The 60948-nt window shown below is 43.3% G+C and overlaps 1 protein-coding gene across 1 annotated transcript; it reads right to left on the bottom strand.

Moving 5' to 3' along the window:
* Positions 1-2366: 2366 nt before the first annotated feature.
* Positions 2367-52151, bottom strand: SLC38A10 (solute carrier family 38 member 10). The gene is made up of 16 exons (XM_063456303.1): positions 51057-52151; positions 50665-50782; positions 45931-45976; positions 44930-45023; positions 37424-37567; positions 33096-33220; positions 27106-27208; positions 26321-26503; positions 25883-25994; positions 24556-24662; positions 19401-19560; positions 14361-14525; positions 12587-13036; positions 12340-12420; positions 7108-7272; positions 2367-5584 (listed from the first exon to the last, which is right to left on the bottom strand). The coding sequence occupies exons 1-16, from the start codon at positions 51144-51146 to the stop codon at positions 4578-4580; spliced, it is 3150 nt and encodes a 1049-aa protein (XP_063312373.1). The 5' UTR covers positions 51147-52151; the 3' UTR covers positions 2367-4577.
* Positions 52152-60948: the final 8797 nt, after the last annotated feature.

Genomic DNA, 60948 nt, shown 5'->3' with positions numbered 1-60948 from the left:
CCTGAGGATCATTTTTATACTGATTTTACAATGGTCATCTCTGCCATGAGGAGAGGAGCGACCCAATAGTTAGCACTGCTGTGATGATTATTTTGAATTGTGTTTTACTTGTGTAATTGTGTATTTTTATTCCAGATGAAGAGGAGGATGAAGTAATTCTGGAGATTCGATTCCAGCCTGTGAGATCGGGATGTTATTACTCCACACGATGCGTACAAACAAAAGAACAATAACACAAAGATATAATGAAATATAAATCTTTATTAATGTACCTCATTGTCAGACACATTTATTTCAACGTTAAAATAAACTGCTGGATATCGATTCTAGTGCAGTTTAACTAATGTAGTCTGTCGCTTGGGACGTGTAAAAAGCATCTTTGGTCCTCCGTATACCGGTTGGATCTCTGGAATGGGCAGCTTTATATGAACAATGTTCAGTTTCTCACAGAGAGAAGGGAGTTCCTATAAATGTGTGCAGACTTTATAAATAAGAATCTTATAAAACACGAGTACAGCTATAGAAATGCATTTGTGATTATATGCAGGCAGCAGGCCCCCCTCTCGTTAGCGGTTACATATTTTCTGTTCGCAGATGATGCCGTGGTTGTGTGACGTTATATTATTTAGAGCAAAGAAAGGAAACTGGTAGATCATCCGCACAAAGTGTAAGTTCCCAACCAAATCCTGGTTCATGGCAGCAACAGTAAACAGAAACCCCCGGCAAACACCATAATATCACAGAATGCTATAGTTATTCTGAAGGGCACAGACCTATTACAGCTTTTCTAATGCCATTTAATTACAGGAGTTATACAGCAACAAATTATGACAGTACATCCAATCACGTAGGAAATACATAGCGGACATTAAATATACAGAATGGATTTTCTGAACAAAAACTATTTGCATATTGCATATATTGAACAAACATACACATACAGAATCTGCAGCTATGTCAGATTGGTTACATGTCCCAGCCTAAACAGACATGGGATCAACCTATATGACAGGTCTCTCAATGTACTAAGGCACTTAACAGTTCAGAACATTGTCCATGCAAGGTCTGCAATCTTAGATGGCACAGGACGCTGGCACAATAAATAATGGGTAGAATTGTACGTAAAAACTGTGCCAGAGTTATTCTGTTCACCAGGAAAGCTGCAGATTCAAACCCTATAAATCCAGCCCTTGGCTTTCAGCTTAGTGGGCTCTGCCTGTGTTTAGCTGGTAAAGTGAACTCCATTATATTTTGGGAAATGATCACATCTTGGGCCAGTTTGGTCGAGGATGAATGAATCTTTTAAACTATAACATTATTTATAAGACACTAGCAAAGAAATAAACAGCATTAACATGCAGCACACAAACATTAATTACAAAACAAATTGTTAACTGAAAGGAATATTGTAATAAATCAGGCTTTAAGAGCCAAACGGTGACTGTACTGTATTAGTAATAAATTACAGTAAATGTTTAGAGAATAAACTCTGTTGTGGCACATTACATAGGGATTCTTCAAATACCATCAAAATGTTAGACAATTATTTATTACCACAAAGGACTATTGCTCTGTATGGATTTGTAATGAATATAATTTGTGACTGTGAACCTGGTATTCTATAAGAAAAGATATAGGGATTAGTCCATCTGCAATACAACATCATGATCGGATGTCTTATCGGTACCTATAAAAATATATTACATAAAATCATATTAAAAATCGATAAAATATTTTTCATACTATTAAATAGTTAATATAAAATTGAGGCCTGAGTGTTTAAAATGAAGTAATGTTAGAGGGATTTAGATTAAGAGGGTGTTCTAGTTAGAGGCTAGGATTTGGTGTGTGTTGCTTTTGAGCTGCAGTGGACAATAACTCCCATCATTGAGAGTGATAGGATTCACAGTCAATGGGACCTTGAAGGCAAGCACCACCTTTCCTTAAATCCCCCCAACCAAACACACCCTTTAATCTAAAGACACTCAAAACCTACGTTACTGTACCTCATGTGTCTTTAGATATTTAAAGGAACACTCCAAGTACCATAACCACCACACTACTGCTGTACTAGTTATGATGTCACCAATGTCCCTGTAACCTCCCAGAGTATGTAGTTATTACAACCTTGGATCCACGATGCCGGTCACCACCCTGTGCCCCTACACAGTCGGGCTTTGCTCAGTAACCGAAATTCCAGCTGCAAATGAGGAGAAGGCAGCTACACAGCAGATCCCAGGTAAGAGCGGACTAATTACTGTAGGTGGGCACTCCTAGCACCATCATTACGGCGTGCCATAGGGATTATGGAGCTTGGTGTATTCCTTGAATAAATTTATAGTATTAGGAAAATCATTTTTCTTACAGCAGTCTATTTATCAGATCTTTTTATTATAAGAATGTCCCGCTTTTCCAGCCGCTTGCATAATCTTTACGCTTTGTCTTATAAAATAATCAAATATTATCCAAGAAACGTGGCCTGTGAATAAGGGAATGCTGATTAGCACATTGTCATGCCGGCATTTACTTTCACAATTAGGGAAATAGACACCAGAATGGGTAGCAACTTGCTTTTCACAATGTACAATGAAAAAAAGAAAATGATTTCAAACGAATGGATTACAAAGATCTACAATGTACGCAGCAAAACAGCGGCTGAGTTGGAGCTCATCAGAGAAGCTTTATTAACAGTTGGAGTATTTTAAGATCTCAATATAAATACCTGTGAGATTTGACTGCTGTTAAAGTGAACCTTTCATTAAACTCTGGATTTATACACTTATCAAACAGCATTACATTTCAAAGACAGCATATATAAATATTTTAATTAAATAGCCTTGTCCTCGCCTGTCAATCAATTCTCGTTACTCACAGCTATACCAAAGCCATTGCCCTCTAGGGTGAAGGATTCACAGGCTTCAGCAGGAGAACCCTCCAACAAGAGTTATGAGGGAACAGACGGTAGTTGTCACTTAGATTACATCCCGGAACCAGGCATGGCGGCAGTGTTGAAGAAGGGGTCATTTTTTAATAGAGCTTCAGGAAATGTAGCACTTAAAGTAAAACTCTTTAAGATAGGTTCACTTAAAATACCCCACAAATGGTGCAGCACTCGCATTATTTCAAACCGTGGCTTTAAGACACCAATATGGAATACCTCTCATACATCGAGTCTCCATCATCAGTAGTGGAGGCAGAGAGAGGTTCCTGGTAAACACACGGTAAGAAAACAAACACGTCTAAAACAGTTCAACTCCATGCGTCTTAACCATTACACCTTTACAATGAGTTGTAGTGGTTATAGTGCGTGGAGAGTTGATTTAACACATTGGTCCTATATGATGAACAATCAAACTTTGTGCTACATTTTATATTCACGTCAGTGCTCTCTGGCAGCAGGGATCCTGATACCAATTTCGACTTCTTCCAGTCTGCCTTTATATAAACCATTGGGACGTACAGGGTTATTTACTAAAAAGAGAATTAAAGTGAATTCCAAAGGCCAAAGTAGCCACATTAAAAGCAAAGCCAACTTAGAGAATGTTTCCAGTTTGCTTGGTTTTTTTTACCTTGCATTTGAAATTCAACCCGAATTCTCCCTTTAGTAGATATGCCTTTTTGAGATGTGCTTCGGGTGGATATAAAGTTCCCACTGGTACTGGGGGGGGAGGGGGGGGACTTTGGTTTCGATATCTAAAGGCATTTTGCCCCCTCTTAAGTCAGCCGAGATATCAGTGTGAATGGTAAAATGACAGTGAATTGGTTTTAAAATGCAACTTTTTAAGAAAATGCCCAACTGTATCCTTCCAATCATGTAAAATCCTCTCATAATCACATCTTAAATTGCATGCTTTTACAGAATTATTGATGAGACGTTAGAAGTTAGGAGAATGATAAAACAAAGCGGAGCTAAAATCTGAATACACACTTAGGAAGTGAAACATCATGCTATCATGTCAACAAAATAGGTTTTTAATCTTTAAGCAGAACCTATTTATTCCATTATTGTCTTCCTTTTAAAGTACACTGCCCCCTGCTGCTTAGAAAGCTGTACTCCTCCAGTACTGGGAATTCTAATTTGTGGGCCACAGCTACTCCTCATTATGGAGTCTGAGAGATAACAAGATGTGTTATTACACTTGGAATGGTGTGGATTTGCAGCATATTGTTAGAATTAACGGGGCTTCTTAAAAAAATATGCAAGCATTTCAATTCCTATCTTGCTTGTACCAAGCCCAATTACTTGGTACCAGGTTCAGTTACTACTGAGTAAAGAATGGGGAGAATATAGTTTGATTGTTACTAGGGCTGTCTCCTTTCTTGTAAGGATGTTTGGAGTCCATGCTGGAGGGAGGTTAATAAATCAGTTTCCCTTTTATTCTTACGAGATAATTTGCAGAAAACACATTTCCCATGCGGCTGTGTTTTGGGTAGGAAAGAGCTATTCCATCTAAGAATCAATATATTTAGGCCTACAACAAAATGGAGCTACACAAAGCTGAAGGCCTCTTTGGTATGTGGCCCTAAGGATTAATTGCAGGACTTGCTCTTTCAATAGTCAAAAAGTCAGAATTTGCTCATCTTTTCTTCTCTTCCTCTTTTAGCTGTTTGATTTGCCGGCTGTGGACAATTTGAAGTACCCCCTCGGCTGCCTGATTGAGCCGTGTCTCCAGGGCTCCACGTAGGTCATTAACCTTAAGGTTTGGGACGGAATCCAAGCTAATGATTTGTGGTTCTTTATCCTCTTCAAGGTCTCTTTTCCTCCTCTTCAGATCCAGATCATTTTGGAGCTTCAGGTCTCGATTTGGTTTACCCTGATCATGCTCTTGTGCTTCGTCTACCTTGCCCTCTTTAATCTCCTTTTCTGCAACTTTCTGGTCTTCTGCAAGCTTTTTGACTTCCACAGGAGGATTGTTTTCATCTGCTCGTAAGTTGACGGCTAGGTTTTGTTTCTGGACATCTTGATCCTCTCTGGGAACTTCAGCTTGGACTATTCTCCCCTCGTCTTTTTCCACCTGCTTAGTTTTCTTCTGCAGGTCAACTCCTGCGGGTTTCACTTTCTGTTTTTCCTCTGTTGGCTGTTCCTGCACTTGGATTTTGTCCTTCGAGTCAGACTCCATTTTTAACTCTTTTGATTTATGCAGAGTTCTGTGTTGATTGAGATCTTCCTTTTTCAGAAGGCCTTTGTCTTGGTCCTTCAGTGGTTCTCGGTCTTCTGGAACTGGATTCTGCACCAATGGTTTTAAAACAGGCTGTTTTGGTTTTTCTGGTACTGGAGCATGATCTGCATTTTGAATGGGTTCTACCTGTACTTTCTGAACTCCAACAGGTTCTTCATTCCTACGATTCTCTGTCACCACCAACTTTACCTGTTTATTCAGGGGAATGATTTTCTCATTCTCCTGTTTAACCTCAGCTGGTAGCTCTTGGGGCACAACATGCTTAACTTCTTTCTCATCAGTTTCAACATTTTTTCCGATGTCTTCCAGAGGGGCTGGTTTGATTTCTGATTGTATTTCCAAGTTGGCAGCTTTGACATCTTCTTTGCTTCTAGGTATCACTACGGCTTGCCCTTCAACCTTTTCTACACCAAGAATGTAGAAGACAAAAATTAGAGAAAAACATTAATCAAAACAGTGTGTTTCATGTTAAAGTGATGTACGTGAATCGGTTTCTGAGGGGGGGACGGTGGGGGACATTGTTTTACTCTGTAAATTTGAATCTTTCCACTAAAACTATTGAATATTATGTTTGCAGTCAAGCAAAGCATGTTAGAATACTGTTCAAACAACCTAAAATATCACCAAATGACTAAAGGTAACCAGCAATGACAAATTCAGTGTAATTTTTAATATCAACATATCCTTTTATATTAATTTACTTTACTTTCACACTAGAGACTGAACGGACTGATATCAGTCTCAGCCCTTATGGAGATGCAATCGCCAAACAAATAATCACAAGAACTACAGCACATTTGCTATAGTTGCTGAGACAGCGGAAAGAGTGGAACCGTGTGTAAGTTGGTTCTGCTCTCATCACCAATATCTCAGCGTAGATGCCGTGCTGTCTGTGTGGCTTAGTATAGTGAGAAACTGAGTGACAGGCATTGCTAGGGAATAGATCTTTTCACGCGGTTTCAAATCTATATATTTGCTAGCAGTTCTACTAGAACAATGTAGATGGAACGCTGCCCTATGCCTGCAATCTTTCGTCTGAAGGATGTCTAGTTTAGGAGACAAGTATATTTTATTTCTGCCTTTAATCAGAATTCCGAGCTGCCTGTTTCACTGTTGTCCAAGTGGTTAATGTAGAAAGCCTGTGTTTCGGCTGAACACCTGTGCAATTAGAGTCTCAGCCAATCACAGGACCAGGGCTGGAGAGATTTAAAGGATCACAGCCAAAGATCACAGCCAATAGACCTGAATGGACGGGTGTGTGAAGGGTCTGCCTGAAGTTCACAACGCTTCTCATCTGTGCAGCTTTATGATTATTGTAGGAGAATACTTCTGTGCATTATCTATATAATAAAATAACTACATGCAACACACTAATTTCATCAATCTCTGGATTCCCTTTTAGCACTCCCTTAATTTCCGAACTCCCATAACGGCTGACTTCAACCAATTCTCGTGTTACCTATCATGGGCAGCCATTAGGCATGAACACAAGTCTATAACCATTCCAGAAAGGGCAGTGAGAAATGAATAAAGTCCGATTTACATCCACAGAGTATTCTACAAAGTGGACAGAGGACGCAAGGTTTGTACAGGGTGAGTGGGGTCTTGGTGTTTTAGGGAGATGGCTACTCTTATTTATTGCATTTTATGTATTGACTGTATTATTAAAAATATATTTTACACACATACCTTTTATTTCAGATTCCCACAGGACAAACTGGTACTGCAAACTGAAAGCAGTATGGTCTTTAGCCGACTCATATTCTCCCACTAATTACTGTTAGAGGATAGATCTTACTGCACATTTTATTTGATTTACTTTTCTGAAATGAACACAAGCTCCAGATTGTTTTATATCCTCATAAACCCTGGAAGCCAGGCTTGCTTCATAGAACACTAGAAGCCCGATTCTAGTTTTTATACCAACCTTGCTGTTCCACCTCTTCCTTCTGCTGGTGGATTTCCATGTGTTGTTCTTTGATCACTTCTAACAGCTTCTCCTGCTGATCTAGTAAGCGTTTCTGCTGCACCTGCTGTTCCTTGATAACTTGGAGCAATATGGCGTGATCCAGAATCTCCTCTTTCCCCGCTTCTAAATGCATAATGAATAAAGAGGTGAAGGAAACTTTTTTACTATGACTTGGTATCGCAATGGTCACGTGACGAGCCAGTGTTAGTCTACGGTTAGAAAAGCTAGTCATGCAGTCAGCTGTCAAACCTCAAAGCTCAGCTTGGCCAATAGAAAAGAAATACCATCAATAATGCTTTTACACGGCTATCTCATCTCCTGTTCGTTAATCGAAAGTAAAATGGCCAAATAAACGCGAGAGTTATGGAAATGATAAATATCTAAATAAAACAAATGGCATCTTCTATGACAGGTGGAGACACAAAGATTCGCTTGTTTGTAAGTGGTGAAAAGCTTTATATTAAAAAGCACCAGAACTTTGTGACCAGGCTGATGGAATACTGCAAAATGGAACAAATTAAAGGGATGATGAAGGGAGATCGATATCACATCTCTGAGTATAGATAAAAACAAATGTAGAAAAATACATTTTGGGGGTTGGGGGAAGGGAGAGCTTTACATAAAGGGAAAACAAGGAAGTTTGAATGTTGTTATTTTGGTCTTCAATGTACGGCCACAGTATTATTTTAACCTAACGGAACAAGTATTTATTAAGTATAAATGTGTTACTGAATCTTCTGACACAGATTAACAGTTAGCCATGTACTACTGCAAAACACAGGCATGCTTACGTTCTGCTAGCCTTCTAAGTTTGGCTGTGAAGGTCCCAGGATGGCATGCGAGAAAGAAAGAAGACGGAAGACAAAATATTGTACAGTTGCAGTAAAACCAGAATCTACTAAAAGCTTCCCTGACAGACCGGTCAAGACTTGGCATTTATTTGTGTTACTAACGTCCGATCTTTCAGGCTTATGACTGGTTGACTATAATGGAAGTTGTAATCTAGAAAACGATTTATTAGCATTACATCTTTGGCTGGCTGATGAGCTATAATCAAAATAAAACTATGTGCTCGCAGAGGGTGTGTGCAAGTTTGGTGTTACCATATTTTGACACCTTTTCATGCCCAAAGAAGGCCATGTTATATTACAATATGTAGAATACAGGCAAGGTCGACAGGTTTCAACAGACATAAAGCACATAGATTCTTGGAATAGTCTTTCAGTTGAAGCAGTAATAACTAACAGTGTAAGCATGGTAGATACATAGAATACCTTCTCCGCTAGTGGAATTATGACACCCCTGATTGAATAAACTTTTGAAACAAAAATTCACCCTTGAAAACATGAAGTGCTACTCCCCAATCACAATAATAATATTCAGCCATGAAACGATCTAGTCCTACTCCCCAATCACAATAATAATATTCAGCCATGAAACGATCTAGTCCTACTCTCCAATCCCAATAATAATATTCAGCCATGAAACGATCTAGTCCAACTCTCCAATCACAATAATAATATTCAGCCATGAAACGATCCAGTCCTACTCTCCAATCCCAATAATAATATTCAGCCATGAAACGATCTAGTCCTACTCTCCAATCACAATGATAATATTCAGCCATGAAACGATCTAGTCCTACTCCCCAATCCCAATAATAATATTCAGCCATGAAACGATCTAGTCCTACTCCCCAATCCCAATAATAATACTCAGCCATGAAACGATCTAGTCCTACTCCCCAATCACAATAATAATATTCAGCCATGAAACGATCTAGTCCTACTCCCCAATCCCAATAATAATATTCAGCCATGAAACGATCTAGTCCTACTCCCCAATCACAATAATAATATTCAGCCATGAAACGATCTAGTCCTACTCTCCAATCCCAATAATAATATTCAGCCATGAAACGATCTAGTCCAACTCTCCAATCACAATAATAATATTCAGCCATGAAACGATCCAGTCCTACTCTCCAATCCCAATAATAATATTCAGCCATGAAACGATCTAGTCCTACTCTCCAATCACAATGATAATATTCAGCCATGAAACGATCTAGTCCTACTCTCCAATCCCAATAATAATACTCAGCCATGAAACGATCTAGTCCTACTCCCCAATCACAATAATAATATTCAGCCATGAAACGATCTAGTCCTACTCCCCAATCCCAATAATAATATTCAGCCATGAAACGATCTAGTCCTACTCCCCAATCACAATAATAATATTCAGCCATGAAACGATCTAGTCCTACTCTCCAATCCCAATAATAATATTCAGCCATGAAACGATCTAGTCCAACTCTCCAATCACAATAATAATATTCAGCCATGAAACGATCCAGTCCTACTCTCCAATCCCAATAATAATATTCAGCCATGAAACGATCTAGTCCTACTCTCCAATCACAATGATAATATTCAGCCATGAAACGATCTAGTCCTACTCTCCAATCCCAATAATAATATTCAGCCATGAAACGATCTAGTCCAACTCTCCAATCACAATAATAATATTCAGCCATGAAACGATCTAGTCCTACTCCCCAATCCCAATAATAATATTCAGCCATGAAACGATCTAGTCCTACTCCCCAATCCCAATAATAATACTCAGCCATTAAACGATCTAGTCCTACTCTCCAATCCCAATAATAATATTCAGCCATGAAACGATCTAGTACTACTCCCCAATCCCAATAATAATATTCAGCCATGAAACGATCTAGTCCTACTCTCCAATCCCAATAATAATATTCAGCCATTAAACGATCTAGTCCTACTCTCCAATCCCAATAATAATATTCAGCCATGAAACGATCTAGTCCTACTCTCCAATCCCAATAATAATATTCAGCCATGAAACGATCTAGTCCTACTCTCCAATCCCAATAATAATATTCAGCCATGAAACGATCTAGTCCAACTCTCCAATCACAATAATAATATTCAGCCATGAAACTATCTAGTCCTACTCCCCAATCCCAATAATAATATTCAGCCATGAAACGATCTAGTCCTACTCCCCAATCCCAATAATAATATTCAGCCATGAAACGATCTAGTCCTACTCCCCAATCCCAATAATAATATTCAGCCATGAAACGATCTAGTCCTACTCTCCAATCACAATAATAATATTCAGCCATGAAACGATCCAGTCCTACTCCCCAATCCCAATAATACTATTCGGCCATGAAACGATCTAGTCCTACTCTCCAATCACAATAATATTCAGCCATGAAACGATCTAGTCCTACTCTCCAATCCCAATAATAATATTCAGCCATGAAACGATCTAGTCCTACTCCCCAATCCCAATAATAATATTCAGCCATGAAACGATCTAGTCCTACTCCCCAATCACAATAATAATATTCAGCCATGAAACGATCTAGTCCTACTCTCCAATCCCAATAATAATATTCAGCCATGAAACGATCTAGTCCTACTCTCCAATCCCAATAATATTATTCAGCCATGAAACGATCTAGTCCTACTCCCCAATCACAATAATAATATTCAGCCATGAAACGATCTAGTCCTACTCCCCAATCACAATAATAATATTCAGCCATGAAACGATCTAGTCCTACTCTCCAATCCCAATAATAATATTCAGCCATGAAACGATCTAGTCCTACTCCCCAATCACAATAATAATATTCAGCCATGAAACGATCTAGTCCTACTCTCCAATCCCAATAATAATATTCAGCCATGAAACGATCTAGTCCTACTCCCCAATCACAATAATAATATTCAGCCATGAAACGATCTAGTCCTACTCTCCAATCCCAATAATAATATTCAGCCATGAAACGATCTAGTCCTACTCCCCAATCACGATAATAATATTCAGCCATGAAACGATCTAGTCCTACTCTCCAATCCCAATAATAATATTCAGCCATGAAACGATCTAGTCCTACTCCCCAATCACAATAATAATATTCAGCCATGAAACGATCTAGTCCTACTCCCCAATCACAATGATAATATTCAGCCATGAAACGATCTAGTCCTACTCTCCAATCCCAATAATAATATTCAGCCATGAAACGATCTAGTCCTACTCTCCAATCACGATAATAATATTCAGCCATGAAACGATCTAGTCCTACTCCCCAATCACAATAATAATATTCAGCCATGAAACAATCTAGTCCTACTCTCCAATCCCAATAATAATATTCAGCCATGAAACGATCTAGTCCTACTCTCCAATCACAATAATAATATTCAGCCATGAAACGATCTAGTCCTACTCTCCAATCACAATAATAATATTCAGCCATGAAACGATCTAGTCCTACTCCCCAATCACAATAATAATACTCAGCCATTAAACGATCTAGTCCTACTCCCCAATCCCAATAATAATATTCAGCCATGAAACGATCTAGTCCTACTCTCCAATCCCAATAATAATATTCAGCCATGAAACGATCTAGTCCTACTCTCCAATCCCAATAATAATATTCAGCCATGAAACGATCTAGTCCTACTCTCCAATCACAATAATAATATTCAGCCATGAAACGATCTAGTCCGACTCTCCAATCACAATAATAATATTCAGCCATGAAACGATCTAGTCCTACTCCCCAATCACAATAATAATACTCAGCCATTAAACGATCTAGTCCTTCTCTCCAATCCCAATAATAATATTCAGCCATGAAACGATCTAGTCCTACTCTCCAATCCCAATAATAATATTCAGCCATGAAACGATCTAGTCCTACTCTCCAATCACAATAATAATATTCAGCCATGAAACGATCTAGTCCGACTCTCCAATCACAATAATAATATTCAGCCATGAAACGATCTAGTCCTACTCCCCAATCCCAATAATAATATTCAGCCATGAAACGATCTAGTCCTACTCCCCAATCACAATAATAATACTCAGCCATTAAACGATCTAGTCCTTCTCTCCAATCCCAATAATAATATTCAGCCATGAAACGATCTAGTCCTACTCTCCAATCCCAATAATAATATTCAGCCATGAAACGATCTAGTCCTACTCTCCAATCACAATGATAATATTCAGCCATGAAACGATCTAGTCCTACTCTCCAATCCCAATAATAATATTCAGCCATGAAACGATCTAGTCCTATTGCGTAATTTACATGATGCGTGACAGCTCCGGGCAGATACTCACCTTCTTGGCTCTCACCCGCCTTCTTCTCAGCATTGTGGATTTCTCGTTGTTCAAGTTCAGCGGCCACTGCCTCCTTTCCATCTATAAACAAATAAATAATAATAATAATTGTGCCTAAACGGTCATACGTCCGGAGTTAAATGACCGGAAGCACCAGAGAAAGCTGGATCACAGCACTCTTGTTACAATGTATAGTCCGATATTCTAGATGTGCTTCCATCTTACACATGGCTGCCCAGTTTCCTACCTGCAATGAGTTGATTCTCCAGTGCTTTTTCAAGCTGGTCCAGATTGTTTTTCTCGGCTTCAACTACTGGTAGAACTACCGGGTTCTTTATTTCCTCCTCAGGAATATCAACATTTTTGGCAGCAGCCTTGATCTCTTTATACGGTGGTTGCTCCTTCTCCTGATCCACGACGGAAGCCTTATTTTCCTGCACTTTGTCGAAGTCGCCTTCTTTCTGCGGTGGCTGTTGCGGTGCTTGTTCATTGTCATCCTTGATGGGGGGAAGCTGGTCTTTCTCATCTGGCTTATTATCTTGTTTGTCCCCCACCTCTACCAAGACATTATTAGCCCCGTCAGCCGGGCGCTTCTTCTCATTAGACTCCTCGTGATCTTTTCTCTCATCCACAGCAACCTCATCTCGCGGCACTGGCGGTTCATGTCTGTGAGCCTCACCCACAGGGACTGCAATGCCTTTTGGGTAGGAGACAGAGTGAGATCAGTGTTAGGAGATACACCCCAACTACCCACCAAGGATCAATGTTTAAATAAGTTAACCGAAACATAACAAATTGCACGGGAGTAAACTTGTCATCATTTGCACAAAATTGTTTGAGACATGTAACAGAGGAAAAACAGAGAGAGCATAGAAACAGTATGAAACATGCAGCAATTGTAATGTTTTGTATAAAAGCATGCCATGGCTTGCCAATCACACAGCTTATATGTAAGGACTATTCATATCTTAAATAGTTTGAGGAAAACTGCTAGAATATCATTGCTGTCTTCTAACAATGTGATGCATTTTACACTTAACTCTCGCCTTGGAATTTTAGAGGATAGTAAATGATCGGCTACTTTGGCCTCAATTCTGATATTCAGATTTAATTTACTATAATACAGAGCTCGGAGAATAATCCAGAAATTCACCACTTCTAGCTCTAAATGGATCCTGCATAAAAAGCAACTTGGGGTCCAAGATCTACATATGACTTCTCCACAGTAAGGTCTTGTAAAAAAATAAATAAAAAAAAATATATATATATACACAAACACAAAGTTTGGTGAATCTCTCATCATTAAACTGCAGACTCTGCAAGAGGCTGGAACACCGTGACCGATGAATGACACAGAAGCGAACCCATAGAGACATTAGGAAAACAGCTAGGGCGTCATGCAGCCTGTGAAACTAGGCATCCATTGGTAATAATGTCCAAAGGATAATTATTTTACTAAATTAAACCCACAATAAGTTGGTAAAATCCAATGGCCAGGCTGTGAATAACTCAGAATAGGTCTTACATCTATCAGATCCATACACATACAACGATAGGCAGTCTACAGGCATTGTACACATAATATAAGCTAATCACAGGACTTTATTACAGATGGTACTGCCATCTGTGGTGTGGATGTTAGTTCTGGCAGAATCTTCAGGTGTGAGGAAAACAGAGATTCAGGTCTAGAAGTGCATGCATGTTACCTACCAGAGTTAGAATGTCTATTCATTTCAATGATACAATTACTAGTGTCAGAGCTGAGGTTTTGTAGAACTCACAGGAGGGGTGTGGATCGTAACAGACACAGAACACAGTTATGACACAGTGAAATGAGATATTGATTAATACTGCTCTCCAGAAAGGAAGAATGGTATGTCATATCACAAGGCCCCTACCTGACATTTACCAGAGAGTCACCATTTACACATCACACGGAGCAAACAGTACTATTGCTAGCATAGCTTGGAGACATACCGGAACATATTAATAAAAAAACAATTCTTCCCACTGGATGGTACCTTGGCCAGGTCTGTCCAGCTGGTCCTCCTCCTTTTTCCTCTTGACCACCACTTCCTCCTGTTGATCTGGAACATCAATGGGTCCTTTAATCTGTGGCTGTTCCATCTCTGGCTTCTTGGGTTTGTCTCTGTCATCAGCCGGCTCATCCACCTTTGGGTTATCAGCTGTAGAGAAAGACGCAGGTTCTCAGGGAAAGGAACTCTAGATTGCAAGCTCTTTTGAGCAAGGTCCTTATCAAACTATTGTTCCTGTAACATTTTGTAATGGTCTCATATTGTAAAGCACTGTGGAATAATTTAGCACTATGTTGGCGCTTTATAAATGCCAGTAATAAATAAATAAAATACAAATGGCAATAATAATAATAATGACGTAAAACCACTTGTCCTACGTAATGTGATAAATACAGTAAGCTTCGGAGAGCAATTCTGTTACCAGCAGGGGGCAGTGTTTCGCTATAGAAAGGAGCAAAATGTGGCCTCCATACAAACAATCTACTAGATCAGTGTATGAAGGGCTTCTTAGTGGGAAACATTGTAGCAGAAAACAGAACAGGATGGGTTTACCAAAAAGGTAGTTCCCTGCAGTTCTAAAACTACAACTCCCATAAACCTGAGCCAGCCAATTAAATCTACTAATTTTGGTTTGCAGCAACAGATACAGTGTTCAATGGCCAAATAAAAAAAAACTACAACCAACACAGAAAAGCAAAACGTTATCCGTGCACTATCCCAAATCCCTACGCACATCTAGATATCAGGCGAGTTTTAGTAAAATGGTAAAGGCCATTAAAGTGTCAGCTCACCTGCCGCATCAACCTCTTTGGTGAGGTCTAACAATTCACCGTGCTGCTTACAGCTAAACGGTAAAATCTCTAATGAGACAGAGAGGGCGATTGTTGTTTATTCACTAAGTGCGATGATTGAAAGCTGAATTGATAGAGTTTGGCTCCAATAGCAAAGTGTAACTATAGTAGAATTGAATATTTTTGCATACATTTTGTCCTTTGAATTTCAGCTCACCACAGCTCTCTGTTTAGTAAATAACTCCTATACATTAGTTATGGCTATCCACTGACGATTTACCAAAATGCTTAGTTATTTCAATGCAATGTCACAGATTACAAATCACTCCCTTAGTACCAATGTTTTCCCCTTTACTGCATACTATAATACATTAGAAACTGATTTTTTTTTATTATTTTTATAATGCATTTCAGCTCTCAATGTACCTGCAATCTTAAACTAACTAGCCTTTATAATCTTTTATTATACCAGACAACAAAAGGATGTGTGAATGCACTGTGTACAAATCTAGCTAAGATTAAACAGTATGGTGATGATAAGAGTTCCTTTAAAGTTTCAAGGCTGGGAAGAAGAATAAACAGGACACAAATGATGGCCCCCCTGCCCTCTCCTCCTCCCTCTTACAATGCCAGGAAGCAGCTGGAATTCAGAGATCATAAACAATAATTGTTCCAGTACAGGTTAAGAAGGAGGTGGGGTGTCCCAAAACAATCTCAAATGCCCCCCACAATGCTCGGCTGTTCCTGATGTACTGAAAGTCTAAAGGCACACCTAGAATTAGCAGGTTTATAGAGAAACACCAACGATACGGAGGGGGAAGTCCAATCTTTAACCTCAGTAAAAGCTTTTCAAGAGGAGAAAACATCGCTATCTTCAGACTAAAGCAAACACACTCAGTGAAATCTTTAACATCTCAAGGATTTAAAAGCTATAAAATGATAATTTTGGCTTCAATGATTATGTGGTGTGTATTGGATATTATATCGTGTTACCCACAGTTTTCAATGTGTCATTTTCTATATCCTGCTATTATGTACAATGTATTCTTTCATTTTCTGAAAAGTTTTTACCATCACTACAGATGTAACAATGCGCATGTAGGAGTTTCGCCACAGTGTCCCAGCGGAGGGCGCAGCTGTGATTGGGAGGGGAGCAACAAAGATTAAAAATATATATAAACATGTAAATTATTCAGGGGAAGGGTAGGCAAGGCGTGCATCCAAATATAACTCTGGATTCAAAATATGCTGCCTTGGGAGCATCCCCCACCTTCCTGCGGCCAGACACAGACACACTCCCCTAATGAACTACTGATGAAATCTTTGTTGTCGACCTTGTACTTTGCAAACGACTCTGAATTGAAGGAGCACTGATAATCGCGAAACTTACGCTTTTTGAATTAAAGACATATTGCGATTTACTTTTTACCCAGCTACATTATTCTCCCATAGGAAAACAAAAAGTGGGAAAAAAGAGAAATGAACAATGTGGGTGTGGAACGCAGGTAATAGGGTAATTTATATAACATTATAATTTGTCCTATTTTGTGGGATATTTTCTATATATCTCCAGTGATGGCAAAAATGTATGAATTCTCTTTTAATTCTATTTAAAACAATTTAGCCAGACAAAAAAAAAAGTATCACTCATTTGGCCTTGCACATATTACACGATGGTGTAGGAATCACAAAACACTCCAGAGCAGGGGTGACAATAAAAGTAGGCAGACCTCCAGCTGCTAGGAGGCTGGCAAAGCGTTACCAGAGTTAAAGATCTAACAGAGTAAGAGGTGTGGGGAGACCAGGTTAAACTGCAGAAATGGAATGACAGTGTTAAAGATCTAACAGAGTAAGAGGTGTGGGGAGACCAGGTTAAACTGCAGAAATGGAATGACAGTGTTAAAGAAGTAGGCAGACCTCCAGCTGCTAGGAGGCTGGCAAAGCGTTACCAGAGTTAAAGATCTAACAGAGTAAGGTGTGGGGAGACCAGGTTAAACTGCAGAAATGGAATGACAGTGTTAAAGAAGTAGAAGCTATGGAAGCCCTGATTGTCGGGGGCCCTCAAACAGCAATAGAGAGGTCCTGTAAGCCAGAGTTAGGCAGCCTTTAAAGATGGCTATCATAGGGGACACTCCCTATAGAGTATAATGTACCTGGGTGGAACAGGTGAATGCAATGTAGGTTAACCCTATATAACCCTTTATATTGCACCGGAAGCGACACTCCTGCATAGATTCACAGTCACACTAATAGAAATTCTCTAGAAGTGACTAATTCTGTTATAATGATATAAACATGGAAACGTGTTTTAAGATAAATGTCCCTCAGACGCGCCACTCTACCCTTTTTAAAATTTTTACTTATACAGGACAAAAAATATTTCAGAACTTCCCAAAAGATGCAACGCTCTGTTTCTTTTCCATCAGAAGCTCTATACGGGCCTACTACAGCTAATTAAACTAGGTGTACCAATTTATTACAGGATTGCTAAAGGCTAGTGTAACAATCTTGATGACCTAGGGGGTATTTCAGCCCAGGATAAGGACTGGTACAGTATATTTGCGATGTGCTGGATGACCCATCATCTTATGCTTTCTTGCTAAGTGTACAGATCCAGTTAGAACATACTACTAACTGTATGTGTAGATTGTGCTTCGTTGCTAGTGTCTATCCACCCATGTTACCATATCAGTTAGCGATGTTACACATTAATGGGGATTACTATGAGCTGCACACAGCTCCTATTATTTCAACCTGGACATCGCCAGATTGTCTCAAAATTCAATTTAATGGATTCTGAAATAAGACCATACTGGAGACATTTTTATAAACTGGTGGTCATACATACCCTGCTTTTATCCCTAACACTCTAGGTATATTGCCATTGTTGGTAGTTAACCCTCTGGGTAGCACAGAGCCTTGTTTCTATGCCTTCTATTCTTGTATATAGTGCCAGAGTAGCTCTCAAACTATCACATGTTGGAAATACAACACAGTAATGCTCTGGAAAACAATCCTGTTGTCTTTGAATGAAAGGTGATTATCAAGAAACATGCAGTTCCATCACTGTTAGGGATCAGATGTCCAAACATGCAATCCTACTTCAAGGAACACCATAGTGTCATGAATACAAACATGAATTCCGTAAACTATAGTGCTGAAGTGGCTGTTTAGGTGACCGCCCCTCTACGATGATTTTACTCACCTTTTCTCCCACACCATCCCTTTAAGTTACTGTTTTCCCAAATTGTTTGATACTTTAAATGGACACTCCAGACCTCTAAAGTGAAGTGTTTTATGAGTGAAGAGTGTGTCTACTTTTTTTCATTTCAGAAAAGTGCAGTGTTCAACAGAAATTGTGACATTCATAAATTTACCTTGTTACAACCCACTGGGTGTCAATCAAACAGCCGGAGCTGCAGTGAGAAGTCTCTGATTGGAAATCTACAGAAAGTCTGGGCTGGGGACGAAGGGGAGGGCATACAAGAGAGCTGCAGCTTTTACCCCTTTCAAGCTGCTTTTATATAAATAGCCCCAAGTAAAAATACATAATTCAATGCATGTTTTCACTGTGCTATATCTACTAAATTGTGTTTTTTTGGGGGGGGGGGGGGGGGTGGATGTGGGGTGGGGGGGGATGACAGTGGAGTGTCCCTTTAAAAACCCTGTATACCACAACTTGCACTGTATATAAACTGCCTGTAGAGGGCAGAGGTATTACATTAAGTTTTACATTAGTTGCAAGTGAAGGCGGGTATGAACATTTTTTGAATCTACTAATCTATTCATTCCTATTAGAAACCAACACAAGACGCAAGTATGCTCACAGTGGTCCAAAATGGTGTTGTGGAGTGTCAATAGATACATTCATGGATATTAATCAATATCGGGTTTATATCATCCTGACAATGTGGTTCTTATAGACCCTGGTCTGGATGGAAAGGTATTTAGCATTAGCCGGGCTGTATAGCACGGCAGAGGGAAAATAACAGAAGATATATACACTTAGGGACCAGATACGGATGATGGCATGGACACTTTTTAAACCTTTAACTTTCAAGCCAGAGCTTTAATTTAACAGTGATCTGATCAATAACATGTGCATGTCCTGAATGTTTTTAACTACTAAATGGGTTATCCCTGAAAACCAATGCAAGCCCCAGGAATATGCAGCCTCAGGTACGCTGCAGCAATCAACAGTCCTGCTGGAGTACATTGTATGCGGATACTACACCTGGTAATACAGGAAGCTTTGGCACTGGTTCCACCTCTAAATTCTTAATCCCCCCTTCCTTCTTAGGGTCGACTTTGGTTAGTACTGAAGTCTCCCCTGTCACCGTCAGAGTAGTGTAGGTACTGATCACCAGAACCACCAGGCCAACTGCCAGGATAAACTGTAAAGGAACAGAGAGTGTTTAAAAGAGTGTTCTTTAACATCCGTAAAGTGGACCTACCACCCAAACAAGAACGTCAAGCAATATAATATGATCTGCTTAATAAGCTAGAAAAAACGCCAGCAAGTGCATAGATCAAATTGTTTCCTTACTTCCTAGCTGGCGACTATGGTTGTGTTCGTATCTGGACTCTCCCAGAATTATCCCAGAATGCACTGCTAAAGGAAAACTAGAACATAAAGATATGCCTTGTGGGAGTGCACAGAGGCCCAAACAACCCAATCCAGAAATAGATTTCACTGCCGATGGAATAAACTAATACTATGATCACTGCAAGACACATTGACAGCATTTTAGCAAAAGCAATGTATGTATTGTACTAAGCTAGTTCTAGAAGACATTATTGTGTATGGTGTATTGATAGCCAATTAAATGGTATGCAATAAGCACAATGTGGAGGACCTTTTAAGACCCAGTTCCAGAATGGGACATTTATAATGAACAATGGGATTGATTATCCACTAAACATTGTATTGAATTGAAAACCAGATTGCGAAATTAATTCAAAACCAGCAAGTTTGGAAAATATAAGTCAAGCCTTCGTCATGTTTCACTACATTGTGCAATCTGGTTTGGAATTCACTACGATTCAATGTTTACTGAATAAAACAGAGAATATTTTCCCCAGTTTTAACCGATTACATGTTATTTAATGTATTCTTCTGTTGTTTATAACCTCTCCAATTACGTCCTCTTGCCTGGGAAATGGAAAACTCAGAGTTTCTGTGTTATATAGGCCATTAAATTGCTGCTGTTCTGTAATCTCAGCATTTCCCTTGCAGACAGGAAATGGCGTGTACAGACCCAGGTGTTCAGAAACCAGGAAGAAACCGTCTCCAGGCCCCCACCATACATCCTGGTGATCAAGATGATACATCCTGATTTACACAACACCTCTGCACCATCACTGGTCACAAAACAAGCATCTCTGCTGTGCTCAAGGAAGCAACAGTGGCTTGGAAATCACCCTCCGATGCCAATGTATAGTTTGGATTATGAGAATCTCTCTGCTGACAGAAGGAATTATAGCCCCATCTGCTCTGCCGCGGGATAATATTCTAACTGCCGCTCCTTAATCCCAGAATAACGACATGGCTTTAAGCAACGTGTCCCGAGCCACTCCCTAGGCCTGTGTTCTAACCAGGATGGGTTCTATGGCTGCGACCTGACCTAGATTTCCTAACAGTCTAATGTTTCCCTTTCCTCCGGTTTCCTGTGAGTCCTCCAGCCAGAGATCAGCTTTAACGCAGCCTGTGTGTGGAGAGCAATTCAGGTCACTAATTTGTTTCCACTTGGACACAGTCAGCCATTGCCCGCTGGGAGACTCTCACAAGCTGCCTCCTCACTCGGACAGGGTGCTCGGTCAATCTGCTGTATGAACCAGCGCCACTGACAGATTGTAAAAAGCTAACCGTGGGGGTGCATGGGATCAATGCTGGACAGAAAACAAATACTGTGGAAGTGCATTCAAAACATTTAACCTTTGTAAGAGTTGGGTTCTAAATGAAACTGCGTATAAAGAGGAGTATGTTAAATGTTATATCTCACCGTAACAGTGTTATATTGTATTTAACTATATCTAACAGTGTTATATTGTATTTAACTATATCTAACAGTGTTATATTGTGTTATATTGTATTTAACTATATCCAACAGTGTTATATTGTATTTAACTATATCTAACAGTGTTATATTGTATTTAACTATATCTAACAGTGTTCTATTGTGTTATATTGTATTTAACTATATCTATATAGATCTATAAAACTGGACTGGCAGAGATTTATGGGGAATCTAGTCCAACAGCTGCAAGGCCAAGCATTGGATAGCTCTGGTCTATAGAACAAGAGAAATCATGGGCTATAATTGGCTGGTTGCCGATTCCTTCTTATGCCCCAAGTACACAGCTTGTCTTTGTAAATCACCTTCTATCATGAAAAATACATCAGCGCTAATTAACATTTACTGTTCCATTTACTTCACAGAGTACACAAAAAGGGCATCATAAAGGCGGAGACTAATTCTGAAACATAGAACAGAAGGCTTAGACTAGTTCTAGAGAGATGGCACATGAGATTAAGTCTAGCGCTACATCATGTGACAAGGCATGGTCATGGATAGTCTTAAAGTCTAATTCTAGAGGAATATCATGTGACACAAAGTCAAGTTCACTGATAGGTTAAAGACAGACTACTTCTAGACGGAGATCACATGACACCAAGACAAGTACACTGATAGGGTGAAAGTCTGAGACCAATTCTAGCAAGACAGAATATGATAACAGGAGGACACTGATAGGCTAAGAGGACTATCTAGCAGGAAAACTCTTTATAGAAGTGGAATTTTTGTGTATATGAAATCATATGTTATATAAATTCTATGCTGAATCTTCTTTGCTTAAGAATCTAGATCAGTGATGCCTAAGCTTTGGCACTACAGCTATACTGGATAACATTAGCCAAATAAACAGATGGCAGAACAACATGGGAAGTGTACACTGAGGCTATCATGGAAAAGGTTAAAGGGACACTGTCAGCACCATAATAAGGTATGCAGGTCAGGAATTAAGAGCATCAGAAATGGCAGAGCAAATAGTTTGTTTGAGCAAAGCTCACAGCAGAAGCTGCAAAGAGCAATCTGCAGCAAACTTAAAGGTTTTGTTTTTTTAACCTTATAAATTGTTGCATATATTTAAACCAATTATCTATATATTGCATAAAAGGGACACTATAGTCACCTGAACAACTTTAGCTTAATGAAGCAGTTTTGGTGTATAGAACATGCCCCTGCAGCCTCACTGCTCAATCCTCTGCCATTTAGGAGTTAAATCCCTTTGTTTATGAACCCTAGTCACACCTCCCTGCATGTGACTTGCACAGCCTTCCATAAACACTTCCTGTAAAGAGAGCCCTATTTAGGCTTTCTTTATTGCAAGTTCTGTTTAATTAAGATTTTCATATCCCCTGCTATATTAATAGCTTGCTAGACCCTGCAAGAGCCTCCTGTATGTGATTAAAGTTCAATTTAGAGATTGAGATCCAATTATTTAAGGTAAATTACATCTGTTTGAAAGTGAAACCATTTTTTTTCTTCATGCAGGCTCTGTCAATCATAGCCAGGGGAGGTGTGGCTAGGGCTGCATAAACAGAAACAAAGTGATTTAACTCCTAAATGACAGTGAATTGAGCAGTGACATTGCAGGGGAATGATCTATACACTAACACTGCTTTATTTAGCTCAAGTAATTTAGGTGACTATAGTGTTCCTTTAATAATTAGGTCACCTGTGAGCCTGGAGTGTGCTTTTATGTCATTACAATTATTAGGAATAAATGCTAGTTTTAAAATGTACATTCTCTACACAGATTGACATGTATGTTTGAAGATACAAACTACTATTTCTTGTAAAGAACTTATATGGAAACAGGGGGCAAAAAACAATAGTTGTGTATTGACTAAAAAAATGTAACCGCCCCCAGAGCGGGTGACACCGAACTGCACGGAACACCACGGATCTACCACGGGCACAACGAGGGTGCTCCTCGAGATTTCTCCCCCTTTCCCCCCTCTCCTTTCTTATCTTTCCTCTCTCTTCCCCATCCCCTCCTGTTTTTGTGTTCTCCTTTCTACACCACTTGCTCTCTTTCCCTGCCCCCACGCAAGAGTCTGACCTCACTGACCGTTCACACTAGTCTCAACAACAGTCAAACGGGAGGGTATGGCAGGCTTGGGCCTCAGGTGCTATACGGATGCTCCGCTAATTCGCTAATGCCCACTATTATAGACTAAACCAACAGATTATACCGCCCGCACGACAAAACAGGACCTGCGTGAGGAGTGCACGGCCAAAGGCAATAAGACCCAATGGAAACCCACTATTTATCAATATTATATGGGACGACAAGTCCCCTCTGCGAATTAAACCTTCAGATTAGCTATACCACAGACGTTATAATGGCCCCTATCCGCCTAGAAGATACTCCTAGGTTTTATGCAACCATTATGATGACAGGCGAATCTTGACCATGTACTACACAGTCACTACCTGGCTCACCCAGAGGTGACACACTCACCCCTTAATGTACGACCATAAGATGCAGACGTTTGCATATTTAATACATGTAACATAACGAAGTTACCGATACTGATACTGTACTACCTTCTAATTGTTAATATTGTTTAGGTTTTCATTTCTTTATAATCATTTGGCTGCTCACGATTTTGCGAGACCTGCATGTCTCCTATTTTGCTATCCTATCGCACTGTTGTACATTTTAGATGGCACAAATAAAAGCCGTTTGAACAAGAAAAGATGTAACCGCAATGACAGACTGTGACAAAGCACCAAACACAGACCCATGGGTCCAATACAAATACCGTGGCTGTATATCTCCTAAAACAATATGCAAGAAAAAGACCACATTTGAAATGTTCTGAATTATAATGTCTATATTAAAGAAATTAAAGCTAAAAAACCCTGGCCTGCAATCTTTTTTATGGCTTCTTTGAAAGTTCCTTTTACGACCTGACTAGCTATTTAGCTGAGGTCCCTTGAGTCTGTCCCCTCTTTGAGGCCACCAGCTGATGGCTTTGCAGGCTGCAGTTCAAGACAACCAAAAGATTGATCAGTCATTCATGGGCTCTCATCTCTGCACAGCACGGCTAATTTGCCCTTTTCAACTTCCGATTGCCTGCCTGGACACTCATTCAGCCTTTTAACTGAGCCAGGCAAGGCGTGGGGCTTCCTGCGTCTGTAATTAACAACTCGTTGGCAGAATTATAAGGAGCTGGCGGGTCTTGCTCTCACATCTGGACAGCATGGGTCCCAGCGTGTTTAGTTAGCCTGCAGCTCTGACCAGCCTCTCACTCCACCACCCATTAAAGGACATACAGAAAGAATAAGCAATGGTTACTGTGTAGGACATGGTCCACTGACCTGTGAAGAAAGGCCCTTCTTATGGATCTTCTTGTAAATAAGAGCCGGGCAGATGAAACAGATTAAACTGCCCATGGTGGCTCCAGTGACACCCAGGATGGTCTCCACTGTCACACACAGAGAGAGAGAGAGAGAGAGAGAGAATGAGAATATTAATACCGGTTTACTTATAAAGCCCAAACTAATTCTACATCACAGCTATAGGATGACAAACTATATATATATATATTTGCTGATCAGTAGAGGGCTACCTTCTCCTGCTAATGGGAGCAAGAAAGGGGGGGTTCTATTAAACGGGGATGTCCAGGGCAAAAATGGAATTACAAGTGTCAGAATTGAGCTTAAAGTGGGTGGAGTAATGTTTCAGAGTGGACATGGTCTGTGTGTAGGAAGGGCTAAACCGAATCACTTCCACCAGGAGATACACCTACTTCCTGAGAGGCACTGAGGACCCAAGGATTCAATCACACGGCCTCAGCACGGACTGTGTTTGCCTAGGTATTCCTATAACAGTCGGTCATATCCGAGCTCCATTAACTTTGCATTGATACAGGCAGATAATTCAGCTTGTCTGATTCTGGTTAGAGTATATTTATCTGCTTGATTTATTTGTTGAGGGGGGGAGTCCACATAGAAGTGTAAATTATTCTATAGAGTATCAAGCAGGAAAAAGACATTTAACACTATAGACCAGTTTCATACATCTATTGGATATTGCAGCAGCTGATCAGCGTGGGAGTTGCTTGCGTTCTATATGGCTGCCCCAAACACCACGGAGATAGTAATCTCCTTTAAGGATTTAATGTGAACATCACTTTAATAATAAAATGATAATAAAATATTAGGGGTGTTTTTGCTAAAGAGATTAGTTGTGAGATGACAAAACAGGATAACCAGCTTTCCAAAACATATTCGGAAAAATTTGATTAGAAATTGCATTTCAGATTATGCTCAAATTGGCAGACCAAAACATTGATTTCCACCCGGATTATATACAGGCGTGGGTCGTGTGCCCATAAGATGGATCTAGAGCTAGCAAAGAATCATTGGAGTTTTAGTTCCATAACAGCCAGAGATCTAACTTTTGGTCCCTGTTGGTTTAGGACAATAAGGTAAAGAGCAAGAAAAGGGTTTAACCCCTTAAGGACACATGACATGTGTGACATGTCATGATTCCCTTTTATTTCAGAAGTTTGGTCTTTAAGGGGTTAAATAAACTAAAGTTTACTATACTGAGTTAACTAAACTAAAGTTGATGTCAACACAGTTTCTCAAGATAGACATAGCTGGTTAAAGAGCAGGGAAGGGGTGAGAGGAATGTACTCACCATTTGGGATCAGTATCCCACCCAGCATGGTGCCAAAAACTACAGTGAGCGTGAGCACTTTAAATCGCAAAGGAGGCATATATCCACCAGCAGCGAATGTTCCGTCTTTTTGCTGTAAATAGAAAATAACAGTGAAGGACTGACCAAGCCTGGCTGTACAGGAGGATTCTGATGTTAATTACTGTCCAGGTACCCGGTCCACACAATAAACACAGGTCTTCATAGAAATCTTTAAAACACATGTCTTTAGAGAATCCTGTTTGCTCATTGCTGTAAAACAGGTCCACCAGCCACTAGGGGTATTTGGGGGATTTTACTGGAATGTAGGTCACCTAATTAACACGAACGTCCTTCCCCTCTGCATGCATTAAAAATTGGATCACCTGTCTGGGGTTCCATCCTAGACATTAGGGGAAGTTATTTAGTTCTTTATTTTACCTGCTGCTCAAATAGAAGAGTGTTGAGGGCCTGCCTGCACGGCAATATCATCATTGGAAAGCCGACCGCCACGGACATCATGAAGCCCACTCTGATCATCTCGGTCACCAGATTTGAGGGGAAATTAACCAGCACGTTACCAGCAATAGTGTCTGTAAAACTGACATAGCCGAAGAAGCCCACCTGTGGGAACGGAAATGAAATATGCTCTTTATTAACATCCTTTCAGCAGAAACAAGCATTAACAGGAAATAGACAAATTCCGTTATTCACTGCAGGCACGCTATGAATTCTTATGGTTGTGGCCTGGTATCTTCTACAGATCACTTTAAACTGGAGTCCACCATCACTCAGAGAGTCCTTATTCACATCTCGGCCACCTCTTTCTAATCACTGCCTCTTCCTGGTCTTCTCAGAGCACACGCTCTGGTGACGTCTGCTTTGTTAATCTGCAAGGTGGGCAGGATCAACTATAAAATCAGGGCAGCAACTGAGCATGAAACAGCCGGAGTGAGAGCAGAGAGAAGACGGAGTGACAGGTGAGAGGTTACTTCTGATATAAGACAAATTAGGGACTTCTTTATCTTATGTACTAGATGGCTAAAAGTGACGCTTTAAACAGCTAAAGCTTGTTGCATCTCGCCATATCCTATCAGAAGTCGCAGCTAATGGCTGAAACTCTCCTTCCCCACTAGTACTGACCCCACAAGCCGCAGTGGCGTTCTAAGGCAACTATTTACCGGCCTCGGTACAGATCTTGCCCCTCCCCCATAACATGGACTTACGGTCACGTAGAATGTGGTCACCACATTGAGCGATAGAGCAAAGATCGAGCTCATGATCTTAACAGAGGGTTCATCCAGGCTGTCGTAGGTGGGCAGGACTTGGCTGAACACAAACAGAGAAAGCTAAAGTGAGCTTTACTTTACACGTAGTAACACAACCTACACATGGCACAGAACAGTCACCCTTACACAGAGCAGAATCTCAGAATTTGCCATAAATAGTGATAAAGAAACACTACAGGGTCAGGAACACAAACATGTATAACTGACGCTATTGTGCAAAACCCACCATTTAGGTGGCTTGCCCCCCCTCCCCTTGGCCCCCTTAAAAGTTAATAAAACTCACCTTATTTCTAGCGCAATGCGGACTTACCGGCGCTGGGCCTGCCCCATTGGTGGCATCATCAGAATTGCCGATTTTTAGCCAATCCAATGCTTTCCCATGGGTAAAGCATTGGATTGGCTAAAATCGTCAAGGGGCGGAGCTAAACACTGTTTTGGCCAATCTGCACCTCCTCAAAGAGATGCATTAAATCAATTCAGGAAGATTCAGCGTCTCCATGCAGTGCCTGGAGACGCTGAACGGCAGTGCTGCCTACTGTGCAGCACTGAGCCAGGAAGCACCTCCAGTGGCCATTTGAGGAGCAGCCACTTGGAGGTGTCCATAGGGGCAATGTAAACACTGCATTTTCTCTGAAAAGGCAGTGTTTGCATGAAAATGCCTGAAGGGAGCTATTCTACTCACTAGAACATCTACATTAAGCTGTATACTATACATTAAGCTGTCAACCGTACATTAAACTGTATACCGTACATTAAGCTGTAGTTCTGGTGACTATAGTGTCCCTTTAAGAATTTGTGGTTTGTGTCTTTTTTTTATTTTATTATTTCCAGGTACTATTTAGGGTTTAGGAAAGAACATGACATGAAAGATGTATACAAATGCACACCTTTCTTTTTTTCATTTTTGGGTGCATGGGGGGGGGAGGAGATTACATAGGAGAAAAGATAACAGAGAAACTAAGAAGTTCGTTTTGCCTACTGTGGACACTTTGTGGCTGCAGTTATGTAACTATTGATTTTTGTTAGAATGGAAACCTGCGGATACCTATTACTCTATTGAGAAAAAGATTTCAGCGATGGCCAGTGTCGAGAATCCGTAACAGGACAATGAAAGTGAACAGAAAGCGAGGGATCTTTATTTTACTGCTCATAATGGAAGATTGCGGCTGCAGAACTCACACACACACACACACTCCTACAAGTTCTATGTAAATGTGTTATGTGACTACGTTCGGTTTAAAGACAGTATTCTGAAGAAAAACAAAGTTATCTAAAACACACACAAAAAAAACAACAACTGGCAACAGAAACACAAGTACTCGGTAATTTGACACTAAAGGACCTTGGGAAAAAGTGCCTTGCTGCTTAGCAACCAATAATTTCCCACTGTTGTTAGATCAGGAGTGATCTACAGGTGGCCTAGCACATTACCCACTCATCCAGCAATAAGGGCTAGGAGAAAAAAGCAGTATAGCTGTGTGGGATTGAAGTTTTAATAACAAACAAAACACGCCATGATTTAATGTATTAGTTTAAAACAACTCTTATCTGGAATGATACAGGTTGTCTTAGTATCAGAATGTGGCCCAGTTAGTCTAGTCAGCTGCAAGCTGTCTGCAACACTCGATTTGTTTTAAGTGGGACACCTTCCCCTCCTCCTCTTGTCCACGTAAGCCAACAGGCAATGTTAACATTTCATTAGGAAAGTGTTAGAAAATGTACGAGCTGCCCGAGGATGTGACTGAGCAGAGCAGGCGCTGACAGATCCCAGAAAGGGTGACATGGCTCGAGCAAGGTGCTACGGTGGGGGAGTCCATCAGCAGGGAGTGGCTGCTAAATATATCACTTGCCCACCTAATCATCTGCTGGTAGTCTGGTTTTCATATTCCTATATTACCATCACAGGTTGTCACCTGGTGTGGGTGGGAATCACTGACCTTACTCAGTGCTACCCAGGACATTCTAGATTGCAAGCTCTTATGAACTCTTACTACTTTATCAAGTCTGATGGTGCTCAATCACCTTGGGGATTATTCGTAAATACCAAAGTATGGTAAATGGAAAAGTGAATGGTAAAAATTAGGCTGAAATAGGTCACAGTTGGTTTTTGCAGTTTTTATATTTTAGCCTAAGGTTGAGACCTTTGTACCACAAAAAAACAACCAAACCAGGCTGAGTGGACCGGCAGCGCTGGGTGAAGTGTTGGGTTCAATGTGATTTTTCTTTTTTATACATATTTTGCACAGTGTGTTCTTCATATATAAGTACGTGATGCCTATGGAGCATGCTATACGTAATCATTTTATGCCTCTTCTTGAGCACTTTAGTAGACCTTCCCCCACCCCTGTTACTCAGGGGTTACTGATAACTTTAAGAATCACCGCAAGAGCCTTATTTTACTTCCTAATCCCAGTCACTGCCCAATATGTGCCACCTTCACTTTAATGGATTTCAAGGCCTGTTATATTATTCTATCCACCTCTGATTCTATATTTCTTGCGGATGACCAACAAAGAATTTTCATAGTTCTTTCTGTGCTATTCGAAACTTGTTTGCGAGACTCCTCTTAGTTTCTTAATACTTCTTAGACATATATTATATAAATTAAAATGGGTCAATTCATATAGCATTCCGGATGTTCAAAAGTCCAAGTTGTAGGTTTGTTCTTGCCTTTTTGCCAGTATATTAAGCTTAGTCCCTTATTAGCAATAGTTTTTTTTCTGTCCTTTCATAAAAATGTGCAGAATATGCCTCGAAACCGGTTACATTTCAGCTGATCTGTGTGTGTTGTTATCTCTGCACAAATAACATAATAAGTAAAACAATGAGGGGGTCATACAAACATCAGTCATACAAAAAATCAAAATACAAAGAGTTTTACTGAACTAATTTAATTTGATTAGTTAACAATACTAGTTAATCATAGTTCAGGCATCTAAGGCCTTAAACTGCAGTTAGATACCCATGATGTCATATAAGACTAACCTACAAACAACAATGAAGTCTTGGGTGTGTTTCAAGGAATGGATACTAGAGTCGGGGTGTACTCAGGCCATTACAGAACTACATTTCCAATAATGCTTTATAAGCCCCGAGGCTAGCAAGGCATAATGGGAGTTATCCCTGTAGAAGGGTATGTTTGGGACTAAGAGTATCAGTAAAGAAGGGGTTAGTATATGGGTAATGGCCCTTGTTAAAAAGGTCCAAGGTCAGAGGCCTTAATAAAAGGTGATTGAAAGAAACAGAATAGCCATAGACAAACCACTGAACAGGGCCCCAGAAGGGTCATTTAATAGCGAACAGTGCTCTAGTGTTTAGCAAAGAAAGAGTCACAGATAAGAATCAGAGCTCAGTGGAGACAAAATGATAGATCATGGAAAAAATTAAAAAATAAAGTGCGGTTGCATATGCTGCGATCAGCATGTTATTAGCATTTCTTTAATCCTCCTTTTACAGGCAGTATTTGGACAGTGTTGTCAGCAGGCTTCCCAGGACAGTGGATACTTACGAAGGTGCTGACTGACACACGGCCCCCCCAGACAGCATCAAAGCACAGGATTTACAATGAGCTCCAACACACCTAGCAGATACTCCTAGGGAAACAGCTAATGTAATTGGGCCTAGCAAAAAACGCAAAAAAACTTACAGGTCTTTACTAGGAAGAATTACCCGGTTTTGGGAATGATTATAAATAAATAAAAATGTGCTTCGAAGTAATTGAACTTATCAGCTTTCCTTTTGTTTTAGCTTGTTCTCAACGGAACAGAAACCCTAGAATGAAAGTTGTCTTATTTCTAAGGCCGAGCCACATTATACGCTGACAGTCTGCGCGCTCAAGATATATATACACCAAATAAGTTTTGGTGGAGAAAAAGGTGTAGATGAAAACCCCTTCCACCTGAAATAAGTGGATAGTTAATACAATGTTAAACACAAATACACACATCAGGCAAGCCATACTTTTACCACAGAAATCTCACTTGGACAGTGTTCTCACTACTGCAAGGGATTCTGGGTAGTCATATGCAAATGAGCTCAACAAAGAACCACATTTTTGCCTCATAATCCCACTTTATACGTGAATTCCTTGGAGTATGTGTCTGCTGTATACAACAGCTTTGAAACAAAATTCAGGAAGAGGTGCAATGCCAGTGAACCACTCATGGACAGCCGTTTCGTTGAGATATATGCATTCGTTCAGGTAACCATACAGGTTAATCATAGTTCAGGCGTCCTAGGCCCTAGACTCCTGATCTGTAACAAGTTAGATATCCATGATGTCATATAAGACCAACCAACAAAAAACAATGAAGTCTTGGGTGTGTTTTTTTTTTTTTTTTTTTAAAATGGCTACTAGAGTTGGGGTGCAGACCCAGCCCATTAACTTGTGTCCTCTGTACTGGACATTTCGTTACCATGCATCTCCTTTTATTATTTTGAGCTACTCTATCAATCCCTGCTGTACTGTAAAGAGGACATCCTGGGCTTTCCAGTGATATGTCATGTGATGTCGGGAACGTCCTCTTCATTTTCAAACATGGTGGCATATTGGAAGACAATTGTTTCCTTGGTTCCCAGGAGAATATAATGGTTGCTCTCACCCCTCCTGGGTGGTATATTTATTCCTCATTATCAGGTCCTTTACCAGATGCCTGGGAGTCTAAGGGTTCTGCGCAGTATCTTAGCTGTTCCTAGACCTGCACTCCTCCTGACAGCGATCTCAGATGACCCATTTGGAATCTGCTGAAGTCACTCCCCCAACTTGGGAGTCACAGGCCTAAGTGAACTTATCACAATTGGGACCACTACTGCCTTCACACATCCATCTCTCTCTCTCGTGTGAAAATGTTAAAATACTCATTACAATGTGTGACAAGAAATATAAACACAACGACCATGTGTACAGCCATTGTATAGCAAAAAGTTAAATACTAGTGAATATTATATGTCACTTACTAATACTAGTGAGAGGAAAGGTTTTTCAATAATGCATTTCTACATATTGTGTGACACCTTAATATATTATTATACAAGTAACTAGAAAGTTTGTTTCGATACACAGTGATAAAAGATTCATGTATATTGAATTGTAACAGCAAGCAAGGACACCAGTCAGTCAGTCTATCAGTCAAAAACTAAGGAACAAAATTGGACTTCCACATAATTGCTCATTAAAGGGACACTATAGGCACCCAGACCATTTCAGCTTATTGAAGTGGTCTGAGTACAGTCCCCTATTGCCTTTAGTCCTGCAATGTAAAACATTGCCACTAGAGGCGCTTCCCAATTGCTAGGTGACAATTGGTCGCCCAACTGACATTGGACCCTCACGCTCTGCATAATAACATCCAGCATCTGTTAAATCCCCATAGGTAAGGATAGAGTCAATGCTTTCCTATAATTAGGGCCTAATGTGGTGACAACGGAGGAGGCGCGGCACTGGGATCGGGTAAGTAAATAAAGTTTTGTTTTTTTTTAAAACACTTTAACTGGCCTGGGGTGGGGGCAGGGGGAGCTATAGTGGTAGGAATACAACTCTGTATTCCTAACATAATAGTATCCCTTTAATAACATTACCCATACAGCTCTATGAGGCTATATTAGGATTACAAATATAATTAGAGAATGGTCCAAACCAAATGACACAAATCACAGCTTGGTTATCTACCCAACAAATATGTTAATTAGCAAATTGCTAAAGCATGGATCTTATATTGGGGTGTACCCAATGTGGAAAAAGCATCTTGGTAATTACACATAAAACGACTAATTACACAAAATTAAAAAGAATTGGTTGGAAGATATTATGTATACAGATTTACATTAAGACATTTTCAAGCATTAAAATTTCATGATGCAGCGTGAAACCGCACACAAGAACTCCATGTTAAACCTCATGCATGGCATCACACAATGGTCATACTTACGACTGGCACGCAAATGACATCCCAAAGATAGGTATGCAGCGGAAGACGCCCTCCCAGCGGGCATAACTGACTTCACCCATCCATTGCCCGCTAAAAAGGCCATGTTTAAAAGAGGACAGCACAATCTGATAGAGAAAAAAATAAATATGAAGAAACAAATAAGACTTCTAATAGCTGCTACAGTCTGTATTCTGTGCTACTGAATGGTTTGGTCACAAAAAAATTGAAAATCCCGTTATCTACAATTTTCTTTCCGTCTTATAAAATTGATAAAGCTTGGGGTCAACATTCTCAAAGTGAAGCAAAAAGCAGGAACATTTCCTTGGTTTCCCTCGTTACTGCACAAAATTAGAACCTTGCCCCAGAATTACTGCTTTTTTTGTTTTTTGTTTTTTTAAACCTATTTTATCTGAAAGATTGAGAAAAATAACAATGACATTGGAAAGAAAGTTACAATGATAACAGTGAATGTAATAGGTACTGTAAGTATTTCCATATTAAATAAAGAAAAATGAAAAAGATGGTCTAGACAAAGGACACACAATGTCTGCGTAACCTTTACACATGCTGGGTAGTGAGGTGTATTGGATACATTGGGTTGTAAGTGCTAGTAGGATCATTTTCATCACCGGAGAGCTGGTACATGCGTTGCTTGTCTAGAAACCTGCAAGCGTAAAAAATATCACACATACTACTGGACCTAGGTGGGCCTTCCCCCCCCCCCCTAGCTACACAGCTGGAGGGTCCTATCAATCATTACTCAATCCATAATCCGACTATCTCCGATCTCAGCATCTTGAAAAGGTCTAATTACCTGCCCAAGGTTATACGTGCAAATATAATACTCTGGAAGTAGTGTAACTCGCACATTCAGTGTGTAGCTGCCCTCTACAGTCCTAACAGTTGGGAATGCTTGGGAGGGAGCAACATAGAATGATCAGCAGAGCTTGAATATGAAGGAAGATACATAAGGAAAGGGAGCAGCAAAAGAGCGGTAAATGTGAAGGGGGAGGAAAGAGCTGGGAAAGTAAGAATAAGGATATTCCAAAGTCTTCAGCCACATCCATGTGATCCCTTATCACTCACCTCTCCTGTGCATGAGCTCTTCACTGGTCCACACTACCTATGCCACTAATCCGGCTGATCCCTTATCACTCACCTCTCCTGTGCAGGAGCTCTTCACCTGTCCACACTACCTATGCCACTATTCCGTCTGTCCGCTTCTTATCATATAGAACATCCATGTCCTGCAAACTTCTTCATGTTTCTCCAACCACCCTCCAGTTGCCACTGCCATCTCTTCCACCTGTTGAAGGTCCTCAACTTTTTTGAGCCAATCCAATCCTGGTACATTGGCGGGTCCCTCCACAATCAAAAAGCCAGGATTACGAAGCGGGTCACGGTCACCCCTTCATTTGCTACCTTTAATACAGTTAAATCAGGGGAACCTTCAGCCCTCCAGATGTTCTGCACTACATTTCCCATAATGCTCTTATAGCAATAATGCTGGTAAAGCATCAAAGGAGATGTAGTCAATAATATCTGGAAGGCCAAAGGTTCCCCACCCCTGAGTTAAATGAACCTTATTTAGGAGGGACCACTGCATCTCCAACAGATCTCCAACCTTCTGTGCACCTTCTGTGGTGTGCCATACCAATTGGTAAGAATCTTAGGATTAGTTTACTGATATTTCGTTCATATGGAGCTGGGGTGAGTAAATATCGCCATTTTGTTCCATTCCTGAGTTGTAAACGACACTTGTAGTGCTTCTTCCCATAGCGATTGAAACTTGAACGGGGAGAGCCTATCTTCTGACAGCAGCAGCTGATATAATATGGAGATACCATGGTACAACAGATCTTTCCTCAAGCAGATTTCCTCAAAGGGCAACAGTGGTCTATGAAAGTTCAGTTGGTGGGCAACAGATGCAGAAAAGTGGCAGAACTGGTGTTACTTGAATGATTCCATGATGAAGCCACCAAGTACATGGAGAGTAAATTTAAAGAGGATTTGGTTCCAAGTCCTTATTGTGGCTCCTATGAACAGTTCCAACTTCTTGGATGTTTCATCATGCAGCCATACGACTGCCGATATACAGGCCCAGATATCTCTCACTCTAGGTTAGTCCAGATTCTCTGGGAGTCCATGTTGTGCCATTCAACAACTCGTCAAGTAAGCCACCCAGGAGTATCCCAGGAAAGAAGGCAGGCCTAGACCACACTTCTTCTCAGGCCTCATAAGTTACAGTCCTTCCTGATCATATCTGTCAGGAAACTAGATAGCAGGAGCGGAAAGTTTAGATGTATAGATTTTTCAGATATTGCGGGACCCAGATTCCCAGGTATTTAATGTTATTCTTGCACCAGCAAAACTGGAAGTTGGAGACCAGTTGGTTTAATTCCTGAGCGGAAACATATTTAATGCTTCTGACTTGTCTAGATTCAATTTGAGATTGCTGAATCTCCATATCTACAGAAGTCCCGAAATGTGATTAACGGCTGTTCTAAGTAAAACATTAAGCCAAGACCTTGTGCTTGACTCCTGTATGTTTGAAGCTCTGTATAGATGGGTTAGTTCCAATTGCTTCTAGCAGGGGTTCTAGGGTCAATACAAATAGAAGCGGTGAGAGAGAGCAGCCCTGTCAGATCCCAGTCATATTCCGTATCGAGTTTAAAAGGCAGAATCATGGCAGAGGGTGCGATAATGTATATATTTATTTATTTTTTTCTACTCAGGGATACATTTGAAGAGCTTATTTGAAATAATTAAGGGACACTATAGGAACCCAGAGCATTTCAGCATATTGAAGTGGTCTGGGTGCATTGTCCCTTTTGCACTTTGTGCTGCAATGTTAAATATTGCAGTTCCAGATGTTTACATTGCAGAGAGGACCATGAACAGACCCATGGACAGCAAGAGGCCCAACTTATTCAATTGAAAGAATATTACCATGAGAAAATCTAATAGTAGAATTATCTTTAATTGTAGTGATATAGTTTTCAGATCAACTTTGAAGTCAGATTCAATCAGACCCTTTCAAACCAGTGCTAAAGTTCGGAAAAAAATATCTGATTTCTACCTTAACGCCGTGTCTGATTTATTTAACTAAGCCGGTTATTGGGGGAATAGAGGAGAAAACTAATATTTCAGACCAAAATACTTGAACTAGGAAAACATTATTAAATCTCTAAATCAGCTATTTTGATTTTGAATTCCCTCATCAATTCTCTGTGATTCCTGGTTTAATGTATCAGATATTGATCTGTTATTAAGACACCCAAAAGCCCCTAATGGAAACGAATACCTTGCTAGAATTAGCAGAAACAAGCAAAGGATACCGCATCAGGTTACAGAAAGCAGAAAATGCTTAGACATCATTACTTTCCAGCAGGCAGTATTTTAAAACAACAAACCAAAATACGTTCACCAATATAATAAAGCACTCAGGGTGCTAATAAAGGGGGTGAACTGGAAGAGTGCCCTGATGATGTGGGGAACTGCAATTCAGTTGGCTTAAGAGGTGCAGGTTACAAATGATAACACCAAAACACTTACACATAGGAAACCGATGGAAAACAGGATTCTCAGGCTGATTCTAATGGTTCATCGGGTTAGCTATATGCGGAATAGAGTTTCTTTACGGAATTATTATTCAATGCCTCCACTGGAAGGCCATTCTAGGTACGTACTGACCCTTCTATAAAGAAAGCTTTACTCATATTAACCCTCAATTTTCCAGTTATTCACTTTAAATGATGTCCTTTTTTAAAAAACGGTATTCATATTTTGCATTAAACATTTTCTAAAAGTGGTGAAAAAAATGTGGTAAATAGAATTCCCATGATGCTTTAAGCTGGCAGGGCAGGAAAGACATTTAAATACACACACACACACACATCTTTGAAGCAGTCACTTAAATTATACTGCAATCCATTCGTTAACCCTCTAACTGCCAGAGAGATGCTTACATCACCCGCAATAAAATCGTACAATACAAACCCAAACCAAACAAGAATTCTATTTCATCCGATTGCATCTATTCATCGCAATATTTCAGCTAATGTTGGAATACAACTCCTCAGGATCCCCTGCCAGTCAAGTCTGGGAATTATTTGCCACAACAGCTGAGCTGACACTCATGGTCTAAGGTAGACTGTAAGCTTTGCAGACAGGAACTGTGTATTACTCTGCTGAACTAGTAACCAAGTCAAGAGAATTAAAATACCTAACTGGATGGAAACAGGTCAATAACTGAGGAAAATAAAGGAAAAACAGAATGGCAATCTAATCTCTCACTGCAGTGGAACATGCTCTTTCCAATAGCTTACCACAAACATGAAGACCATGTAAAACATTAGAGCCATCGCACTGAAAGACTGGATCGAAGCCATCATGTTGCGCTGGAGGCTAAGAGGGAGGACGATGCACAGAGAGACTGCGAACAGGAGAAAAATGCGGAATCCTTCAGTCACCTGCAGAACAATGAGCATGGTTAGGGTAAATACCACATAGGCTCAAAGCAGGAAGAAGTATGTCTTTGTATAGGGTCCCTCTGCCAAGTTAATAAAACTAGCTGCACGGTATAAACTTAAATGGATACTATAGGCACCAAAACAACTATAGCTAAAAAGAACACGCAAAGCCTGAGGACGTCCAGTGTTGGTTCACAGAGTTAAACTATGTGTAAATCGAGAAGACAGCCACTAGAGGCAGTCTGAACCCTGCAATATAAACTTTGCAGAGTTAAGGAGACAAGGACACTGCACCCAGACCACTTGAATGAGAGGACGTTGTCTGGGTCCCTTTAATTAGGCAGTTTTGGTGTATAGATCATGTCCCTGCAGTCTCTTCACCATTTAGGAGTTAAAGCACTTTGATTATGCAGCCCTAATCACATCACCCTTCATGTAACTTACAGAGTCTTCCTAAACTCTTACTGTACAGTCATCCAATGTTTACACTTCCTTTACTTCATTAATTTCTCATTTCCTGATCCGTTAATGGCTTGCTAGACCCAGCACAGGCTTCCTTTGTGTGATTGAGGTTCAATTTACAGAGCAGGAGATATAAACTTCTAAAGAAGCTAACATCTGATTGAAAATGAAACCATTTTGTTTCCATGCAGGCTGTGTCAGTCACAGCCAGGGGAGGTGTGGCTAGGGCTGCATAAACAGAAACAAAAGTGATTTAACTCCTAAGTGGCAGAGGATTGAGCAGTGAAACTGCAGGGACATGGTCTATACACCAAATCCGCTTCATTAAGATAAAGTTGTTTTGGCGACTATAGTGTCCCATTAAGGTGATACGCATGCTTCTTTGTAAAGATATTTTTCTGGATTACCATCAAGGTTATTCACCAATGTTAGAATTCTGGGAATTCAAGGTGAATTTCAAAATTTTAGACCAAAATAGCTGAAGTCGAAAAATAACGGACTTGGAGATGAATTCCAATTCGGCTTAATTGGTTTTAAATTTGAAATTCACTTTGAATTCCCAACAATTCTCATTTCAGTAAATCACCCTTTCAGCATTTGGAAACTTGCAAATGGTAAATCCCTGACAGTCATGAGAATAACTCAATAACGTGAACTGCAAATCGTCATAGAAACCATGTAGTCCCAAGTCTTGTGAATAAGCCAGTCGCTCTCGGTAAAGCGACATTTGCTTGGAACAAGCATTATTATGCAATGGGATGTGTGACAAATCGTACAATGCCAGCAACTGCAACAGGCTTCAACACATTGCTGCAGGCCATGATTCCAACAACTGCAACATGCTATATGCTACAACGCATTGCTGCATGCAATAATGCCGGCAACCTGCTACAATGCATTACTGCATGCCACAATGCCGGCATCTGCAACATGCTACAACGCATTACAGCATGCCACAATACCAGCAACTGCATCAACGCATTACAGCATGCTACAATACCAGCAACGCATTACAGCGTGCCATGATGCCGTCAACGGCAGCAACGCATTACAGCGTGCCACAATACCAGCAACTGCATCAACGCATTACAGCATGCTACGATACCAGCAACGCATTACAGCATGCCACGATGCCGGCAACTGACAACACATTACAGCGTGCCATGATGCCGTCAACTGCAGCAATGCATTACAGCGTGCCACGATGCCGGCAACTGCAGCAACGCATTACAGCATGCCGCGGTGCCGGCATCTGCAACAACGCATTACAGCATGCCACGGTGCCGGCAACTGCAACAACGCAGTACAGCATGCCGCGGTGCCGGCAACTGCAACAACGCAGTACAGCATGCCGCGGTGCAGGCAACTGCAACAACGCAGTACAGCATGCCGCGGTGCCGGCAACTGCAACAACGCAGTACAGCATGCCGCGGTGCCGGCAACTGCAGCAGTGGATTACAGCATGCCACGGTGCCGGCAACTGCAACTTGCTCCGACGCATTACTGCATGCCACGATGCCGGCAACTGCAACATGCTACATTCACAACTAAGGCAGTTACAAGCAAAACATTATGTATTTCCTGTGTTGAGCGTAATGGGGTGGCAGAAGGGGTTGAAGTGTCTTTATTTTGTAACCCATTAGTGCTTGCAGATTATTGCATCTCTACGGAGCTTGGGCAAGGAGGGCACACTGCCTCTCTACAGAGCTTGGGCAAGGAGGGCACACTGCCTCTCTACAGAGCTTGGGCAAGGAGGGCACACTGCCTCTCTACAGAGCTTGGGCAAGGAGGGCACACTGCCTCTCTACAGAGCTTGGGCAAGGAGGGCACACTGCGTCTCTACAGAGCTTGGGCAAGGAGGGCACACTGCGTCTCTACAGAGCTTGGGCAAGGAGGGCACACTGCGTCTCTACAGAGCTCGGGCAAGGAGGGCACACTGCGTCTCTACAGAGCTCGGGCAAGGAGGGCACACTGCGTCTCTACAGAGCTCGGGCAAGGAGGGCACACTGCGTCTCTACAGAGCTCGGGCAAGGAGGGCACACTGCGTCTCTACAGAGCTCGGGCAAGGAGGGCACACTGCGTCTCTACAGAGCTCGGGCAAGGAGGGCACACTGCGTCTCTACAGAGCTCGGGCAAGGAGGGCACACTGCGTCTCTACAGAGCTCGGGCAAGGAGGGCACACTGCGTCTCTACAGAGCTCGGGCAAGGAGGGCACACTGCGTCTCTACAGAGCTCGGGCAAGGAGGGCACACTGCGTCTCTACAGAGCTCGGGCAAGGAGGGCACACTGCGTCTCTACAGAGCTCGGGCAAGGAGGGCACACTGCGTCTCTACAGAGCTCGGGCAAGGAGGGCACACTGCGTCTCTACAGAGCTCGGGCAAGGAGGGCACACTGCGTCTCTACAGAGCTCGGGCAAGGAGGGCACACTGCGTCTCTACAGAGCTCGGGCAAGGAGGGCACACTGCGTCTCTACAGAGCTCGGGCAAGGAGGGCACACTGCGTCTCTACAGAGCTCGGGCAAGGAGGGCACACTGCGTCTCTACAGAGCTCGGGCAAGGAGGGCACACTGCGTCTCTACAGAGCTCGGGCAAGGAGGGCACACTGCGTCTCTACAGAGCTCGGGCAAGGAGGGCACACTGCGTCTCTACAGAGCTCGGGCAAGGAGGGCACACTGCGTCTCTACAGAGCTCGGGCAAGGAGGGCACACTGCGTCTCTACAGAGCTCGGGCAAGGAGGGCACACTGCGTCTCTACAGAGCTCGGGCAAGGAGGGCACACTGCGTCTCTACAGAGCTCGGGCAAGGAGGGCACACTGCGTCTCTACAGAGCTCGGGCAAGGAGGGCACACTGCGTCTCTACAGAGCTCGGGCAAGGAGGGCACACTGCGTCTCTACAGAGCTCGGGCAAGGAGGGCACACTGCGTCTCTACAGAGCTCGGGCAAGGAGGGCACACTGCGTCTCTACAGAGCTCGGGCAAGGAGGGCACACTGCGTCTCTACAGAGCTCGGGCAAGGAGGGCACACTGCGTCTCTACAGAGCTCGGGCAAGGAGGGCACACTGCGTCTCTACAGAGCTCGGGCAAGGAGGGCACACTGCGTCTCTACAGAGCTCGGGCAAGGAGGGCACACTGCGTCTCTACAGAGCTCGGGCAAGGAGGGCACACTGCGTCTCTACAGAGCTCGGGCAAGGAGGGCACACTGCGTCTCTACAGAGCTCGGGCAAGGAGGGCACACTGCGTCTCTACAGAGCTCGGGCAAGGAGGGCACACTGCGTCTCTACAGAGCTCGGGCAAGGAGGGCACACTGCGTCTCTACAGAGCTCGGGCAAGGAGGGCACACTGCGTCTCTACAGAGCTCGGGCAAGGAGGGCACACTGCGTCTCTACAGAGCTCGGGCAAGGAGGGCACACTGCGTCTCTACAGAGCTTGGGCAAGGAGGGCACACTGCGTCTCTACAGAGCTTGGGCAAGGAGGGCACACTGCGTCTCTACAGAGCTTGGGCAAGGAGGGCACACTGCGTCTCTACAGAGCTTGGGCAAGGAGGGCACACTGCGTCTCTACAGAGCTTGGGCAAGGAGGGCACACTGCCTCTCTACAGAGCTTGGGCAAGGAGGGCACACTGCGTCTCTACAGAGCTTGGGCAAGGAGGGCACACTGCGTCTCTACAGAGCTTGGGCAAGGAGGGCACACTGCGTCTCTACAGAGCTTGGGCAAGGAGGGCACACTGCGTCTCTACAGAGCTTGGGCAAGGAGGGCACACTGCGTCTCTACAGAGCTTGGGCAAGGAGGGCACACTGCGTCTCTACAGAGCTTGGGCAAGGAGGGCACACTGCGTCTCTACAGAGCTTGGGCAAGGAGGGCACACTGCATCTCTACAGAGCTTGGGCAAGGAGGGCACACTGCGTCTCTACAGAGCTTGGGCAAGGAGGGCACACTGCGTCTCTACAGAGCTTGGGCAAGGAGGGCACACTGCGTCTCTACAGAGCTTGGGCAAGGAGGGCACACTGCGTCTCTACAGAGCTTGGGCAAGGAGGGCACACTGCGTCTCTACAGAGCTTGGGCAAGGAGGGCACACTGCATCTACAGAGCTTGAGCAAGGAGGGCACACTGCGTCTCTACAGAGCTTGGGCAAGGAGGGCACACTGCGTCTCTACAGAGCTCGGGCAAGGAGGGCACACTGCGTCTCTACAGAGCTCGGGCAAGGAGGGCACACTGCGTCTCTACAGAGCTCGGGCAAGGAGGGCACACTGCGTCTCTACAGAGCTCGGGCAAGGAGGGCACACTGCGTCTCTACAGAGCTCGGGCAAGGAGGGCACACTGCGTCTCTACAGAGCTCGGGCAAGGAGGGCACACTGCGTCTCTACAGAGCTTGGGCAAGGAGGGCACACTGCGTCTCTACAGAGCTTGGGCAAGGAGGGCACACTGCGTCTCTACAGAGCTTGGGCAAGGAGGGCACACTGCGTCTCTACAGAGCTTGGGCAAGGAGGGCACACTGCGTCTCTACAGAGCTTGGGCAAGGAGGGCACACTGCGTCTCTACAGAGCTTGGGCAAGGAGGGCACACTGCGTCTCTACAGAGCTTGGGCAAGGAGGGCACACTGCATCTACAGAGCTTGAGCAAGGAGGGCACACTGCGTCTCTACAGAGCTTGGGCAAGGAGGGCACACTGCGTCTCTACAGAGCTCGGGCAAGGAGGGCACACTGCGTCTCTACAGAGCTCGGGCAAGGAGGGCACACTGCGTCTCTACAGAGCTCGGGCAAGGAGGGCACACTGCGTCTCTACAGAGCTCGGGCAAGGAGGGCACACTGCGTCTCTACAGAGCTCGGGCAAGGAGGGCACACTGCGTCTCTACAGAGCTTGGGCAAGGAGGGCACACTGCGTCTCTACAGAGCTTGGGCAAGGAGGGCACACTGCGTCTCTACAGAGCTTGGGCAAGGAGGGCACACTGCGTCTCTACAGAGCTTGGGCAAGGAGGGCACACTGCGTCTCTACAGAGCTTGGGCAAGGAGGGCACACTGCGTCTCTACAGAGCTTGGGCAAGGAGGGCACACTGCGTCTCTACAGAGCTTGGGCAAGGAGGGCACACTGCCTCTCTACAGAGCTTGGGCAAGGAGGGCACACTGCGTCTCTACAGAGCTTGGGCAAGGAGGGCACACTGCGTCTCTACAGAGCTTGGGCAAGGAGGGCACACTGCGTCTCTACAGAGCTTGGGCAAGGAGGGCACACTGCGTCTCTACAGAGCTTGGGCAAGGAGGGCACACTGCGTCTCTACAGAGCTTGGGCAAGGAGGGCACACTGCGTCTCTACAGAGCTTGGGCAAGGAGGGCACACTGCGTCTCTACAGAGCTTGGGCAAGGAGGGCACACTGCATCTCTACAGAGCTTGGGCAAGGAGGGCACACTGCGTCTCTACAGAGCTTGGGCAAGGAGGGCACACTGCGTCTCTACAGAGCTTGGGCAAGGAGGGCACACTGCGTCTCTACAGAGCTTGGGCAAGGAGGGCACACTGCGTCTCTACAGAGCTTGGGCAAGGAGGGCACACTGCGTCTCTACAGAGCTTGGGCAAGGAGGGCACACTGCATCTACAGAGCTTGAGCAAGGAGGGCACACTGCGTCTCTACAGAGCTTGGGCAAGGAGGGCACACTGCGTCTCTACAGAGCTTGGGCAAGGAGGGCACACTGCGTCTCTACAGAGCTTGGGCAAGGAGGGCACACTGCGTCTCTACAGAGCTTGGGCAAGGAGGGCACACTGGATCTCTAGGGAGCTTGAGCAAGGAGGGCACACTGCATCTCTAGGGAGCTTGGGCAAGGAGGGCACAATGCGTCTCTACAGAGCTTGGGCAAGGAGGGCACACTGCGTCTCTACAGAGCTTGGGCAAGGAGGGCACACTGCGTCTCTACAGAGCTTGGGCAAGGAGGGCACACTGCGTCTCTACAGAGCTTGGGCAAGGAGGGCACACTGGATCTCTAGGGAGTTCAACTCAGGGATACAAGACTGATTTAGAAATTGTGATGAATTTCAAAGATGGCCAACTCCACACTGAGAAACAGTCACATCTTGTAATTACATCTACAATACTATAACTTGTTTACACAAAAATGATAGAAATTGGTTGGAAAATATTGTTTTAAACAATATTAATTTACATTAAGAAATCTTCATGCGTTAAAAGTTTATGGTACAGCGAGAAACCACGCTCAAGAACTCCATATTAAACCTCATACGGAGCATTAAACAATGGTGATACTTACTACTGGCACACAAATTACATCCTAATCAGAGGTATGCAGCGGCAGATGCCCTCCCAGCGGGCATGGCAGACTTCACACATCCACTGCCCGCTAAACATGCCATGTTTGAAAGAGGGGGTTAGAGTGTCTTTTAGGGATGCACCGAAATGAAAATTCTGTGCCGAAACCGAAAATGACTTTCCCCCCCAAATCCAATAGATCAATCTGGGAGGTAGACAAGTGGTTAAAACATAAAATATGTTTGAGGTAGCCAGGGGAAACTGGAGGCAAGACCAAAGGTACTAGTTGTTGGGGAAAATATTATATATATAATTATACAACACTAGTCTAGTGAAGTCACTAGACTAGACAAAGGTACTAGTCATAGAGGTGTCATTTTTGGCCGATATGACCCTTTTTCGTCCGAAATGGGATAGGCCAATTTTCAACCAAAATTTCGGTGCATCCCTAGAGTCTTTAATTTATTTTGTCACAAACTGGCACTCGTAGATTATTATTTTCTGTCCATAAGGTGTTTGATTAAACAAAATAAAATAATAATTCAGTTATAGTCTAGGCTTGTTTACTTTAGCCATAATTTTGCCAGATTTCATTTAACTGAATAACGCCTTGAGTCTTGCAGTGGATTAGTAGATATGGGGCCATGTTTTACCTGGAGTTCTAGTAACCTGGCAAAGAACGAGGAGCCCAAGTCTCCGATCACAACGTAGAAAGCAATGCAGGTCCCCAGCATTAAACCAATCATGCTGTGGGAAAAAGAGATAGAGTGTTATGGATTTGAAATATGGTAATGAAAGCCGTTTAACCATGAAGGACCAGGAAATCGGTAAACCTCACGCATTTCACTGCTCTGTAAAGCTTACCTCTCCTGATACACTCAACTTTAAAAGAACAATTCATCTACACCTTCTGATAGCAAATGTATAGATTTAGTAAAATACCTAAATAGCATATTGAAACCTAATAAACCTGTTAATTAAATCTTAGCGTAACATATGCTGATGGCTCAGCAATGTGTGCCAGGGACTGACTGGCAGGTAAGGAGCAGGAGAAACTGTGTTCAAGTACTCCAAGTGGCATGACAGCGTTCTACAACTTGCAAACGTCCCAATTCATTGATGGATGGCGATACTTTTATTTTCTTGGGGGTGGGGAGGAAGCGATTTCATGTACAGTGTCAGATCAGTACATTTCTCTGCAATGTACAGATTTAGCCTAGATTGTGTTGCTTCAAGGATAGCTGAGTAATATTAATCAGAAATGTAAGCGGTGTGCCAAAAGAGATTGTTAAAAAATTATTATGCATTTAATGTAGCAGAGAGAATATATGAGTTTCAAAAATGTCTGAAAGGTGCAAAGATTAATTATTCCTGTTTTATAAGGATCATACCTTAAAATGTGTGTAAATACAGATCTGCTTCACTGTCTTTTAGATTGCAATACCTATATTGGGGTCATCAGACAGAGGACACTCTCTCCTTTCGTTTGTCTATTAAGCACATTTTCGTTTCCAGTTTCTCCCGTGACAGAGTTAAGGAAAACAGTGTGAAACTAACTGGGAAAGAGACAGCTGATTTGTGTCAGCAACACGGACTGATGTGCTAGAATAAATTACCACCATCGAGTACATCGAGCCTCTCAATGTGCATTTACCTGGTCTCCACCAGCATTTTCCCGGCTTTTCCGTAGGCGTGGAAAGCTAAAGAGAGGAAAGAAGCGTTAGTGTGCATTTAACTTGCTGCGGGGTACGGGTGAGAAAACGCGGGAAGAAAGTGTCTATAATTAGCGGGCACTGTCAGCAGCCCTGTTCATTTGGTGTCACAGTGAATTGAATTAACCTGGAATCAGCAGAGATGCTTACAACGTGGACTGGGTTCTCATGCCTTCCATCATGCCCTGTTTTAGCACTGAATGCCAGCTCACAATAAAGCATCCCAATTTCTATCCTCTGTGACGCTCATGATCAACTCAGTGGCTGTAAGGTTCCCAGGTCCTGTGGCTTGACTGTTGGATTGATGGGTTTGTGCGAAAATGCGGTTTGTGGTTTTTGCCAAACGTGCTGCTGCTGTGCATTATGGCCAAACATCTCCACTTTGGTCTCATCTGTCCAAAGTACATTGTTCCAGAAGTCTTGTAGTTTGTTCAGATGTAACTTTGCAAACACAAACCGTGCTGCCATGTACTTTTTAGAGTGAAATGCTTTCTCCTTGCAACCCTTCCAAACAAACCATACTTGCTCAGTCTTTTTGTAATTGTACTTTCAACATTAATATTTAACATGCTAACTGAGGCATGTAGCGTCTAAGATGTAACTCTTGGTTTGTTTTATTTTGCAATTTCTCTGAGCACTGCACGGTCTTGAATGTTTTCCCACTTTTGAATAATCATTCTCACTGTAGAATGATAGACTTTAAATGGTTAGGAAATGGCCTTATAACTCTTCCCAGTTTGATAGAGAAGCAATTGTTGCAGCCTAAGATCATTGCCAATATCTTTCCTCCTTGGCATTTTGTTAACACACCTGAATGCTCCAGACCAGCAAACTGATACAAATTCAGCCTTTATAGAGGTGGTCATACTTGCTGATGATCAATTAATCAAGGGCATTTGATTAATTCCAATGGAAGCAGTAAGAGTGTACTTAGTTTTTCACATATGGCTTCACCATTTTGGCCTTATTTTAAAGGAGCACTATAGGGTCAGGAACACAACATGTATTCCTGACCCTATAGGGTTAAAACCACATTCCAGCCACCCTGTCCCCCTCATGCCTCCCTAAAAATAGTAAAATCTTACTTGTATTCAAGCCTGAAGCTGTAACTCTGCATGCGGTTTGTCTCAGAAAAACAAGTTGTCTGCTGACATCATCAGAAGTGGTAGCCTGATCCAATCACAATGCTTCCCCATAGGATTGGCTGAGACTGACATAGAGGCAGATCAGGGGCAGAGCCAGCACAATTCAAACACAGCCGTGGCCAATCAGCATCTCCTCATAGAGATGAATTGAATCAATGAATCTCTATGAGGAAAGTTCAGTGTCTGCATGCAGAGGGAGGAGATACTGAATGTTTGGATGCATTTTAGGCAGCCATGAAAGGATCTCTAACAGCTATCTGAGTAGTGGCCAGTGAAGTTATCACTAGGCTGTAATGTAAACACTGCATTTTCTCTGAAAAGACAGTGTTTACAGCAAAAAGCCTGAAGGTAATGATTCTACTCACCAGAACAAATTCAATAAGCTGTAGCTGTTCTGGTGACTATAGTGTCCATTTAATTAATAAACCATGGCACAGTAATATATCATGTGTTGTTGTTCACCGGAAGTTGTATTTACCCAATTTTAGGACCTGCTAAGGAACAGATGATTGTTATGTCCTGATATGTAAATTCATAGAATTCCAAGAGGATGGACTTTTTTTCCCCCATGACCGAGAGTTAGATGATCCAGTAAAGGCACATGTCACATCTGCACATGGCTATATGGTTATAACTAAGAAAGAGAATGATAAGGGATTATCGAGAGCCCATGGGAACATGGAACTGGGTGGGTTGGTTTTATTTTTGCTTATGTCACAGTTCGTTGATGTAATAAGGAACAAAAGTTATAACTGGCAAATAGCAATTCATTGTATTTAAGTTTCCTAGCACCAGCAAGATTCAAGATGTTTTAGCATCAATCCCATTCCAAACTAATAGGTGCAGCAGAATTACGCCCTAAAATAAACCATTGAGATACAGGGACGTGTGTCAGTCAACTTTTCAAATGTGAAATAAACACACATTCAACTGTGTTTAATATAACTACAGCACTCCACCAGTTGCTGGGCTGCTACTCCTATGAAACACAGCCAGCTGACAGGTAGAGCACTGTGGGAGGAGTAAATATTGGCAGTTTCAGGTCTGAAGATGCTAGCAAATGTATCAATCGAATGAGCCTTTTATTGAAAGTTGTTATCTCCCTCCACATTGTGAGTGTTTATCAGGGTCGTAATGCAGCATTTGCATGATGCATTGTTGATTTTACAAATGGTAAAGAACGGCTTTAGAATGGTATTTATTCCTTCTGTGTTAAAATCAGATTTAGACATTTATACAGATTTGTTTGTGGCTGTTTGTGAGAGCAAGGTGAGGATTTTTGTTTTATCACCATAACCAGCTTTTTGTCTTACACTTCAAATAATAAGTGAGCCGGTAGAAAGTCACAGTATTTTGGGATTTAACGCCCTGATTTTACAGGACTGAACGAGTGTGAAATGTATAATCTGTACAACAAAAGCAGTTTTAGGACAATCATACGCAGCAGGTCACGTAAGGCTTAGTTTATGTAAAAGGGAAAATACTGTGACAGATGTGAGATCAGGCGCTGGAGGTGATCCACTCGCAGCTGTGCAAATTCTCACCCTTCCACAGCCAGTACCAGGGTGAATGTCATGATACAGAAATTAATTTTTTTTTAAAAACACACAAAAAAACCACAACAACAACAAAAAAAATAAAGTTATTGTTGGCCTGGTGTCATGATTACAGGAATTTACAGCCAGCTAGGGGTGGTAGGTGTTTAAAAATCACAAATTTCTCAGTTCTGTACAAACTCCAAAGCAGTAATGGCTAACACAAAATGTTTCTGAATTGCATTAACCATGATGCTCAGCCACCCTTCAGGTTAGCCATTACTGATCAAATGTACCATCCATGCAAATATGAGACAGTCGCACCTTATAGAACAGATGCTTTAAATATGACATTGCTAAAATGAAAATACACAGATACTATTATTAGTTATTTTCATTGCGTAGCCATATACATACAGTGCAGACCATAAGTATTTGGACAGTCATAGAAACACTGTTTTGGTTCCATATACAACTCATTGGATTTAAAATTAAACAACGGTCAAGGATGTTATTAAATAATATGAGTTCACCCAGCTTGCAGGCTGTGTTCCACACTGAACTCAGGTAGGTGCTTATAGTACTTGATATTCAACCCTGCCAGGAGTTTCATTAATAAAGACACATGAAACTGCAGTCCAAGCTGATCTGTTATTCATGCTTTTCAATGAATGGAGCTACAAGAGACTGTTGCACTGGCTTCTTCATAGACCTCCAGTCAGAGGAGGCAGGGATTTGCAGAGTATGTTAAGTTCCATGCAGGTATGTGTACAGCCAGGTACGGTCACAGCTGTGTAACGGTGAGCTTCTAACAGTAGTGATAGAGATATATATATATATATATATATATATATATATATACACACATACACATACATACATACACACACACAACCCCAAAAATACCAGAGTATTTCAGCATGCAATGATACATTTTTCTATTGAAATAAAAACGTAAAACACAAGCTTTCGAGAGTTTTCCACTCTTCCTCAGGTCTGAAGCAATACTGATTATAAATACAATGTCTGTCCGGACAGTATCCATCTATTTAATATGATAGAGACATTCAAGATGCAAGAACAATTGTACAAAGGACATTGGTGCCCCAGTCCCCTTAGGAACTCACCACCTTGCTCCAATAGGTCCACACTCACTGCCATCCATAAGAGTTAGTTCGTAAGTAGTGGATCTTTATTTGTTAAACAATTGTAACATGATATGTAAATAGCAGGCAGACCTCAGGGCATCAAAAACAACTAAAAATACGGCTTTGCGTGAGGACCTCCAGCGTCAGATTTTTCCCCATAGGAAAGCATTAAATAATGCATTCCTATATGGAGGTCTAATGCGCATGCGGCCATTGCTGCGCATGTGCATTAGTTCTCCCCGCCGGCTGCCGGCAGCAGGGGAGGACCGTGGGTGGAGCCTGTCCCAGCATCGAGGGACATTGGCGCTGGATTCAGGGAAGTGGCTGAAGGGGGGCTCTCCAGAAGCCTATAGTGCCAGGAAAACGGGTTTGTTTTCCTGGCACTATAGGATCCCTTTAAGCCATCTGGGTGATTTTATCTGCACTCATTGCATCGTCCCCGAAAGCCTTCTGAATAGTTTCCACGGAGGAATGCTCAAGCTTAAACGCAAAATTTTATGCAGATTCATTGCTCTACTCACTCAGTCATTTTGAATGTGACGGCCACACAGTACACATGCTCACTCAATGGTCTCTAGTGCCACTACTGACTATTACAGTGAAGTTGTCCTTGTTCATGCATACGCATTCCAGTCCACTCTCTTTGGCTGCCATTTACATTGATGATGCCCAAACCATTCTCGTTATATTAACATTGGATGGATTCTTTCTGGACAGACCTCGTGTATGTAATATATATATATATATATATATATATATATATATATATTTATCTGTGCCCCCCACCCCCTCCCGACCCCAATATTTTTAGGCTAGTGTCTCAAGGGTAATAAGATTGTGTTTCTCACCAAGACCAGCGTATGTCCGACGTTTGGTAACACTTGCTGTTTTCACCAGGAACATGCAGGACTGGTGAGTCATCCATGAACATAGCAGAAGTAAAAGTGTTCCCAGTAGAATTCCACACTGCAGGAAGTAGGAACAGACAGGTTAGCTTCCATTTTATATGCCAATAACCAAATTAGCCAGCATCAAATGTTAAAGGGAAACTATTGTGTACAAATAAATCCCTGTTACTTTAATGCATGCTATAATTAAAAATAATAATGCAAATAAAATAAATGCTGTAGTGGTTATGTTGATTAGAGTGCCCCTTTGACTATGCATACATTGTCTCTGATCTTACAAGCCTAGTACACCAATATTTTTAATCTTTGTCGCCAATGACACAGAGACTCACCTGCTTAAAACAGAATGGCATTGTCAACACACTGACTCCCACAATGCTGTTCACTATATTCATGATAAGGCCCCAGTTGGAAGCAGCCATGTTTGTGATTCCTCAAAGCCAACAAAATTTTTATATAAATATGTATATCGTTTTCCAAACGCAAGACAAAACCATATAAAATGTACAAAAATAGCTTGCTCTGTAGATAAATTAGAAAAATGTGTAAATTAAAAAATAAAGTTGAGCTTTTAACAAAAAAAAAACAACAGACTGGACGGATATCAAAATACAGAAAATGCTAATCACAAAAGTAGGATTAATAGCATTTGAAACTTTTAGAGAGTTCTTGGAATCATCAAATTTGTTTCAACGAGGATGACGATGGCAGGACTGAAAACCTGAGATTGGATTTCAAATTGTACTGAAAGTTTATTGAATAAAAAAATTAAAAATAAAAAATGGTCCAAACTCTACAATAGAAGTTAAATCAGCTACAGTATAACTCTTCTGGGCATTAAGCCACAGTTTGTAATAAGAACTTCCATTGTATATGCACAACCCATACACTAAGAATATAATTCACCCCAGAATATTAAATGTGCAGGTAATTTATCACGGATTTAGAATATGATCATATCCACCCAGAATGATTTTTTCAGTTTCAGTCCAGTATAGGAAGTGAAGGAGTCGTGTAGAATAACTGCCTCAGGTCTCAAGTAAAACGTGAGCATCTGCCCCTGAATATTTCTGAAGACCTTATTGTGATCAATAAGTGGCTGTTATTCGGTAAGAGGGGTGCAAGGTCCTAAAATTGTCACTCTCCCTGTGTAAGTCCCAGACTGCCAGTATAGGAGACACAGTGCCCCAGCTTTCAGGCTGTCACTGTGGCAGTTTCCCAGCTCCCAGGCTGTCAGTGCATTAACTCTCTGTGATCCCGGGCTGTCACTGTTGCGGTCTCTCTGGTCCCAGGCTGTCTCTGTGGTGGTTTCTGGCAGTGTCTGTCACTGTGGCAGTGTCTTGGTCCCAGGCTGTCACTGTGGCAGTGTCTGTGGTCTCTCTCTCTGGCTGTCTGTCTGTCTGTGGCTGGGTGACGTGTTATGGTCCCTGGTGACGTTCTCTCTCTCTCTGGCTGTCTCTCTCTCTCTGGCAGGCTGTCTCTGTCTGGTGACGTGATGGAGATGGAGTCCCTGGTGACGTTCTCTCTCTCTCTGGCTGTCTCTCTCTCTGGCTGTCTCTCTCTCTCTGGCAGGCTGTCTCTGTCTGGTGACGTGATGGAGATGGAGTCCCTGGTGACGTTCTCTCTCTCTCTGGCTGTCTCTCTCTCTGGCTGTCTCTCTCTCTCTGGCAGGCTGTCTCTGTCTGGTGACGTGATGGAGATGGAGTCCCTGGTGACGTTCTCTCTCTCTCTGGCTGTCTCTCTCTCTGGCTGTCTCTCTCTCTGGCTGTCTCTCTCTCTGGCTGTCTCTCTCTCTGGCTGTCTGGGTGACGTGTTATGGTCCCTGGTGACGTTCTCTCTCTCTCTCTGGCTGTCTCTCTCTCTCTGGCTGTCTGGGTGACGTGTTATGGTCCCTGGTGACGTTCTCTCTCTCTCTCTGGCTGTCTCTCTCTCTCTGGCAGGCTGTCTCTGTCTGGTGACGTGATGGAGATGGAGTCCCTGGTGACGTTCTCTCTCTCTCTCTGGCTGTCTGGGTGACGTGTTATGGAGATGGAGTCCCTGGTGACGTTCTCTCTCTCTCACTCTCTCTCAGGCTGTCTGGGTGACGTGTTATGGAGATGGAGTCCCTGGTGACGTTCTCTCTCTCTCTCTCTCTCAGGCTGTCTGGGTGACGTGTTATGGAGATGGAGTCCCTTGTGACGTTCTCTCTCTCCCTCTCTCTCTCCCCAGGCTGTCTCTCTCTCTCTCCCCAGGCTGTCTCTCTCTGTCTGGTGACGTGTTATGGAGATGGAGATGGAGTCCCTGGTGACGTTCTCTCTCTCTCTCCCAGGCTGTCTCTCTCTCTCTCTCTCCCCAGGCTGTCTCTCTCTGTCTGGTGACGAGTTATGGAGATGGAGTCCCTGGTGACGTTCTCTCTCTCTCAGGCTGTCTCTCTCTCTCTCTCTCTCTCTCCCCCCAGGCTGTCTCTCTCTGTCTGGTGACGTGTTATGGAGATGGAGTCCCTGGTGACGTTCTCTCTCTCTGGCTGTCTCTCTCTCTCCCCAGGCTGTCTCTCTCTGTCTGGTGACGTGTTATGGAGATGGAGTCCCTGGTGACGTTCTCTCTCTCCCCAGGCTCTCTCTCTCTCTCCCCAGGCTGTCTCTCTCTGTCTGGTGATGTGTTATGGAGATGGAGTCCCTGGTGACGTTCTCTCTCTCTCTCTCTCCCCAGGCTGTCTCTCTCTCTGTCTGGTGACGTGTTATGGAGATGGAGATGGAGTCCCTGGTGACGTTCTCTCTCTCTCAGGCTGTCTCTCTCTCTCTCCCCAGGCTGTCTCTCTCTCTGTCTGGTGACGTGTTATGGAGATGGAGTCCCTGGTGACGTTCTCTCTCTCTCTCTCTCTCTCTCTCTCTGGCTGGCTGTCTCTCTCTCTCTCTCCCCAGGCTGTCTCTCTCTCTGTCTGGTGACGTGTTATGGAGATGGAGTCCCTGGTGACGTGGCCTGTGGTGCTGCCTTCTGCCCCGCTCTCCTCACTCCGGCCAGCGGTGACCTGGCTCCGCCCACTCGGACTATCCTCCGTCTGACCGGTACCGAGCCCGGGCTGTCAGCTCACACCGAGCGGCTCACGGTCTGTCAGTCTGTCCCGCCACTTCCGGGTTCGTCCTCTGTCAGCCCGTATCCAGGAAGTCAGCTGTACCATAGAGAGGAACCCGGGCCAGAGCGGCCGGAAACAGCTGGAATCTGGCAGGTTACAGCGACACCTGTGGGCGGGCGGACTGAGTGGCTTCCCAGGGTATAGCAGCTGGTGTGCAGCCTGGGGGACCCTAACATGGGCTGCATGGCCCCAGACTAATGGCCCCCAGGGTAGCGTGGCCCCCAGGCTAGTGCCCCCCAGACTAGTGGCCACCAGGCTAGTGGCCCCCAGGCTAGCGGCCCCCAGGCTAGCATGGCCCCCAGGCTAGCATGGCACCCAGCCTAGTGGCCCCCAGGCTAGCATGGCACCCAGACTAGTGGCCCCCAGGCTAGCATGGCACCCAGACTAGTGGCCCCCAGGCTAGCATGGCACCCAGACTAGTGGCCCCCAGGCTAGCATGGCACCCAGACTAGTGGCCCCCAGGCTAGCATGGCACCCAGACTAGTGTCCACCAGGCTAGCATGGCCCCCAGGCTAGCATGGCTCCCAGGCTAGTGGCCCCCAGGCTATCATGGCTCCCAGGCTAGTGGCCCCCAGGCTAGCATGGCTCCCAGGCTAGTGGCCCCAGGGCCAGCATGGCAACCAGACTAGTGGCCCCCAGGCTATCATGGCACCCAGACTAGTGGCCACCAGGCTAGCGTGGCTCCCAGGCTAGTGGCCACCAGGCTAGCGTGGCTCCCAGGCTAGTGGCCACCAGGCTAGCGTGGCTCCCAGGCTAGTGGCCACCAGGCTAGCGTGGCTCCCAGGCTAGTGGCCACCAGGCTAGCATGGCCCCCAGGCTAGTGGCCACCAGGCTAGCATGGCCCCCAGGCTAGTGGCCACCAGGCTAGCATGGCACCCAGGCTAGTGGCCCCCCAGACTAGTGGCCATGTATGAAACATGTTATTACATAGCTCATTAAACATGTATAATAAATAAGAAACCTGAGGCAGGGCTGACACACTCTCCACAGCCTCCTGGGTTTCAGTCTGCTGGGCAGGGTATGAAAAGGGCTGCCATTGTATGTAGCATTCAAGTGCAACAGGAGAAAATTCATTTATGGAAGGCAGGTCCTTTGGGATCCCTCTGACTGAATTCCTGGTTTGGTTTCCTTCTTCACAGCACATGAATGCTACATACCATGGCAGCTCTTTTCATGCAGCAGCCCACAGCATGTTAAAGTGATACCTGTCCAGGAAAACATGGTGGATCTGGCACCCCCAAGGCGATATGATGCTCTCTAGTAGGGTAGACATCAATATATGTCTATATCGTTATTACAGCTCAGAAGTATGTGTTTTGTAATCATTGTAACAATAAAATCTGCTCAGTGGTTGCATTAATTTAGGAACGCCTAAGCGGACCAGACTGCAGCTCCCATTATATTACCTTGGAGTGCTAGGAGTGGGTGTGCCAGACTGCACCTCCCATTATATTACCTTGGAGTGCTGGGACTGGGTGTGTCAGACTGCAGCTCCCATTATATTACCTTGGAGTGCTAGGAGTGGGTGTGTCAGACTGCAGCTCCCATTATATTACCTTACAGTGCTAGGAGTGGGTGTGCCAGACTGCAGCTCCCATTATATTACCTTACAGTGCAAGGAGTGGGTGTGCCAGACTGCAGCTCCCATTATATTCCCTTACAGTGCTAGGAGTGGGTGTGTCAGACTGCAGCTCCCATTATATTACCTTGGAGTGCTAGGAGTGGGTGTGCCAGACTGCAGCTCCCATTATATTACCTTACAGTGCTAGGAGTGGGTGTGTCAGACTGCAGCTCCCATTATATTACCTTGGAGTGCTAGGAGTGGGTGTGCCAGACTGCAGATCCCATTATATTACCTTGGAGTGCTGGTGTGATGTAATTCCAGTAAAATACAAGTTTAGCAGGCTAAGATTGCCACAAGGCATATGTATGTATATGTGTTTGTAGTATCAGTTGGTTAATTACACGTAGCTAAGATACTGTCATCACTGTACTGACCAGGTGCAGGAATGTAAGAACTGGAATTACGCGTCCCTCTCCTTTGTATCAGATGAGCCACGTGGTTAGACCGGATGGATGAGTTTAGACTCTATTCATTAAATAGGTTAAGGGTATGTGTGGGTGTAGTTAATTGTGGGAGGAGCTACAGTGCTATATAAGGAATGTACTCTATGTATTCAGTACTCAGACTTTGCTGTATTTTGGTGACGCTAGTCCCTCTGAGTCCCGATCGGTGATCCAATAAAGAATCTCTTCCTTCCTGAAGAAACCTGTGTCCATCTCTCTGTGCTTGGCTTCCGTCAGTTTCTCCGGTATCATTTGGTGCATTGGCCGGGAAGCTCATCGTTCAACGGTAGCTGAGAGGCAGAGGCGTGAGACGGTCTATCTTTGCCCACGTTCTCTACGGCTGCACCCCTGAACTTCTGCGTGGACCTCCCTTCGTCTCGGCGCCACTGGTCTGTTGTCCAGGAGATCATCGGCCTCTACGTGAGAAGTGCTGGGGTGTCCCCGTCGATGAGTGTGAACTCAGGTTCAGGAACGAGGAGGTAAGATAACTGCTGTTTTAGACGGCAGGACCCGCTAGGGGTATACCGATTGTGCGGTAGGCCCAAAGGGGTTTTTGAATCTGTATCTGCCCCCTCTGTCGGAGGGAAGGAGCGAAGGCGCACCGCTCGATCGAACGCTCTTTAGTCAGACCGTTTGATTTGGTTAGTCAGGCGGGGTCCTGGTGTAAGATAGCCCTAGCCGGACACCGGTGTCTTGTCTAGACTAGCGTTCTAGGGTGTATATTACGTTCGCTAGGTCGGAGGGACCGGGAGACTAAGCGGCGCCTGTGTAAATTCGGTTCGCTAGTTCTCATCCTATCTGGGCTAAGTGGGAAGGCGTGTAAATTTGGAACCCACTAGACTTTTGATAGTACGACTAAGAGGCGCCTGTGTAAATTCGGATCTCTAGCTCGTTGTATAGTGCGACTAAGAGGCGCCTGTGTAAATTCGGATCTCTAGCTCGCTATGTATATGTGGTGATTGGGCAGTGTGGCTAACCAAAACGGGTGTATATAGTTTTAGGTAGTCCATTCAAGGTACTGGCCAATAGTTTAGTTGGGAATTGTAAATGTGTTAACGATTGTTTTAGTAAAGTGTATATCTTGTTAGATAGCGCGAGCTCAGCCGTCTAGTGAGAGTGTTAATAGTGTGTTGCTGTATTATAGTGCACGGTACCATAACCCTGTATATTTACTGACATTGTATAATAAGTACTAATCATTGTCGTCCATTGCATGTTTTAACACCATAACCACTAATAATTGTATTGTGACCTTAACTTGTGCTTTGACCTATGCTAACCGTACTGTAACCGCTATTTGTAAAAGACGATGTTACTGGGTGTGTTATAGACGGGTAATTCGTATATAGAGAATTATAGCGTGGGTGACTGTGTAGTTACGCCAAAGGGCATAATATTGATTATATAGTGACTGGTGTAGCAGCTGTGTGTGTACGGGAATTCCCTGAGTGTTTATTGTTATGGTGTACGTTTCACTTGGTAACCGTACCACGTGGTGCTGTTGCCAGAGGAAACGGGTGTGACTGTTGAATAGTACGCGTGTATAGTAATCGTTGTCGACGACGTTCCACTGTTAAATATGGGTGCGTCGCAGTCAACGATTCCGGATCCCTTAGGATGTATGGTTAAGAATTTTAAAAAGGGATTCAAAGTTTGTGATTTTGGGGTTAAGATGTCCCCTGTACGTTTGGTCACTTTGTGCACTAGGGAGTGGCCTACTTTGGTTGCGGCATGGCCGCCACGTGGCAGTTTGGATCCAACTCTGGTACAGCGCTTACACGTGGCTGTATCAGGTAGGCCTGAACTTTACGGCCAGTTTCCTTATATTGATTGTTGGAGACAGGCCGTAAATGACTCCGGACATGCCACGAGGAACAGTGTCGCCTCATGGTAGCTAGGACTTGTTCGTCCACTAGGGCTGGTGTTAGGCCCATTTTGGACACGCCCCCTGAGTCCGAGATCCCTTTGCCGCCCCCTTACTTTCCGGTAAGAGGAAGTGACGCAAATACAGGAAGTCCTGTAACCCTTCCCTCATTACCCTCATCCACTTCCGCTTCCTCCTCCAGTACAGGATCCACCCCCCCTCGTACTAAATCTCCCCTTCCGGAACCAGAACCCACCCCCATTAGAAACGAATATCCTGATTTGGCGCCACTTCAGACTTCCGGTCAAGCTTCATCTAGCTCGGCCCGAAGTGTTCTATTCACTACCTTTTCCCAAAACCAACCTCCCACATCCCCATACCCTATATCTCCCCGACCGGAACCCATGACTGACGCTTCCCTACGTAGCCCCATCCAAACCCGACAGTTGACTGGTGCCCAACAATTAAAGCACTATCAGATGCCTCTTCGCTTAAATCCCGGGTCAGCTTATATCGATGCCGCAGGTCAAATGGCACACGCTGACCCTGTCTTCGTATATGTCCCTTTCACCACTACCGACCTTTTAAACTGGAAGACCCATAATTCCTCGTATACTGAGAAACCACAAGCCATGACTGATCTGTTCACCTCAATAGTACAGACACATAATCCGACATGGGCTGATTGCCAGCAGTTATTAATGACTTTATTTAACAATGAGGAAAGGACAAGAATAAATCAAGCAGCCATTAAAGCATTAGAGGATAGAGCCCGTGCTTTGAACCAAGCTAATCCAGCAGCATGGGCCGCAACACATTATCCCAACACTGATCCCGATTGGAACGTAAATGGTGCTGATATGGTTCAACTCAGAGCCTATAGAGACGCTATAATTGCTGGCATGAAAGCCGGAGGAAAGAAAGCCATTAACATGTCGAAGACAGTTGAGGTGATCCAGAAAAGCGATGAAGCGCCCAGTGTCTTTTATGACCGATTATTGGAGGCGTACCGCTTGTACACCCCCTTTAATCCGGAAGACGCAGACAATTCCCGAATGGTTAACTCCGCCTTTGTCAGCCAAGCTTACGGAGATATTAAGCGCAAGCTACAAAAGTTAGAAGGGTTTGCAGGTATGTCAATCTCCCAACTAATGGAGGTAGCTAATAAGGTCTATATGAATAGGGAAACAGAAAGCAAGAAAGAGGAGGAGCGCAAGATGCGTAAAAAGGCTGATATGCTAGCGGTAGCGATCGCAGGCGTAGATAAACGGGGCCCAGATAGAGGCAATAATAGATGGAGTAGGGAGCCTTTGAGTAGGGATCAGTGTGCGTATTGCAAGGAAGAAGGGCATTGGAGGAACGAATGTCCGCAAAGAGAGCAGTACGAGAGAGACCAACCCAGGGCAGGCTACGGAAACTTTAGAGGCAGAGCGAGAGGTAGAGGAGGTCCCGGAGGGAGTAATGGTTATAGAGGGAGTAATGGGAACAGAGGAAGTGTTAGGGAAGACAGGTATATTCCAGCAGCGCAAAGGTCTCGCGATAGAGAAGGTAGGGACTTTGTAGGATTGGCTGACACGGTCATGGAGGACTATTGATACCGACCGGGCTCCATCCCCCTTGGTCGAGCGGAGCCTATGGTCGATGTATCAATAGGGGGAAAGAGGAGTGCGTTCATGATCGACACTGGTGCTGAACATTCAGTGGTGACTAATCTAGTTGCTCCTCCATCTGGAAGGACTATTACTGTGATAGGAGCAACTGGAAGAAGTGCTGAAAGACCGGTTCTTAAAAGTCGACTCTGTACATTGGGAGGCCACGTAGTAAAACACCAATTCCTTTATATGCCTGAATGTCCAGTCCAATTGCTGGGACGTGATATGCTATCCAAATTACAAGCGCAGATTACGTTCCTACCAGATGGAACAACATCTTTAAAGTTTAATGGACCTTCAGGTATTATGACTTTATCCGTACCAAAGGAAGAAGAGTGGCGACTTTATACAGTGTTGACTAGCCAAAACCCTAGGAGTGATGAGACATTGTTTAACATACCAGGAGTTTGGGCAGAGAACAACCCACCAGGACTGGCCCGCAATATTCCACCAATAAAAATTGAACTGAAACATGGGGTTTATCCAGTGAGCCTAAGACAATATCACATTCCGCAGAAGGCTAAGAAGAACATCCAATCCTATCTGGATAAGTTCATACGGTATGGTATCCTAAAATTCTGTACTTCCCCCTGGAACACCCCATTGCTGCCTGTTCAAAAGCCCGGCACAGATGAGTATCGACCTGTGCAGGACTTAAGAGCAGTCAATGATGCGGTTGTTAGCATACATCCAGTTGTACCCAATCCATATAACCTGCTTGCTTTAATTCCGGGCGGGGCTACTTACTTCACAGTCTTAGATCTCAAAGATGCCTTCTTTTGCCTCCGAATTGCCGCAGAAAGTCAATGTATTTTCGCTTTCCAGTGGGAGAACGCTGTAACGGGCTCAAAACGCCAAATGACTTGGACAAGACTGCCCCAAGGGTTTAAAAATTCACCTACCCTATTTGGTTCAGCCCTAAGTCAAGATCTATTGGATTTCGAGTCCATCCCAGGAGAGTGTGTATTGTTACAATATGTAGATGACTTGTTGATAGCAGCAGTTACAAAAGAAATCTGTCAGCAAGCAACGCACGATCTACTACACATTCTCTGGAAGGCAGGATACAAGGTGTCTAGAAAGAAGGCTCAGTTGTGTTTGCCAACTGTCAAGTATCTAGGATTCCATATCTCTGAAGGTCAAAGAATTATGGGGCCAGAGAGAAAAGAAGCTGTCTGCCAAATACCAATACCCAAGAATAGAAGACAAGTGCGAGAATTCTTGGGGGCAGCAGGCTTCTGTAGGATATGGATTCCCAGTTATGCGATACTAGCAAAACCTCTGTACGCAGCTATCAAAGGTACAGAGCACGACCCCTTCTTATGGACCCAAGAACAGCAAACGGCATTTGAAGATGTGAAGAAGGCTTTGATGAGTGCCCCAGCATTAGGTCTACCTGATCACACACGACCATTCTACTTATATGTACACGAGCAAAGAAGAATGGCTGTGGGAGTATTGACACAGTACTTGGGATCATGGCAAAGACCTGTTGCCTACATGTCTAAGCAACTGGATGCAGTGGCCAG

This window comes from Pelobates fuscus, chromosome 5 (assembly GCF_036172605.1).
Source record: "Pelobates fuscus isolate aPelFus1 chromosome 5, aPelFus1.pri, whole genome shotgun sequence".
NCBI classification, from domain to species: domain Eukaryota; kingdom Metazoa; phylum Chordata; class Amphibia; order Anura; family Pelobatidae; genus Pelobates; species Pelobates fuscus.
This window is presented reverse-complemented; position numbering and strand designations above follow the sequence as displayed.

Coding starts and splice junctions, on each gene's coding strand:
- SLC38A10 (XM_063456303.1), bottom strand. CDS start 51,146: ATGGCTGCTTCCAACTGGGGCCTTATCATGAATATAGTGAACAGCATT. Junction 33,221..37,423: donor ACATGGTCTTCATGTTTGTG/GTAAGCTATTGG, acceptor TTTCTCTATCAG/ATTGTGCTGTCCTCTTTTAA. Junction 26,504..27,105: donor TGACCACATTCTACGTGACC/GTAAGTCCATGT, acceptor CCGTTCCCACAG/GTGGGCTTCTTCGGCTATGT.